Source organism: Lethenteron reissneri, chromosome 21 (assembly GCF_015708825.2).
Source record: "Lethenteron reissneri isolate LAM-NWPU_2019-01 chromosome 21, ASM1570882v1, whole genome shotgun sequence".
Taxonomy (NCBI): domain Eukaryota; kingdom Metazoa; phylum Chordata; class Hyperoartia; order Petromyzontiformes; family Petromyzontidae; genus Lethenteron; species Lethenteron reissneri.
This window is the reverse complement of record NC_083799.1, coordinates 15,223,668-15,294,456: the sequence shown is the minus strand read 5'-3', so window position 1 is coordinate 15,294,456 and position 70,789 is coordinate 15,223,668. Positions and strand designations below refer to the sequence as shown.

Here is a 70,789-nt window from a genome sequence, read left to right as displayed (position 1 = left end):
TTGAAAAATGATAGTCCCATATAAGTGGTAAAAAATGTTTTAATCACCCTGTATTATATAGGTGTTTTCAGACAGCAGATTAAAATGTATTTATTTATAACCATAATACCATGCAATTAGCAAAAGCCATGTTTTTCTATTACACAGCAATCGAATTCCCCAGCACTTCCCAGGCAGCAGTGTTTATTATGCTGTGTTCAGGCTGTGGGTTCACGAATCCCCATTGGCCTTGATGAACGATTGTTAACGTGGCATGAGCGCTGGGTGAATAACGGTCCACCCAAATTGTTGGCCTCTTTGAATAGAGAAAACAATGTTTGTGGTTTTAACCTGGCCAAGTATTCAGAAACAATTTGAATTGCCTCCCCATGTCAAAGTAGCTTAGCGAGTGGTGCGCTGCATTCATGAAATCACCACCATTTGTGCACTTCATGCGACCCTTTAAAATATTTTCAATTAAAGGATTAAGGTATGCAACTACGTTGATATTAATCAACTGTGTTAGCTATGTTACCATGTCAAGTTGCTACAAAAGGCATTGGCTGAGTTCCGGTATTGGCCCAGTCCCTGCATTTTTCGATTTAAAGTTTTTTGACAGCAGGGATTCGTATTCTTGGTTCTTTCGGTAAAGTCACGTAGAAGGGAAGTAATAAAATAATAAAAATATAACATAATATTTCCCTTATACGTGAATTTACCAAAAGAACCAAGAATATCAGTGCCTGCATGTTTCGGCTTTTTAGTGGCTGGGTTCTGTTAACCATCTTGCTAAATGAATAGGCTACATCAATTATCCATCCTGGCAATGATGTTCTCAACATGTAATTATACACTGAAAATGTAAACTTTAAAAGTACAAGTGCACTATTGGTGTCAATAATGCTACATGCGGTGTTGTTTTCTTGCATGTCAGAGAGTGGTATAAGAAACGGTGTCTTGTATAGCCCCTACCAGTTTCTGGGACTGATCAATCGCCCACGAACACCTGCTTTGAACTTCAGGAGAAGACTTGGAAGCCTCCTGTGTTATATCACCAATAACACAAGCCTTGGACTTCATATGGACCTAAGCGCTTTGGTCATTATATTTTCATTTGAAACGTAACTTAAAAGCACATTGACGACCCACCGCGTGTGACTGAGATGAATCGCACAGAATAGTGGTAGGTCTTGGCTTCCATCAACAAAGAGAACGCAACTTCAGTGGCGTCAGCCTGCAGTTTCCTCCATAAAGCCTCGTCACTCTATATGCTCGCCGACAACTCTTCTGGGCCATAAATCAAACAATTCGAGTTTGACATGCCTTCAAATGTTCTCAGTTTTTCTTTTTACGGACACCGACAGAATATCTTTCAAATGTTTACCGCACTAGTACAACGAAAGTTGTACTTTTCATTTTACATCAAATTTGAGGGATGTTTGGACAGTAAACCCAACTGCTTCTACGATTTGAACTTACAACCTTTTGGCACAATGTTAGTATAATTTCAGTGGAATATTTTAAATATAAGTTGTGGTAGCATTTCTATAAAGTATACACTTAAATTCTAGATTTGAAGCTTTCTTCACTGCAAGGATTCATACTCTTTGTTTTTTTGTTCGGTAAAGTCACGTAGGTAAAAAATAAAATAAATGAAACAACTAAATTAAATCACGACGTTTTGGGCGCAACACAAGCGTCCGTCATCATGGTGGGAAAGCAGTCTGCATCAGCAGGAGGCTATACACTTAAAGGCAGAATCCTAAGAAAAATGCATTAGAAAGGATGAAAAACGTTAACGTTGTTTACTGCAACCCATTCTACCTGGGAGATAAGCCGATGCACCACACATTGGCGCTGATGGATACTCCAGCACTGTCGTTTATTTACCAATTGCCAGACGGACTTCAGTGCAGTGACCAACATGCCGTTTCTGATGGCAGAGATAGAGTCAGTGGCACCGTTTAACAAACGTGTAACAGCTGGTACTAAAATCCATCCTAACGCACGTAGTATTTGAAAACCATTAGCACTGTACGTATTATTTTTGGATTATCAACCACGGCTTGAAATAGCAATGATGTGCTTTTGAGTGCAAGTGTTTTCGTAATGACCTGACCGCTCGAACGTCTCTGGCATCACAAAGGGAGACTTAAAAACGTGCATTTCAAACAAAGTATTGACAGAAATAAAGCACTTGTGCAAAGGGCTCCTTGTATACAAACTGTGTGCATGCTGGCTGAAGCCCCAAAGTGGATTTGTGCAAGGCCTAGCTTCTTGTGAGCTGCGTTGCTCTCTCCTGTAAGTGAAAGCTGCGGCCCTGAGCCCATGAAGGGTCTCTCGGGGCCACATTACGACAGTTCAAAGATGGCCATCGGCCCTATCGTTGGCTCCCAATGAGGGCCCCTAAAACCAAGACTGCCAGGACACTGCCCTGTAACGTAACGGCCCCATCTCAACGAGAGGGTAGCCTTTAATGTAGCAGCCTAATGGGTTACCCTGCACCAAAGTAGCGCAAGCATTGCCTCTCATAAATGTCTAAATGTGTGTCATGTGCCCCAGACTGGCAGACTTGCTTCACTTCATGAGCGGCACATGTGACGAGACTACAGGGTTAATGCTGTATTGCAGGTATCGGCAGTCGACGAGGAATGTGCGTTAAACACGTTTCATCAACAACAATAAAAACACCACTCATGGCAGATGTACCTTCCTTAGGAAGACGGTATCTACACACACTGGGACAGAAGTGGCTTCCGCTCAGTATCCTAACAGCCATTTATAAGCACACCACAATATGAGCTTAATAACGTTTTATACAATGACACTAAGTTATTATTTTGTGTTGTAAAGTAGACCATAATATGAAAATTCCATCATTCGACGTTCATGGTTTTTGCTAAATTTAAGGGAATGCTTTACAATTCTGTATTTAAAGTTGGCCCAATGACAGTTTCTGTTATAATAGTTTTCTTTACTTTTTAAACGTTGAGTTACTAAATATTTTAACACAAATGTGCAGCTTTGATCCACCAGGTTGAATCGACTTATGGGTAAGCCGGCCTGCCAAAAACATCAACTTTTCATGATAATTTCTGCGCGAATCCCAAGTGATTTATTCCGCGTTTGGCTCAGTGGCCTCTCTTCCACGTGTGGAGAAATGCTTAGGAGGCTCATCGACAAAGAGAGCGTCGTGCCGTGGGCGTTTATAGGAGGCCTAACGAGAAGGGCAGTCCGGGTTTCCTGCAGACACTGACGGACACCAGGGAAATTCATCAGTCCAGAGCAACACCATCACTGGCTGTTGTCGCCCAATTATACGTGATAGGATGATCCTTGGATTGATTGATTAGCAATTAACCAAGGCGCGTTTGGGTTCGCAATTGATGTTTGTATTTATAGTCTCTGATTTTAAATACTCATTAGTCCTGGGATGAGTCCTGGGGTACTCATGCTTGTAAATATTGGGGGAATGTTCGTGAATGTGGGTGTGCAGGGGTCACGGCGAACACCAATGACGCTTATCTGAACCGGTCCTGGGCCTCCCCTAGGTCGACTCAGCCTCAAATGAGTACCTGGTGCGATGTGTAAACATCGCCGCTAGGGAGACGAAGGCGGTCGGGCGTGGTGTTGGCCACCCACCCCCTCGTGTGCCGTGCCGGCCTTTATAGGTGCTCGCTAACAGCACTTGCCCCTACAGTTTGTTAAGACTATACCGGGGATCTTTGTTGCAGGGGCCACAGTAAGTCAGAGGTATAATTATTTTGTTCATTCATAATTGTCCTATTTTTTCGCGATGGAAAGCTAGCTGAAGGACATGGCACAATGTTATACATTTTGTTAACTCTATAAACTAATTGTAATAACACTCGTTATCGTCAAAGTCAAAGGGACAAAGCGTCACCCCACTTAAGATAACAAGCGATTGTGCGTATCTCCATTTGTGGCCCTGAGCCAGAGGTGGGAATTCCACATTAATACGTTGGGTCTGATGTCTTCATAGGACGACCACTTGTGGTGCTACTCATTGTATTGACCGAGTGGTCCTCTGACTCTTCATTTTACAACTATTAGCTTTGCATTTAGCCGCAGCATCACCTGATTGGATAGTCATACAGCACAGTCGTGCCATTTGCCCATAAAAGCATCGTTGAGTGTAAACATTTTTGCAGGAGGGCCTGGCATTTGAATCTTTAGATAATTAAGTTTGATATCTGTTTTGGGAGTAAACAGGAGCACCACGATTCAATTATTGCGTATGGATAACGTATAAATACGCGTAAAGAGAGGCCAGTAACATGCGTGTTGTACTACAATGTATTGGGCAATTCCTTTTTAATAGGTGTCCATCTCTAAGAGGAAGTTGCAATTCCCCAGCAAGGTCTGGCCCATTTGATTCAGCTGAGTTCACTCAACACCCAGCTAATCATGCCTCATTCACGAGCACAAAGGGGCCTTCCATAAATGACGTCACGCACCTAGGGGGGTGGGGGGGGTCAGACATTTGTGACGATGTGTGACGAGGGGGGGGGGGTTGAGAAAAGTGACGTCACATCAAAATGCGCAACTTTAAATAAATATTGACAATACGTTCTACTTAATGAAATATACTTTTTTAGAAATGTTTTCTCCTACAACATCAGAGTGCAGCGCCACATTAAATACGCACTACAATGACAATAGTTTAAAGCGATGTGAAACATGTTTAATTTTGGGGGGGGGGGGCAGAGCTTTGTGACGTCATATTTGAGGGGGGAGTCTGACTTTTTGTGACGCCGTGTGACGTGGGGGGGGGGGGTCAAAAATCGTCCAAAATCGCGTGACGTCATTTATGGACGGCCCCAAAGGACACTTGGGCTTGTAGTGTACTTGGGGAAAATAGTTTGGCATTTCGATTATTCGCGAAGATAATCCGCTAATTTTACTCATGGTTTAACCCTAAATGTTGAGTTAAAATTATGATTGATTACGTCCTGTGAGCCGCTCAAAATCTCATTAATAACGATGGCGTTTTCAGCAAGCGATGACCGCGGCCGTTTCCCAACGTGATTGAGCCACGTGCTGCCTTAGAGCACGCTCTTAGTAATCACACGCTTGGTAAGTGCTGTATAATTGTCCACATTCAGAGGACGTAATTGTTAGTCTGTAGAATGTAAAGGAAGCAAAGAGAGCCGTGTAGCGTATTCAACGTGTGTGTGTATATCCTATGGGACCACACAATCAAGACCTCCTTACTGGTGACTTCACAGGGAGAGAGATGTTCGTTTAGACCTTTCAGGCCTTAAGCAACTAAAACCAGCACGGTTCATTTACTTTAAAAAATGTGTCCACAAAAAGAACATCTTACTCATTTGTCATATTAGAAGTTTGTAGCCAAGCTACTTAATCACAGCCTGCAACAATCGACAGGGTAGTCGAGCTTAATTCAATGCTGCCAGTGTTTGAAAAACGTTCGCTGATGTTGGCGATTACTTTTCTAACTTCGGTTGAAGCTTGCAGGCAGTGATCCTGCATCGATGTGATGGGCAGTTGCCCTCATAGCGCTTCGTGCCATTCCAGAGCCACAGCTATCTGAACTGTGAGAGCCGAGGCACCTGGAGCACGGGGAATGGACAAGACCAAACAGGGAAGGGCACCGGCCAGAATGGGAAACACTCGACTCTCTTTAGTGACCCCCTAGGAGAGCTGCGTGGGAGCTACGCAAGGTCACGTGGCTCCCAATCAACTCGTTTTCTTGTCTGGTAATTAAAAAATAATAGTACAAATTGAAAACGTATTTGTTTAGAGCTGCTTTTGGTGTTTGCTTTTGTTGTCCTTCCCCCGCACCTCCGATTAGCACGGTTGGCTACGTACGGTGCGAAAAAAGTTAGACATACACACACACTTTTTTTGCGTACTATTATTGTTCTCATTCACTTCCAACCTGCACTCAATTTTCCGAGTGACAAGATGAGAGAGTTGCAATTGGTTTAATACCATTCCTGCACCCACAGTTGCAACCGTTGATGCACACCACAGTTTAAACTCATAAATGGCAACGTTTAAGCTCACGTTTAGAATGATGCATGTTCTCACTATATTACACCAAAAAGCTTCATTTTTGTAATCAATTGTGCACTGGCTTGCTCGTGTATTTTATTAATGCTGATAGTAAATGACACGATGTCACTCGGGGTCCTGTGTTTTTAGCTGATGAATAAAAACCCAAAGATTACCAGCACGCTCAATATGTGTCGTGGACAAAAACTTAAATATTGTGTGTGTTTTTTTTCTATGGTCGACGTATCAGGTTACTACATCGACACATATATCTTTCTCGCGCAATAATTTAAAGCCCAATAAGACCGGTCGCGTCAAATAACCCATGCCTTGCATAAATCCATTATTTTTTTTACCATTATTACAGCTCATTGCACGGTCAGAAATATTGATGTTATTGTGCTTAGGTATAAAATGTCAACCGTACAAAACTAAATATTTTCCTTACCACCACGGGTCCCATTTCTCTTGTACTGACCTCAGCCTGCACCGTGCAGCCGAACGCCGTCCCCCCCCCCACGCCTCTCTCTGTCTCTCTGTGCCTCTCTGTGCCTCTCTGTTTCTCTGTCTCAAGGCGCGGCTCCGGCTGGAGCACGCATACCACACACATGTCGGCGATGTGCGCGTCTTCTTCGAACGCTGGGGAGCCGGACAAGCTCTCTGTACCAGCGTGGACGGCATCCTCGTGTTCACCTTCTGAAGCGCTCGCTCGTCACCGTGGCGTGCGCGATGACCACCACCGCCACGTGGCTTTTCTTTCGTGTTGTGCGCGGTGCATTTAGCGCCACAGCGCGTGGATTTATAGCGTTTATTTGTGTGCTAGTGACTGTGTATTTCATATTGGAATCGCCTCCAGTGCTGTTGCTGCTGGCGGCAATAAAAGTTGTTTTAAAAGTCAAAAGTCTCTCTCTGTCTCACTCTGTCTCCTGTGTGCCCTCACGCCCGGCGTCCCGCCAGCTCACCCTGGCTCACACTCGCCCGTCTTGTCTCGACTCCAACATTTCTCTTCTGTTTGTGTTCAACGCAGTTTGTTTAACCGCCGCAGCGTAACAGTGCACAGCGACGTCCAGCAGGCACTGTCCGCAAGTCCTTGCATCCGATCTGCTTCGTGCCACGGCATCGGCTGCTGCTACTGCTGCTGCTGCAGTGCCGATATAGATGAGGAGTTCACGCGGTCTTCACATCACCGCTAAATGCTGCCATTTCCCATTGGCACCGCAAACAACAACAAAAAAAAACAGGCAACGAGTGCGAGCTCGTGGCAAGGGAACGTGTAATCGCTGGATTTTTGGGAGCAGGAGGGAGGTCAAGGCTGGGGAGGGGTGAGGTCAGAATGGATCAGCAGAGAGTCGAGAGCTCAGGATAAGCCCAACCCTGACTCGCAGCTTCCTTGCTCAAGGGCACAGGCCTCTGCGTACTCCCCAAAATCCAATTTGCTACAATCCACAACCCGTGGACATTCCAAACACTCCGTGGAAAGTGCTCTTTTTACCTGGGCTCTCTGGCACCACACTGTGTTTTGAAATTGATAAACAAGTTGTCGTGATGACAGAAGCGGCCGATTAAGATGAGACGCAGCATGCTCGCTGAGCTCGGAGAAGCAACATTCCTGACATGAGTTTGGGGCTCAATTTCGCGAAGCCCTTTTACCGAGCGCAGGGTCTGCGCGGTCACGGCTACGGGTGGCTCTGTTCCTCACGCGGGGTGGGTTTAAGCCAGACGCCCATTCTGCATTATTGACTTTAATGCCTCCCCCCCACCCCCGACGCGAGCCAAGACTTGCCAGCGTTTTGGCCAATTCAGCGACTCGCTGTAAAAGGGCAATTCTTCTCACGAGCGATACTTTTCAAGAGTAATCCTCTTCAAACCATCGGACAGAACAGGCTGTTGTCATTTCAATTTGGCATTCGTACGTATCCTCATATAATAAAAACGGATTATGTTCCACGACAAAAAAAATCACCAAGGACACCTAATCCGCCCATATTATTGTTACTATTATCGTGTTATGAAAACACAGCAGCCGCTTGCACGCAGGTGCAAGCGGCTGCTGTGTTTGCCGGGACCTTTGAGAAGCGGCCCAAACGTTGGCACCGGAACGCTCTCTCGCACGCCGTCTTGGCGTTTGAATAAGACGATCGGTCAAGTGGGAAATGTACACGTGGTTGACGTTGAACTTCTTTCGCGCTGCACGTAAGCCAACCGCGCCAATCGAGTGTGTCGCTTCGTACATTTTTAAAAGAAATGTGCTCCAGCAGGCAACATCACACACAAGTGAGAAATGAGTCTCAGCAAGAAAGGACGGTAGATTACTTGAGACACGGATACTTTCCCTTAAGTCACAGCAGCAGCAACAGCAGCACCCATAACGTGCAGTGCTAATTACGAATATAGTTGCTGTATTACATTACTGCATCTGTTTGCACTTCTTTTGTAAGACTTAAAAAACCCACTGAATTCTCCAGCGTTATCGTGTCAACTTAAATAAATGGAATGCACTGGGTTATTTTAAAGCTTGTCAACTGCAATGCTGTCACTGTGAGTCCCTCGGAAAAATAACAAAGCACCATCCATTTGCCACCGCATCGCGCGGCGCTTTCAGATGCGCTTCTGCGGCCGTCTGGAACGCTCTTCATTCCGACATTAGGACGCCACTTGAGCAATGCTCTTTTAAATCATCATCTCGATTGAAAACTCATTTCCTTAGAACTGCTTTTTGTGTTTAGTTCGCTGCTCTTCCTCCGCACCAACGATGATCACGATTTACTACGTACGGTGACAAAGAAGTTCAACGCACATACATATTGCTTGTTTTTAAATTAACTTTATGAAGAGCTCTCGTAGACAATATGGGTTTTAGTGGCAGCTATTTAATTAGAAATGCTTACTATGGTGGATCGTACGCTGTCAAATGTTGCGCACAAGGGTCCACATATGTTACCATGCTGTAACTAATAAGGCGCTCTGCAATGGATGGCGTTGTTCTTTGCCAACCATTATAGAGTCTCCTGCCCAAAAAATAAGAGTATCCACCAATCGGACGGCACATTGAGCCCCGGGACCCCATCACCACTCACGCGGCCGCCCATGGTGGCAGCCGGCAGCCTCGCACGCGCGTGCAGGCGCCATCCTCTGAAGCCCCACGTCCCCCACCGCGGTCTTCCACGGCGCGAGATGAGTGGCCAGTCCGCATGGCGCACGGAATCTTGGGTTTAAAAAAAAATAACTGCACAATGAGACGGGACTGTATTGAAAGTTATAAGTACTGCACTAAGATTTACAAGCAATGTGCTGAGAGTTAGAATAACTGTACTAACAGTTATATACAGGTTTGAACGAGAGAGATGATTGACCCTAACCTATAACCATAACCCGTTTATTTGTGCCATTTGTTCTTAGTTTTCACCTTATGCTTTTGTTTACCTGTGCCACGTTTACCGGCCGCCCCACATCACTGGGTCTGGAGATGCGCGGTTGTCAAACCCCCAAGATGGATTCGAACAGTAGAAGCCTCTTATTGTTATTCCTTTGGTTCTTTCGGTAAAGTCACGTCGGTGAAAACAAATATAAAATATTATTATTATTGTAACCGATTGGAACACTTCAATCGTGAACATTACTACGTCCGCTAGTGAGCGGGAGGTTGACACTGGAAACATGAGAATGGCGTCCGCACGAAAATGGTGGAATTTTCTGGTCAGAACATTGATGTAAAGGACATATAAAGGGCACAGATAAAAAAATGCCTATATGGCTCTTGTTGCAGCAGCCCCTTTAGCCCACTTCAGCAATTGTTTCTTGCTGTGGTTGTCCCACCTGATGACGGACGCTTGTGTTGCGCCCGAAACGTTGTGATTTAATTTATTTTATTTTATACCTACTGTACGTGACTTTACCGAAAGAACCAAAGAGCATGGCACAGATGTATGGCCCATCAAGCACATTTTCAGTAATAGTAACGTATATTTCACTGTGTAGATTAGTTCTGATTATGAGCTAAGTATAAAAAACATATCTATACCCAGTTCATAAACATTAGGAGCTAATTTGGAACATGTATACTCTGCCTTAAGCATTGGTGACTGATCTGTTTACGTTCACATGTACAGGCCTTAATCGCCTCTTGGACCGATGGTGGGCTCATTGAGATAAGGTCAGGCTGGCCTGACAATGCGAACACTCCAAGTCGTAAAGACATTTCTGTAGCAAAAAAACCAAAGCCATAATAAGTCAGGGCACAATCGTAATGAATAAAATACTACTTCTATTTTTACCCTTTTCCAGAGACCCACTCTGGAGTGTTGCACGTGGGCAGATCGCTGGGAATGTGCTCTCGGTGCCACGCTAATGGCCACAGCTGCTGTGCGTTGTCTTAAGGAGGCTGTGCGGAATCACTTTCCTGCGCATTATCTGGAGGTAACACGGCCGTGTCAGTCGTCTTCGCCACAGACGCTGCCTCCCAAACCAGGCGACGTTTCACCTCTTGCTGTGTTTCTGCTTCAACGTGTTTCTAAAAGCCTCAACAACATCCAACGCAGTGCACAGTGCCCTGCTGGCCCAAGCTGCCTGTATTCAAAGCGTGACAATGCTAAACACCCAGATCGAAGACATATTCAGAGACAATGTGTGTCTCTCGTGCTCGCGAAAGCTGGCTGGGCGTGCCCACCCCCATTAGCATCTTTGAGCCAGTGTGTACGCTGAACATTTCGATTGCAGAGACCAGTCTTTAAGCGGCACAATGGCTGTTGACTTCCCAGAAAGTGGGATCTCACGTTTTATTGACAATGAAGAGATGATAATGGTGATGGGTTGATCCCTGACTGGAATGTAAACTCATGACCCTTCCAGTTGTGAGCCTGACCGAGTCAGCTACAGGACCGCGCGGCCAGATACAAGAATTGGATGTTAGGCGTAAATTATTCCAGCTACATTTATGGCATTCATGAAACACTTACAAATAGATCGACTAAATAAATAAACCGATGGAGAATTCACACTCGCGTGCACGTGACACGAATGGGTCATGGATGGTTGCAGCACTCACGGTGCCCCTTGTTGGGCAATTCCGATCGTGTGAGGCTCTGCAAGAGTCGGGTTCTCCAGGGTGCGTGTGAGCAGCATGGCCCTGCGTTGGCTCGCTGTTATATTGTTTAACACGAATCGGAGTGGTAAAAGCGTTGACATGCGGCTGCATCGCAAAATGTTGTACGAATGAGAGAACACGCACATGGGGATAACTTAAAGAAAACATTTTTAAAAGGCAAGCTCAAGAGTAAAATCACAGCGGGTAGAGAAGGTTAAGAAGACGCTCTGATCAAAATGCAAATGAAAACTCTAAATTGGAATTTTCTTTAAATAAAAAAACTAAATTTCGATTTAAAGCTTTCGTGACTGCAGGGATTCATCTTCTTGGTTTTTTCGGTAAAGTCACGTAGAACGGGAAATAATAAAATAATAAAAATAAAACATAATAAAATAATTCTCACGACGTTTCGGCCACAACGCAAGCAGCCGTCTTCAGGTGAAGAACAGGTCTGTTATTTTACTATGTCCCTTCTACGTGACTTTACCGAAAGAACCAAGAAGATTAAAAAACTAATTTCTTTGGAGCTGCTTTTTGATCTGATTTTGTGTTTAGTTTATCGTCCTTTCCCGGACCTCCGATGAGCACGCTTGGCTACGTACGCTGCAAAACAAGTCCAACATACACACACGTGCGTTCAAGTCAAGAGCGGGGCAGTAACGGGTCGAGAAGACGAGGGAGGTCTTGAGTTTGGACTTGAACAGGGGTGGCTCTTTGGCAGTGCCAATGGCCAGAGGGAGTTTCCCAGGGACAGGGGCAGCTGCAAGGGGAAGCGCGAGTGACCTCCAATCGAGCGAAGGTCGACTGGGTGACCGCCGTGGCAGGCTGTGAAGCTGAAGAAGAATCTTCACTCCCAACTCGTCGCACACGTCATGTCGGGGGCTGCTGGGCTGCAAAGAAACAGAAGGAAGCGTGAATTCCCGCACCCCCAGCAAGACTCCCCCCCCCCCCGCCATCTCAACCTCCCGCTGCAGGAATGCGGGCTGCCCTTTAATTTCAGCCACTTTTGGCGAAAACGTCTGTCCCACGAGTCACGGCTAAAGCTAAGGTGTACACTGAGGTCCAACATTATAACGGCAGCGTCAGAGCAATCAAACGGAACCAACACAAAACACAGTCCTCGGTGGTGGACTTCAAACATCATGTTGCTGAGAAAAAGTATGGGTTTTGCCGAGTCGATAAGACATTTGTGGTCAGAAATGCGAGCCGTTCATTGCTGTGTGCACAATAGCGTGAGAATGACGGCTTTTCGATTATAATGTTTTTTCTCTCCCCTAGATTGAGGGAGTCGTGTCTGTTCCATATTTCAGGACTGACTCGCTGGTTGGACGTGAGACTAGGCATTGTACCAATAACACAAATGTCTGACTTGCACAAATGACCTCCAAAGTATACAATGAACATTGAGCTGATTTATAGCTATGGATTTCGCAACTCGCCAAGGCAAAAAAAAAACACAAAAATGTCTCGTTGCTGTATTTCTCTAATTGTTGCCATAACCCAGTCCATGGACCCTGGAGTCGGCGTTGGTATGAAGCAATAAACCACATCAGTTCCAAATCGAATGTCCACAAAACGGTGTGCTAACAACTGCACTGTCGCTTCCCACTTCCGCGGTGTCCTGGCCGATTACCCCCTTCCACAGGCAGCAAATAAACAGACGTTGCCACGAGATTCTTTTGGTGAATTTGGACACCCGCGTTAATGATGGGGTTGGGATTGATGGATCCAGGCGTGGTGATGCCTCCAGCTTCTGGTCTAGAGAGGGCGATGTTAGTATTTTACCCCATTATCTAGTCATTAATCATGAATTTGATCTATTGTAACAACATAATTTGTCTTGTATTTTAACAGACACAGAGTCAGCTAATTTTGTATGTTCGTATGTTGAACTTGTTTCGGACCGTACTAATCGGAGGTGCGGGGAAAGGACAACAAACTAAACACACAAAGTAGTTCAAAAGAAATGAGTTTTCAATTGTATCTGATGACCAAGAGCAGTATCTTAACAATGACACCTTTGCATAGACATGTAATTGGAGAATTGTAAGGCAGTCCCATGCAATTACTGTATTGGGCTATGATAATATAAAGGCACGCATGTGCACGAATACCATTCATGCGATGGCCATTTGGCAGTCAATTCCTTTCCAATCCTTGCCTATCTTTCTGTGAGGCTGCAGGGGGAACTAGTCATGGAATCATTGAAATTGGCCCACTGCAGTGAAGTATATATTTTTTTAACTGTCAGTGAAGCGTTCTTTCTTTATCAAACAAAACTTCAGGGGTTGAGCTTTACAGTGGTGTAAAAGCACAGGCCAACATTAACTTGCTACCATCAGTATAGTTCAGGCAATGACTATTTTATCTCAGCTACCGCCCTTCTGTGAATTTCCCTCTCATATGGCAATGATGACGGCAATGATAACAAAAAAAGTTCAGTTCATTATTTCGATTCTCACTCACGACATTACCATTCCACTTGTTTTCCCCTTCGGCCACAGGAGGTTAAAAGCAGAACGCGATGAAATGCCTTCAATGTGTGCCTCTGCATCGGTAATGATGTTATCGCAATCGAATGTGACATATTATTTTCCCAAACCCAATGTTTATAAACAGCTGTGGGCATTGTGTACCGAGCACTGTCTGTGTTGTTAAGAAAATTGGCGGAAAATTAGGGTTCTGTTTTTTTGAAGTCCTTTGAGCGGCATTCTCACATTTCCCCAAGTGCGGGGGGAGGGGTGGGGCACCAGAGGGCCGTCCCACGTGGGAGGGGGATGGGGGGGGGCAGCAACCAGAGGGCCGTCCCACGTGGGAGGGGGATGGGGTGGGGCAGCACCAAAGGGCCTGTCCCACGGTCAGGAATGAAGGCACCGGGGCTAGGGGCAGCAATTAGGCTGTGAGTCCCACCCAGCCGGGGTTGGTGGGTTGTGGGAGAGAGCAGGCACCACTCTTTAATGTGCAGACAGTCTGTCGCCCTGCCAGTGACAGAGTGTACCCCCCTCCCCATATCTCAGGGCTTCCTTCCCGACACGAGCCCGAGGCCGTAGCAGCTACAGGGGAAGGTGAGGTGGGCTAAAGATCTGGCTGGGGGTGGGAGTGCAGAGGCGGCGAGGCGGCTGACAATTCAAGTATTCAAACTTCGGCCATTCATTCAACTACGTTCACCACCAACCACGATGTGACCCTCCCACCTCAGCCCCTCTTGGGACATTTCCACAGCTAACAGGTTCCAGATTTAGAAAATTGTCTGTGTGCACGTGTGGTGTAGCCACCATCAAGCAGTGCGTAAAAGTTGCTTTTGATGGAAAGGCTGAAAAAGATAACGTGACTACATAAATATGCTCGACGGTTCGTTTCATCTATGAAATAGAAGAGCATGGAATCTATAAGCGAATAACATCTTCTGGACGAATGTTTTCGCAATGGCATTTGGCTACGTAAGATAAACGTTGGACTGCATTCAAAGTCACTCGGGGCCACATTCTTAATTGTGGCTTCGCCTCTAAAACTCGGGATCGGCTCAGGCTTGAGCAGCTTAGTTGCATTCAAATGCTCATGACTTCTCAGGCTCAGCTCATAGAAATCCTGAGCATGGCTGGAACCGTGCTCAGAGCCGGCTCAAGTTAAGCATGGCTTTGAGCCGGCTCATTTGAGTCAGAGCCAAGGCTGAGCTGAGCCGTGACTAGGAAATTTGGGTCCGAGTCTCATTAGCAGGCCACACTCTTTTTTTATTGGCCACAACTTTTCAAGGAAGCAACATCGTTGTGTTGAAGAAGGCTTATTAAAAGTAAGGCATGATTTCTCCGACATTTTCGTACAAGCGGGACAAATGAGAAGACTCCGTTGCCTGCCCTCTTTGGAGTCACAGTTTTCAAAGGCCATGATTACCCCCCCCCCCCCCAATATGAGAGATGCATTTCGATATGTAAAAAAGATAAATTGAGATTTTCTGTTTCCTTGAATAGATCTGCTCGTTCGTGTGCAGGGTTTAACTGAATACGAAGAGGAGCTCTGGGGATGCGGTGGGCCCCAGGGCCCGAGTGAGAGGCTGTAAAGACCTCGTGCCGCTTTGACCCAGCAGGAAGCCTGTGGCTGCCTCGCCGATTTGGTTGTGATTTAAAAATATATATATAGCCTTCCTATTAAATAAAAAAATGAAACCTCGTAAATACTTAGGTTTTTTTTCTTTTGTTTTAGTTTCCTGTGATTTTGGAGAAAGTCGAAGAAATATGCAGGGCCACGACCACTCATTGCATACCGGGTTAGCATGTGGTTGCTGCTATCCTAAACTAAATCTATACAAAACAATGTTAACTTTACCAGGTAAGGCCCACTGAGCAATATATTTACTTTTTCAGAAGCGACCTGGCCAAAAATGACAGATCAACGAAGTGGCCCATCACGTGCACATTTCTAGCAGCCAAAAACTCTAATCGCGTGATGTTGATTCTAAATGTGGAAGGAAAAAACCGGCGGACCCGGAGAAAAACCCCCAGCGACCACAGGGAGAGAGACACGCAAACTCCAAATATACAGGCGACCTCCTGCATAGCAGGCGAGGTAGTTAACATCTCACCACCGTGGCGTCGACAGAGTGGGTAATACTGCTACTGATACTCCTGCTGTTATGGAGTGACTCATGCTGCCAGCTATGGCTGCAAAGTTTGGTCGTACATGTTATGTATATCGTTTATTGAAACATTTGAATCACAGTTCCCGTGATCACTGTTACATTGTTTTATAGCTTTATTTTGGTAATTTTGAAAAGTTTTGGTTTAGTCATATTTGTTTGTTGTAGTACAGAGATAGCGTGATAACTTTAATCTAAATTGTCTTATGGTTGTTATTGTTTGACTTGCATCCCACTGGGATTTTTGCACACAGCGTTGATATACGGTGTTTTTTTCTGGAAGACTTTGCTGTTTTATCCTGGATTTTTCTGTTGCGTGTAGTCACTTTAAGATGTTTCTTGTTCATGTTTTTGTTTGTTGCGGTTGCACCCGAGTCGAGAGCCGCATGGCTCACAGGGTTAAACCTCATAAATGAAACTGAAAACTGAAACAGAGCGCTACCCTCTGTGGGCGGCTACGAAGCCGGTGCAGCTTCTTTCTGATTCAAAGTTTCAAGTTGTGATTGAGAGTGCATTGGTCGTGGCGCAGATTCGACAACGATGCCAACACGGTGACTGCACCTCCAATCTTAAACTCTGCTATGAATAAGGGCCACATTCACTTCAACCGCCGCCTATGATATCGGGTTTTTCCCCCTTAATATTTAGGGCAGTCTTATTAACCCAGACGATGTTTCTACCGCAGACGCGATCCAAATTCGAGCCCACCCCACCACTGCTTGCGAGGGTTTTCCATTCCATCTTGCGAACGTTGCAACTTTCAGGACGAGAGATTTTGAATCGAGCAAGAACTGACTCGTTTCCGGCAACCCTAAGCTGCACGAAATCATCTCGCGGAGAATAAAATGCATAAAGTCAGACGCTCGATTGAGCCTCAAACTAAATATGATTATCATTCTAAAAAAAACACAATCATGACACAAGCACGAACATCTGATCAAGCTCACCTTGCTTCATACAGCAGAAGCCGGATACAAGCACATCCTTTTGCAGCAAGGCCAAGTGTGCTTATATGCAGCGTGCTTGTCCTAGAAGTTACTCTTTGCCTTCCTACCCCCCCCCCCCCAAGCCCACCATTGTAGTGTAAGCACGTGTTGCTTATATCACACACGTGCTTATATAAGGTGGGCTGACGTATAGCGGCTACTTTTCACGGTCCGCAGACAACAGCAGCAGCAGGGAGGAGGAGGAGGGGGGGGCGTTAGCGTCGATAGGAGCTGGGCTTGGGTAGGGGGGGCACAGCCCGCTCCCATTGTTTGTCGGCTCCCATTGTTTGTTCGCTCCCATTGTTTGTTGGCTCCCATTGTTTGTTGGCTCCCATTGTTCGTCCGCTCCCATTGTTTGTCGGCTCCCACTGTTTGTTGCCTCCTATTGTTCGTCGGCTCCCATTATTTGTGCGCTCCCATTGTTTGCCCCCTCCCATTGTTAGTCGGCTCCCATTGTTTGTGCTCTCCGATCAGGCGTGAACCGTTTCCTTCGCCACGATGTTGCGGAGCGGTCTCACGATGAGAGAGGACTGGTTTTGTATTTTTTTGGTAACACACAAATTTCAATGCGTCGCCTATTTCGGATTCAAACCTCAGTTACGTGGATCCGTGAAAAGCTGCGTTGTTGCACGGTTCAGCCTTCGCCGTGAGAGAATGACAATGCGCATTGCATTCCTCTCCTGGATTTGACTGCGGTCGGGCAAGTTCTGTGTCTCCCCTCCCATGTAACAGCGTCAATTTACACGATGCCTGTCATTAGCGCATCCCAGGTAGTGTTCAGGACTTAGATGAAAGTGTTCTAGCCAATGCCATCATGTAAGACTGCCACTTTTGCTCAGCGAGTACCATTACCTGTGCAGCACAGACGTGTGAGGTTGTAAATTGTGATCAGCAACCAGTGGCCACCGACCTCAGCTTACTGACTTCAGTCTCACGATGAAGCACGCGCCGTTTTTATTTCATGTTCAGAATTCTCCAGCTCTTCAAAACAACAATTTTGTTCAGCTACCCGGCCAGGTGGCTGAGAGGTAGAGTGGCCAGTGTTCGGGAAGACGTGAGTTCAAATCCTGATTGTGGTGGTTGACTCAGCTCATCATCTATCCGGGGGTCTATACAATGATTCAACATTTGTGGGGAAGTCAATAGTGGTGGTTGATCAATGGAGACGCTCGCTCCCCGCCCCTACCCCTGCCATAGGAACGAGGAGTGTCCACTACGGGCTCAGGCGTGTCAGCAGGAGATGATCAACAAGCTGCCTCAATGCTCGATTGAGCAGCAAACCCCTTTGACTCTCTTGCCTGGCGAAATGTTTCTTACGGCGAAAAAATGACTTTGGGTGTTTAAGCTGCGACTCTCTCCCTGTTGTTGATTCTCACGTGCCGATTCGTCTCTGCGGGAATTTTGTACAAGGAGCTGTCCGGCCTCACACAACGAGCGAGGGTCCTTACCCTCGTGGTCATCTCGAGATCAGGACGGCGGATTGTCGGTGGGTTAATTTTCTGGAAGATGGTTGAGGCCACCACGGCTTGCGGAGGAGTCGGGCTCGGGGCCAATAAACGATCTAATTTGAACCAGAGCGATGTGTCTGGAAATTGTAGAGAAACGAGTTCAAAGACGAGAGCAATTACCTGTAAATCTAATACAACACTTCCTGTGACATCATGTTTGATGGATACCCTTTTGAGGTGGGTGTATGAAGAAGAAGAGTGGCGTATGTAAATATAAAATAAAATAGCCCCGTTGTGCCAGGGTCACGGATTTATTTATTTGTAGAGGAGATTAGTGACTCCACGGGACCCAGGGTGACCCAATGGGGGGGAGGGGGGAGAGAAAGAGAGAGAGAGTTGGGATACGGCCTGCCGGGTTTTCCATGAAACCCACTCTTGTCATAGAGGGTCATCTGTGTCTTTATTCAGAGTTGAACACGCTGCCTTGAGAAGTTTCCTAATGGGGCTTGACACGAGTGAAAGGGAGATCCTTGTAAGGGCCACATAGCCCATCGCCTGTTAATATGATACGTCAGAAACGTCGCCCTAAGTGCCTTCATTCACGTCGGGATTATGTCCTGCGAGCGTGGTCTCTGTTGTAAAGGAAAACAACTCGCGGACGACTTTAACAGATGTCCCTCCGTTGTTTAGGCATCGGATGAACAAGGTAAACACGTAAATCCGGACACGGAAGGCATCCGAAGGCTTTATTGCCACTATCCACGAGCCAGAATTGACCGTGTGCATCAGTCCACGCATGCGTCGGACGAGCAGCAGGTCGGGATGACTATGGCACCGTGTGCTCTGCTGACCTTCATAGATTTTTTTAAGGAAGTCTTCCTGAGCTCACACTCAATACCTTTCACAGTGTCCTTCCGTGAAATTTTCCTGGCAAGACTCTTTGGAAACACAATACAACTTAGGCGATTTAAGCAGTAGTGTCTAAAGGGCCAGATGACAATTGTGTTATGACACCAACGCTGATAAAAGTACCGCATGTGGAAACCACGCAATATCAACTGAACACAACACGAGTCTTGCCATGTTACAACTCGTGCAGTTCTGTAAAAAAAAAAAAACGACCCTCAATTTTTTTAAGTTAAAAATCACTTCCGAACAGGCAGATGTTTTCCTTACTTCCCTGCGATCTGTTCCTGCCCAAGGGCAGACGAGGTAAGCAGATGGCCTCACTTAAGGCACTCGCCGAGGAAACGGGCATTAAGGGTACCCATCGCCTGCGCCCCGTTGCATTAGCACCAATTGCAGCCGTGCCCGGGACACGCGTCCCCGCTTTTACCAGCCAAGAGGCGAAACCCCCCCCCCTCCCCCCACTCCTCCCCCCCAACAGACCGCGGTGACAAGCTGGACAAATCGATCATTGATGGTATGGTCTTTGACACCGAGCCCTATTAGCCCTTAATAATGGAAAGAGATGACCAGTACAACGCGAATGTTCTAACTCTGTACGAATAAGGCGACGTAGCTGATTGGTTGATCGTGATGTCGTGCAGTTGTTTTTCCAGTGATGACTGGTTAGTGCACAGAACGATGAACCTGGCTAACCTTAGCATGAATCTCGGCCACGACTAGCATTACCATCGAGTGATATCGGATCTGGTCTTGGGTGCCCCCTTCACCAACCTGCACTGACCAGCGTGGTGAAGTATGGTCAAATAACCCCAGGACTGAAACGTCATGGGGAGACCTCCCTCCGGCGGTAGTGGACTGACAACAAACTGAAAAAAAACCTAACATGTTTTTTTAAGACATACACGTTACTATTCTTGGGTTTTTTCGGTAAAGTCACGTAGGTAAAAAAAGTAACATAAAAATAACATAAAAATCACGACGTTTCGGAGGCAACACAAGCCTCCGTCTTCAGGTGGAACTGTCACAGCCCGATAGCTGTATCATTTACTCATTTACTTGATACAGCGAGCGGGCTGTGACGCTTCCACCTGAAGACGGAGGCTTGTGTTGCCTCCGAAACGTCGTGATTTTTATTTTATTTTACTTTTATTAATTTAAATTTACATTTTTTACCTACGTGACTTTACCGAAAAAACCCAAGAATATGAATCATTGCAGTCACGAAAGCTTCAAATCTACAATACACGTTACTTCTCTACAGCTCCGCGAGCGTTTTTATTATCATTATTATTATTTTGTGAATTACAAGTTGCTGGGCGCAGTGCCCAAACGCCAAAACGGCCGGCAACAAGCAGCACCATTGAGGGTCTAAGAGATGAGAGTGACCAGGTTTCTTGAATCGAGTGAGGTTCGAAGGACGGGGGGACACGAAACGATGGGAGGGAATTACAAAGTGGAGCAGTGCGCGTGAAGAATCGTCAAGGGAAGTGTCTGTATGTAAGCACGTGCGTTGAACTTCTATCGCGCCGTACTTAGCCAACCGTGCTGACGGAGGGTGCGGGCCTGCAGTGTTGGTGGTGGTATTGTGAGCAAGGTGGAAAACAGCGGAAGCCTCCTGGTGCATGGCCTGACTGTCCGTGCTTGGACCTTTGACTCGTTACGTGACCACACGCTATCATCACAGCTGGGAGTACGGCTGCCCGAAAGCTTCTGGGCGTCACCCCCCGCGGAGCCAGCTCTCGTTCTCGACACAATCACTTGGCGGCGATGCTGCATTGACATTGGTGCACAGGCACGGTGAACAAAGTGACTTTAACACATCCGTCAATAACACCGTGGTCTCAAAGGGGAATACTGTGTGTATATAATAGGCGACGTCTTAGTTAATGGCCCTTCTTCAGTACGTATAATTATGAATGGATGTATGTGCTGTGATGAAGTGCCATTGCTCGTAACGTCACCTTATATATTTATATATTTATTTGCTTTTAGAGCCACACAGTGCTGTTGACGAATGTGTTGAGTCTTGTGTTTTGTGGTTGGGAGCGAAACATGAATGTAGATATTTTAAGATTGGCCTTTGAATATTAAAACGAGTTTATTTACCGAATAACATTTTATTGACTCGATACTGCACGAGCAAAACCGCACCTTTCGTGTTTCTATTGTTTGATCAATTAACGTAAAGCCCTGCCAACTTGAAAAGGCAAATAACCCAGGAAAAAAATATTATTTGAATGTATGTGGAACTTATTTTGCACCGTCCGTCGCCGACTGTGCTAATAGGTGCCGGAGGAAGAAGAACAAGAAACTAAACACAAAAAGCAGTTCTAAAGAAATGCGATTTCAATCTAGACGATTTCAACGTGCGTAGCTCCAGTGGCTTCCGAATATCGGAAGGAAGAGCGTTCCAGACGGCCGCAGAAGCACGACGCGTTTGGGAACACACGAGCCGAGCCTCTGAGCATTGCGATGGGCGCAACACCCCCCGCGAATTTTAAAATCCAATTGCGGCGTTGCGAACGGAGCTCCATTAAGCAATCACACGGCCCCATCCTTTCAGGTACAACTTGGCCAGGCAGCAGCTGTCCAAATACAGCCAATGAAGTAACTGTGTGTGCCACGAGGCGTCGGTGCGGCACCATTGCCACATGGTTACATCTAATGTTGTCCGCGCCCCCCGGGAGACAAGGGAGATGGCTCTAAGTGATAGATCACTGCTGTTAAAAGTCAGCTCGGGGAACCGGGGGGGGGGGGGTGCGTAACAAGATCAGTCTGCATCTCGCCCCCCCCCCGCAAAAGAAAATAGCGGACTGCAACGCACATCACCGCACGTCGCAACACGTCTCATTGCGTTGAAAGCCCCGTACGCCGAATCACCCAGAATGCACTCGATTTCGTCAGAGCTCGGAAGCTAAGCAAGGGTTGAGACTGGATCGTGCTTGGATGTGGGATAATCACCGTGCGTGGAACTGGCGTTGTTAGGCTGCTCCTGCCGCGGGATACATCGTTGTTGTACTCTACTCTGCTCCCAACATCTATGCACCCCCCCCCCCATCAGCACGCCCCCCCACCCTCCCATGACCCGCACACCGTGGGAAGAAAATTCAGCAGCGCGGTGAATATCGGACACGACGAGCAGAGGCATTATCGTGTAAAGACAACTCGGGCAGCACATCCATGATTGGCAGTAAGCACTCGAAGAGGGGGGGGGGGCAGCAGATTATAATCAGGGGCGGTCGGTGAAGCATTTCTACGTCTGTACCGTTTCGACAATGCGGGATTAGATAAACACAATTTGCGGCTTAACTGTGGCCGACAGGGTCGCCATCTGTGTACGCACGCACTGCATTTTTACATGATCCCTTCCATAACTCAGTCGTTTAAAATAACAGTTTTGTCAATGCATTTTGTATCGTGTTTTACCAGGACAAACAACTACGATGCAGAATGAAGGTCAAATGATACCCAACTTATCTTTTCAGCAATTGCCCTAAGGTATACATTGTGCCGTTTAAGGCTGCGTTCTCCCCGTCAGATTATTTTGATTGTTGAGCGAACTTACAATTCTGTTATTCTCATTCATTGTATGTATGTTGAACTTCTGTCATACCGTACTCAGGCAACCGTGCGAATCGGAGATGCGTTCTTTAATAATTTCTTAAAACGCATTTCCATTGGTTGTTATTACGATCTACTAAGTCTGTGTTATTACACAGAGTGCTTCAAAAAATATGAACACCGATATGGAACTATCGTTTTTAATGGAAAAAGATCGGATAATACACTGTAACATGATAACGAATGTAATGTTAATAACTTCAAAAAGACAGAGACTCCACTTATTCGCCATCATTGTCAACACGTTGCCTGGAATCTTCTCAAGGTGGTCTCCAGATCGCCAGAGGTGGCACATTTCTCGTGACTTTATTACAACTTCTCAGAAGTGTTAACAATTATTTGAAGCACCCTGTACTATCTGTACGTTTCCATTCAATTGGTTACCAGCACCAAGTATTGCACACGCAAACCGTCTTCCTTTATATATTGTTTGCCTCTGCAAAATTCCACAAGTGCTCCCTGGATTAACCGATCTCTGCGCAGGGAAATGATTAAGCCCACACAGGAGTGGCGGATTACTCCGTGGCACGGTGATGGAGAGTCGCAAGATGTTGTACCCTGCACGCCACCCGCCCTTTGTGGATTCACCGCTGAAAGTCACAATTGGCCACTTATATGACAACGCACACCTGTCCCTGTCAATGTGCGCAGAAGTGTTCCATTGACCCCGCTGGGTCAACGCTGCAGTTAAACATTAGCGCATTCACTGCCACCACGCAATTGTGTTCATAATGCGACGACATGAACAGAATCTGCAGTTATTTCATTTGCTTTTTTTGCCATATGTTTGCTAAAACAAAAACAGAAACATTAACAGGTGATGTCAATTAGATATGATTTGGGGGTATCGAGTGGCACTTCACCGGGCTCTTGAACAATTTAAGTTCATTTGAAGCCAAAGAAAATATTGAGTTTCGTTACCAAAACTATTCATGGCTTCTGGGTCCCGTGTTTAATTGGCTGTTTAACTGCAATGAGCACGAACAATTGCTGTGTTCCGACTGGCGTGCGCTAAATGCAGTCGTTGTTTAAAATAGCAAATGTTCTCCCTGGGCCTCGCAAGCGATCACCTTCAAACCGAGGTCACCACCACCATCACCACCACCGCCATCACCACCACCACCACCACCACCGCCGTGCCATGTGTCTGGCCCAGTGTACGAGGGGGACACCGCCTCACTGTCGGACAAACACGGCCTCCCCTGCTGGGGACGGTGTGAGGGCAGGCGTGAAAGTGTGAACGCCGATCCGACAATCTCCACTCTCTAGCGAGGGCAGCATGGGTTTGGTAGCGGCCAGGAGAGAAGGTGGGGCAGTTGGCCAATGCCAGCTGTGCCCTATGGATGAGTGGACGTCTGTAAAAAAGAGCTTTATAGCTCATCTGATTTCTCCAGTCTAATATGTTTTCTGATTCTGAGTGAGGGCAGCATCAGGAGTTGGGGCAATATCTTTGCGCGTTCATCACCTCCACCACGCTGACCACACGTGCAAGCTGCGCTACCCTTACTCACCACCCTACCTCACCATCACCCCCCCCCCCTCACCAACCACGTCAACTTTTAAACCTCATCACCATCTAGTGCCACTTTCACCAAACGCACTGCCCTCACCACCCTGCTCCACAAACACACTTCACCAAACCTCACCATCGTCAGCGACCTCACGGCTCTCCACAACCACACTCACTCGCCTCACCACTCCGCTCATTCTCACCACCATCGTCGTCATCCACAGCTCTCCGCATCCTCACCATCCACACCACCCTCACCATCCTCACCAACGTCACAGTCTTCACTATCCTCACCACCCTCACCATCCTCACCATCCTTACCATCCTCACAGTCCTCACCAACGTCACAGTCCTCACCGCCCTCACCATCCTCACCGCCCTCACCATCCTCACCACCATCACCACCTTCACCATCCTCACCATCCTCACCGCCATCACTACCCTCACCATCCTCACCATCCTCACCACCCTCACCATCCTCACCGCCCTCACTATCCTCACCACCCTCACCATCCTCACTACCATCACCACCCTCACCATCCTCACCATCCTCACCACCATCACCACCCTCACCATCCTCACCGCCCTCACCATCCTCACCACCCTCACCATCCTCACCATCCTCACCATCCTCACCGCCATCACTACCCTCACCATCCTCACCATCCTCACCATCCTCACTATCCTCACCACCATCACCACCCTCACCAACCTCCGGCGACAACCCTGAACAGCACCACCACCACCCACCACCACCATCCTCACCACCCCCCACCACCACCCTCACCACCCCTCACCACCCCCCACCACCACCCTCACCCTCACCACCCCCACCATCATCGACCACCTTTGCCTGCCCCCCATCTCCACCTTCCATCCCCCCCACTCGCTGCCCTCCCACCCCCCTCCCACCCCCCTCCCACCCGCACTGCTCGGCCGATCTCCACGCTCGTCAGCTCGGGCCGTGGAAGCACTTTGATCGGCCTGGCCGGGAGTAGGAGGAGGAGCGGTAAGAGGAGGAGGAGCGGGAAGAAGGAGGAGGAGGGGGGGGAGTGATGTGCAGAGAGAGAGAGAGAGGCGGCCTGCCGAGAGAGAGAGAGAGAAGCATGGCCCCTGGACCCCGCCAGCTCGCCTGGCTGTGTTGGCTCTGCTGCTGGAGGGCGAGCATCGCCCGAGCAGGTATGGCCGTGCTCCCTCCACCGCACCTCGTCGACCTCCACGCCTCGTCAGAATGCACACCTCGCCATTCACCCCCTGCCCCCCCCCACCCCCCCTCCACAGGTCGTACACTCAGCACGTGGACGATTCAGACTCCACGCGTCACTGTCCATATTGCACTTCGTCACCAGATCGTCCTCTTCGTGGGATCGCCTTCCGCACCCCATCACCGTGCACCCACCTCGCCATGCACCGGCTACACCTCGTCATGCACCTCCTACACCCCGTCATTCACCCCCTACACCCCGTCATTCACCCCCTACACCTCGCCATTCACCCCCTACACCTCGTCATTCACCCCCTACACTTCATCATTCACCGCCTACACCTCGTTATGCACATCCTACACATCGTCATGAACCTCCTACACTTCATCATTTACCCCTACACTTCATCATTCACCCCCTACACTTCATCATTCACCACTACACCTCATCATTCACCCCTTACACCTCATCATTCATCCGACACAACTAATCAGCACTCTATACCCAGCGCGTCAATGTATTCCACGCGTCACTATCCCTCTGCATGTCATGACCGTATCGCTAGATCGCTGCACGCCGTTATCATTTCGCATGCACATTGCACACACACACACACACTCTGAACGTCGTCTACGCCTCGTCTCTCTGTCAACCACCACCATCACCCCTCCACGCCACCGTGACTCTTCACACCTCGCACTCAACTTTCACCATCCTCGAGCAATCCATCATCCATCGCCCCCGATAAATATTCCTCCCGTCGAAATCACGAAATCACGAGCTCCCTCTTCCTCCTCCGTTACAATTCTCATCATTTCACCACGTTCCTCTTCGAGAAAATTCTCCCTCTGATCATCGCCCTCCTCTTCACGCCGAGATGGGCACCAGCGTGCTTCATGGTGTGTGTGTGGTTTAAAGGTCTCGCGGGGGGGCAGGTGGGGGGGGGGGGCACGGATGGCAAGCACTGTTGTGGCAACACGTGTACTGCCAACACGTGCACTACTGGCACGTGTAACACGTGTACTGTCAACACTTGTACTCTCATACTCTTAGCTTTTTTTGTAAAGTCACGTGTAACACGTGCACTGCGGCACGTGTAACGCGTGTACTGCCAACACGTGCACTACTGGCACGTGTAACACGTGTACTGTCAATACTTGTACTATCATATTCTTAGGTGTTTTCGGTAAAATCACGTGCAACACGTGCACTACTGGCACGTGTAACACGTGCCCTGTCAACACTTGTCCTCTCGGCACGTGCACTGCCGGCACGTGTACTGTCAGCACGTGATCTGTCGGCACGTGGGTCCGACGCGTAGTTGTACGGCACGTGTGTGTACCACGTGCGTGTCTCAAACGCGCCCGCACCATGGACACACGCGTCGTGCCCGCGCGCGGTGTTAACGCGCCCCACCGCCACGTGCTTGGCACCCACGTGCAGTGCCTGCTCGTGTGTACGCACCGCCACGTGCTTGGCACCCACGTGCAGTGCCTGCTCGTGTGTACGCACCGCCACGTGCTTGGCACCCACGTGCAGTGCCTGCTCGTGTGTACGCACCGCCACGTGCGCAGCTGTCGCTCGCGAGCGTGCGGCAATGCCCTGCTGTGCCACCAGCACGCGCGCGCACAGCGCGTGCACACCGCGGAGAGGTGGGTCTCAAGTGCTGTGTGGCTGACGTTAGCGCGACAACAAACCGGGCGTTCTAAACACGTTTGAGGCTAGAATGTGACGCTGAACCGGGGTGAGAACTGGATGAGTCTCATTTGCAAAAGCAAGCGTGACACCCGGGCATTAGTCTGCCGGTAGTGGGCGATGTTTTGCCGTGCATAATAACCGATTGAGTCATTTGCAGGCGTATACATTTTTTTTAAATGTGGATCCTGACGCAGACGCGCAATGACCAGCTCTTGCGAAGAACGTCGGGGGGGGGGAGGGGGGGTCTGTGGCGTGCACTGTGAAGCTAGTGGCGCGTAGCAGTGCTGTGGTTATTGGTTATTACACACCGCAGTGATAACCAGGGCGGCCGTTGGAATTCGAACCGTAAGCAATCTGCAACAAGCCCTGCCACTGCTCTTTAATCGCCGAGCAGTTCACGAGCAACGAATATTTACGGTTTGTAAGAAAGACAGGAAGAAAAAAAAACAAATTTCAGGGCTTGAACGTAGTTTATGTGACAATGCACGCCTTGGTGAATGCCCCGTGTGAGTCGCGGCCAGCTCTGTGTGCGCGTGTGTGGGTGGGGTGCGTCCTCTATTCAAACAGCGCGCAGTTTGTCCAAACAAGCGCATTATGTAGGTTGCCTGCAAGGCCACTCACGCACCCGCGGCCTGGACGTGGTGGAGGCGATTACCAACAGCGCAGTCGGTTGTGTCCCGTAGTTGTCGAGTGGTGGGACTATTGGCAGTCCGTCTAAGGTGGGGGGAGGGGTTGGAGGTAGGTAGAGAGGGGCTCACTCCCTTAAATTGTGACAGTCGTTGAACGTTTGTTTGTGCTCCCCCCCCCGCCCCCTTTAAACATCAGTGCCTTTGGCCATAATGCCACCTTTAGCTGATGTTTGATGTTTTAAGCAAGGTCGTGCTACAAGTGCAGGGCTGCGTGGTCGAGAGGAGGTGTTGCTGATCTGAGCGAGACGAGAGTGGTTGGAGGGCAGCTCACAAGCCCAGACTATTGGCTCGATTAAAGTGTTTGTGGAATGGAAGATTGCCCCGAATGTTTTTACTCTAAGAAAAAAATCAGGATTACGTGTTTTTTGTTGACACTTGAATCACGCCGCAAGACGCCGTAATTTCTTAACTTTTACCAAGCATAAGCGATTTATTTTGTGTTTCGGCAATTAGGTGGTAGTGAAAGTTTACTCTCGTGATAATACCCACGTCTAGGGGCAGTGTTTGCAGGACTGCTTGGGAGGTGGAAGATAGTGGGACAATGAAATTTAACACAAATGTAGGTCAGCAATGTAGAAAACGAAATGATAATCCCTCGCGCAGTACCAATAAAGCACGGAGAAGCTGCATGCGGCATTAACCCCGCCAGGGAAATACAACACGCAGGCCCTGGGACGAACGGTAAAGCTGCCTTGAGCCTGGGATTCTCTACGTGGGAGGCCAAATTGAAAACTCGCACTTGATGGTCGCTGCCTGTTGGCGCGTGCATTAACAGTGCGAGGCATTTCATTCATTCCACGGTACGATTGTATGTGTGTATGTTGAACTTTTGATTTAAAGCTTTCCTGACTGCAGGGATTCATATAATAAAATAAAAAATATATATAAATATTATTATTTTATTTTATTATTTCCCTTCTACGTGACTTTACCGAAAGAACCAAGAATATATATGTTGAACTTCTTTTGCACCGTACGTAGCCAAGCGCGCTTATCGGATAAGCGGGGGAAGGATCGATTGGCTTCAGATGCAGTGTCTGCATTGTCTTGTGTGGGCTGCAGTTGTAGTGTTCACAGCACTGCAAAGTTCTCTGCTCGGCCACACTTTGGCATATTTACCAACCGTACAGATTTAAGAGGAATGCTGTGTATTGTTAAACCGTTTTGTTACATACCGATTTCCAAAGCGAATCACACCACTATTTTGGGAAACTTAGAATGTTTTCTCGAGTATCATTGTGTCAAATAAAGGTTTTCAAATCGGCAGCCTTTGGTTTAATTTGTTTCACGTGAAAGCGATCACCTTAATTAACCAGCAAATCAACAGATGATTGATTAAAAATCAGACAATACCATCAACAAACACCACCCCACCCCCACAGCCCCACTCAACAATTCCACTCCGACTGCTGCAGCATTTTTAGAAATTTGGAAAGAGGAAAAAATAGCCACGTTGGGGAAAATCGTTTCCAATTTGAGACGACGTCTCGTCGGCGTTCAGCGAGCCACGCGTCGTCGTGGTCGTGTCGACGGATCTGCAGCGGCGGTCATGAGCAACGCGAACGTTGCAGGGTTTTTTTTGGCCGCGACAGCTGTGGTCCGTGCCCCCCCCCCCCCCCCACGTGGCCAGGGAGAGGCAATGAGTGAGTTGCCGTCAGCCTGCTCCAACCAGCTCCCGCTTTCTCGCTCGCTCTCGCTCGGAATGTTGAAGTTTGCAGTTTTGATGTCAGCTGGCGTGATAATTAGTGAGCAGCTGAATTAGCTCCGTGTTTTTGTAATGCCCCAAATGCCGCTTTTCAAAATACAGTAACAACAGCTTACGTTTATAATACGGCTCTTAGAAGCATGCAGCTATCTCGTCCAGGAGGTTAAAGGTTAAACTCAAGGCTGTTATATTAATTGACCCACATGTTCACTCAAATGGGGAAAAAAATTGAAAATTCCAGCTTGAGGTTAGTGACATGACCGACCTTCGTGTACCAAAATAGGTTTCTGTAAATCTTCATCCATTCCACGCAACAGCGCAGCAGACACTCTGCCAGAAGCCAGACGATCCCACAAACTGATCCACGCAGCTTTCCAACACCGCCTCCAAGCCAACGTGAAGTGAATACTCGCCCTCCGCCATGTGAAGCACAGCTTCCACCTCGACGTAGCTGGGTGCGTCTGGGCGGGAGGCAAACGTGGAATCCCGAGTTGGATTCCCTTGCCGGGTTCATCCGGGAGTCGGTCCTCGCCCGGGTGTAACTCGGGGCCCGGTTTATGACGCGCCCTGCGGTGAGACTTAATCTAGATTAGAAGTTTTTGTGATTGCAGGGATCCATACTCTTTGTTTCTTGCCGTGTTGTCCCACCTGATGACGGACGCTTGTGTTGCGCCCGAAACGTCGTGATTTCATTTATTTTATTTTATACCTACGTGACTTTACCGAAAGAACCAAAGAGTATGGTGAGCCTTAAGGTTGAATTGTATCACGTGTGGCGTCTTGCGACTTGGGAATTCAATTCTGAAAGACTTCATTTGTAAGGCACAATCACTCGCCCCCCCTCCCCCCCCCCCAAAAAAAACCTAAACGTGTTCCTGTTGTGCATGTTTATAGCTGCCACGTAGATGAGCAAAGGTCTTTGTCAGCTGCTCACCTTGTGGCCACAGGGAGATTCCAACATCGTTGTCCATATTTTCTATAATCGTAACTCTCACATATTAAAATATAAAGTAGAAATTTGCAGCCCATTGTCGGTCGACTGCTGTATTAAGGTATCCTCACGTTTGACCATACTTCACCACGCTTGTCAGCGCACATTGGGGGCAGAGGAGAGGCCCAAGACCCATTCAGAACTCACCACTGGTGTTAGCCAAGGGTGAGAATGAAACTCGCTAAGCACACAACATTTTCTAACAAACAAAACAACCTGTTTCCTTAGCTCCTGAATGCCAGCCCGGAGGGCACGCGGTGCTGGACAGCCCATTCCGCAGCGTGCAGTTCGACTCGACACAACTGCAGCAGTCGGCCATCCAGGACCTCATCTGCGACCACTCCCTCGACGCAGGATGGTACCGCTTCAACGTGTTTGGCAAGCCTGCCCAGATGCCCACGACCTGTGTGGAGGTAGTACCTTCTTCTAGCCCCTCCCGCCCTCCCGCCCTCCCGATATGTTCCATTCATTGGCTACCACATTCTGATAAGCTCCCCCCCCCTCTCCTCCCCCCCCAACTTGTATTTAAGGGCTTGCATCTTGAATCCTTGCCTCACTTGATGCAGCAAATCTGGCTGTGACGGTCCCACCTGATGACGGAGACTTGTGTTGCCTCCGAAACGTCGTGATTTTATTGTTTTATTTTGTTTTATTTTTATTAATTTTAATTTCATTTTTTACCTACGTGACTTTACCGAAATAACTAAGAGTATAGTTCCTGCATGCCCCGTCGCGTGGACACGCAACACAGACAAAGATCCCCCGTATAGCCTTAACAGACTGTGGGGGCAAGTGCCCCAACAGTCTAAAGGCCGGCGCTGTGGCACACGAGGGGGTGGGTGGCCAGCACCACGCCCGGCCGCCTTTCTCCCCCTATTGGCGATGTTAACGCGTACTTATTTGAGTCTGAGTTGACCTAGGGGAGACCCAGAAGCGGTTCAGATAATCGTCACTGGTGTTGGCCGTGAGCGGGAATCGAACTCGGGTGGCCGGCTTCGTAGCGCTAACCTCTCCGTCACCTCTCCCCGCGACGCTCACGCGTCACTCCGTTTAGAATCTCCACCAGAGACCGCTTATGGTTGATTGGTGCCAGACACTGCCTGTTTAGTGGGCCCGTCACTCACTGCGTGACGCCTGTTAGAGTTGGTGCCCGCAAAGTTTGATGAGAAGCAGCTCTGCCGTTGTACGTAACCTGCGATAGGAATGGGACGGGGCGCTTCCAGAGCACGCACGCGCAGCAGCAGCAGCAGCGGCGGCGGCAGCGGCTGTTGCGTTGCACACGTGGTGTGGGGCAATAATTATTATTGGTGGAGTGTTGCGTTTTAAAAATAGAGGTGATTGAGTATTGAATGCCCCCGTCCAGCCGCCCGCTGAGCGTGTTGGCAGTTGTTGCCGCTCTCGTGTTCAGCAGCTGCCGCATTATTGAAGCCAAAACCGATTACGATGCGCGGCGACTTTTTTCGGATTTCCTTTTGCTGAAATTTATTATAGGGGCCCGATTCTAGGGGAGAGAATCACTGAAACATTTTCAATTTATGTCTCCCCGTAGCTTCGCTCAGGTTTTTACAGGATGAGCGCTTTTGACGTTTTTGCCCCGTGTGTACGTATTTGTCTCGGCGCAAACCGCAGGGGCACTTTTACTTTTCACGACGCGGCTTCGATGCTCTCTGGAGCCGGCGAACAGGGCCCGGCCTTATTCGTCCGGTCAAATAAGCATAACCTTTCTGCCCAGCGTGCGGGCGCAACAATATTTTGGCACGGTTGCACGCGGGCATAACCGTGGGTCACAAGCGCGGCGGGCGCGTCGACGCGAGACGTTCGTCAATTCTTTGACTCCGGTGTTCTGCATTGCAAGGCCCCTGGTGGCTTTAGTGCGGCCCCGCGACAACACAAAACACGTGACAACCCCCACCATCATCACCACCGTCATCGTCGTGCTGTGAAACCCCAACGATGGTTTCAAATGTGTGGCGGAACCTCACGCTGATGATGTCTTATCGGCGAAAGTGGCACCCTTCTGAAATGTCGCGAAGAGAGCTGCTTTAATTCTAGATTTGAAGTTTTCGTGACTGCAAGGATTCATACTCTTAGTTTTTTCGGTAAAGTCACGTAGGTAAAAAATAAAATTATTTTATTTTTATTAATTTTAATTTAAATAAAATTATTTTATTTTTATTAATTAAAATTAAAATTTTTTACCTACGTGACTTTACAGAAAAAACTAAGAGTGTAAGAGCTGCTTTAACCGAAGGGTGCAGCTGCTGCACGGTGCTCTGCACATCGCCTTGCAGTTTTTCTTGTCGACAGATTATAAAAATACCTTGAAGGTCTGCTGCGAAAGCCATCGCCGGCACAGAGCGACGTTTTAAGTGTCGTTTAATATAACTTTGTTTTGCTGACCTCACGAGCGCCGAGTAGGCGCGCCTCGTTTGTTGTTTTAGCAGGAAGCCAGGGTCAACTCACTCGGAATATTCACGGAGTGTGTACATTGACAGTACGTGGCGCACGAACGGGAGTGGTGAGATTCCACGTGGCCTTCGTGACACATGGGACGAATTATCCAAACTTGATCATTGAGAGGCACGGGATTGTAATTTACAATAAAAGAGACAGACACAGCTCACAATGGGCAGGGGCAGCACAGCTGGTGATGAACGCGGCCTCGTCACATCCACCCTGTCCTCCACAACCTTCTGACAGTTTTGTTTGATCGACGACCATTGAGAAACAATATTGAACTGGTGTTAGATTTGACTCGGTCCTGCAATCGGTGCATCCCGCTTTGAACCACGCGGACTTGACGATTCCTCGATTGCACCTGACAGCGATCAGCCGCGTGGAATTTCACCGGTCCTGTTCTATCGCCACGTACTGTGAATGTGCACACCTTGGTAGGAATCAGAGCATCACACTCTGGATGTTCCTCGTTAGTCCATCACCTCTTCAGGGTCAATGAGCAGTATTTTTCCTGTGGGGCAAACCAATTCTCCGAGGTCACCAGCGAAGAAGTCGAAGTGACTTTCTGTCCCATCGAGCATTCAGACGGTGCTCATTTCCTGTTTACAGCCTTAAGCCAGTGGTGCAAAATTCCACATTTCTATGGCGGGGGCGGGCAGTATTTCCATGACAACCACGGGTGATTTCCCCACAAAGTGGTACCTATTGTATCGACCCAAGAGCGATTGATGGGCTGCGTCAACCTCGTAACCACCTTTCGATCGCGAGCCGCTCGCCGTACCGCCGAGCTGCACGGCGGATGAAGTCGACGACGATCGCCTCCTCGCGTCTCGCACGGAGCGCGAGCGACGCGGGCGCACTCCAATCGGGCGCGCGTTGTCGTGCAGATGAACCGCTGTGGCACGCAGGCCCCAGTGTGGCTGTCGCTGCACGGCTCCGAGTCGCTGCCGGCGCCGGGTGAGGCGCGCCAGCTCACCGCCTGCGCCACCTGGCAGTTCTTCCCGGGCTCCACCAAGGACTGCTGCCTCTTCCGTATCCCCGTCACCGTGCGCAACTGCGGCGACTTCCACGTGTACCTGCTGCGGCCGACTCAGGGTTGCATGGGCTACTGCGCGCAGGGTGAGCGACGCACGTGGACTCCGGCGCTCAGTCGCGCTCATCGCGTTTGACTTTTGCCGGAAAGGGGAGCCACTCTCTGGCACGTTTGGAGGTCGTCTCGGTAAAACCCGTTTAGGGGCATTCAGCGTTGCTGCCCAGTTGTGTAGGGTGCGTGCCAAGTGTGCCAATGTAGGAACCACCGGGCTTTGCTTTGGCCAGTTGTTGGTGCCTGTTCCGGATGCGTTCCCAGGCGCTCGTTCCGTGGTGCCAAAAAAAAAACCCACTAGCGCGCCTTATAAATGCTGCAGCGTTCTTCATAAGCAGATTGCGCGAATGACGACGCTGTATGAAAACACAGACAAGCAATACCGAGAGCATCGGTTCCGTCACAATCGTTTGAGACGTTGAATGGGGTGGTGGGGGGGGGGTGCCCAAGCTTCCACGTGGGCTGCGGTGCCGAGGAGGCCATGGGACTTCACTCTCTCGGTGGCTGCGTAGAGGTGACGGCGATCTGGACGCACGGCAGTCGTGCGCCACACGGGCGAGCGTTGAGTGGCGGCTGCCGGTCGCGTCGTTCACAGTGGTCCCCGATGCACGCACGCCGCCCGACGAGCCCGCTCTGCTGGCCGAGCCGATGGCGCTGGAGGAGGCCCTGGTGCCGGACGGACCAGCGCTGCCGGAGGAAGTGGCGGTGCCTGAGAGACCGTGTGGCCCTGGGGAGGAGGAGGTGAACGTCGCCTGCAGAGGTACGGCGCTGGGCGCACACACACCGGGGACACGGAATGTTCATCGGAATACTCCTCGCGTAGGTTTTTGCTGTCACGCTGCAGAGCTCTCTGATGTGTTTTGAATTGAACCGTGTTGTTCGATGCGATGTCCGATGACTGCCCGGTAAATGAAGGAACGTTGGACCAATCAATGTTAGCTCAGCAGTTCTAATCACAGTCCTGCGTTGGCTCAACATTGCAGCTACATTCGTAGTAGCTACATATGTAGTAGCTGCTACATATGTAGTAGCTACTACATATGTAGTAGCTATGTAGCTACTACTAGTGTAGCTGCTACATAGGTAACTGCTACATATGTAGCTGCTGCATATGTAGCTGCTGCATATGTAGCTACTGCATATGTAGCTACTGCATATGTAGCTACTACATATGTACTACATATGTAGTAGCTACCGGATTAAGCTAGTATAGTGCTATAGCAATAGAGAAAGTGCAGAATCACTGAACCATATGTAGTAGCTACACATATGTAGCTACTACATATGTGTAGCTACTGTTGACACTATGATCATCCGGCACTGGTTGCAATGTCGGTTCGCAGTTTTCCACGTGTTCCACCCCGCCACGGCTCCCGTGCGGAGTCGTTGGCTCGTCCACGCTGACCCTCAGCACCCCTCACTCGAGGTTGCCTTCGCCGCTACGTCACGCGCATGGTCGTAGGCGTGAGGAGCGGTGGCCGTAGCGGTCAGCGCGTGCGGTCAGCGCCGTGACGCACTGACCGCTACGAACCCGGCGACCCGAGTTAGATTCCCCGCTCACAGCTACCAACACCGGTGACAATTCTCTGCACCGGTCCTGGGCTTCCCCTAGGTCGACTCGGCCGCAAATGAGTACCTGGTGTAGTATGTAAACATCGCCACTGAGGAGACAAAGGCGGTGGGGCGTGCTGCTGGCCACGGCCTTCATAGGTGGCGACTCGCTAACAGCACTTGCCCCAACGGTCTGTAGAGGCCACACAGGGGACCTTTGTCTTTGTCGTTCAGTGGCCGTGTTGATGTGAGGCAGCTCCTCCGACGTGACTTCAGGCGTCTGACCGCAGCGCTGCGATCGCACGAAGGGTGTCCGGTGTCTTCCCCTCTCCACTTGACTCGCCGCGGCTCTTCAGATGCCCGGCGGTGGCAGCGGCACTGACGACGATAACAACACTGCGAGAAGCCCCTAAACGCAGACCGTTAACGTCGACGCTCGCAACCGTGTGTGCGCTCGGGGCCACTAGCGACGCTGCCGGTGCTGGCGGAGCGGCCGGTGGTCTCGGCGGCGCCAAGCGGCAGCAGCGGCGGCGGCGGCGGCGGCGTGCACGCGCGCTGCCTCTTCTCGGGCCCGGCGTACCACGGCACGCTGGGCTACGTGGTGGAGTGGACGCGCGTGGCGGCCCACGGACAGCGGGAGGCCCTCCGCCGCGAGACCTCGATGCAGCCGCGAGCCAGCATCGAGCTGGACGGTGTCAACATCCGCCTGGGAGACTCGGTGCGACCCCCCCCCCTCCTCACCCACCCCCCCCTCCACGCCCCTGGGTAAAGAAAAAAATATAATAGAAAAATAAAACCATGCACGCAGTAAAATTTGGCTCCAGGAAGGAGTTAAACAACTTCAATAAAAATTCTGAATCGGAGGGGAAAACTTTCAAAACGCAATTTGGGAAGTGCTATAGTTCCACGAATGTTGCAGATTCTGGGAAAATGGGGATTGGCCAAAGTCGTTTACCCCAAGAGACAAAATCATTTCACTGCAGCGTGCTTGTTCAGTTCAACAATTTAGCGTTCAGCAACTCCATCGTTCTTCACGTCTCGTCTTGATTTTGTCGATTTTGTCAATGCCGCCCGCTCAGATCGTGTGCAGCGTCGCCTGCTTCCTTCTGGATTCTCCACAATCCCAGGGCCCGGCTGTGGAGAGCGAGGAGTTCTTTGCCGGAATCAAGGTAACGGAACACCGCCGTTCACAACGCACTTGGCGCGGCGATTCGTCGTCACGAGCGCTCGGGGCACTTTGTGGCCGTGGCTCGAGGTTTTTGTGAGGTGTCACTGCGAGGGGGCCGCGTGGGGTCGCGTGGGTGGCGTTTGTCGTCGCTGCAGGTGAGCCCTAGCAGCCTGGAGATGTCGGAGGACGGACGGGAGCACGCGATCGTGGTGGAGAGCACCGTGCCCATCCCGTGCGCCGAGCCGGGCCCCCGCACGCCCAGCTGCGCCCTCGCTCTGCGGCTCCACACGTGGAGCGACGGTGAGTGGCGGCACGATCTGGCAGAGAGCAGCGGGAACCCGGAGCCAGCGCCGTGGGGTGCTCATGTCTCAAGTTGGTCGTGCTGGGGCATCGGGAAGGGAAACTGCGCGCACCAGTGCGGGCACAATTGGCAAACGTCAGCTCAGAGAGACCAACTCTAACACCTGAAACAATTACAAACCTGGTTGCCGGGCTGCGGTTTCTAAATCTTTTTTTCTTACTCAAATTTGATCAGTGTCAGGTGATGAGACGAATCATCCGTTTTGATCTCTCGAAAAGCAGTGCAATCCTCTGTGGTGGGGAACAGCTCGCCGAAGTGGTCATCACAAAACTACTTCTGAGATCTCTTAAAGTGACCTCTGGGCCACACAGTCGGAGAGAACACTTTCCCACCCACCCTGCTGTGGACAGTAATGTTCCTTACATGACAGCCAAACTTAACATTTTTCGTGCTGGAATTGCTGAATTTAGTCAAATTAATGTACCGTGATTGGTAACCGGGCAGAGACCATCAACTCACTGCACTTGAGAACCCAGTGTTTAATCACAGGCGGCCGCCTCGATTCCAACCTCGGATCTCAGCGGTGTCAGCCCAGCGCTTTGACCGCTGAGGACAAATTCAATGACTATCAGGATGGCGAGTATATTTGAGCACGGACGCGCCCCGAGTAACTTGTTGGGGCCTTGACATGGCGGCTAGACGGTGGCCCTGCCGACGTGGCGCTCTCGTCCTGCCTCGTGCTGCTCCCCCCTGGGCCCTGCGCGGGCAGCAGCTGCTCGCGGGCCACGGTCTACTGTCACGGCCATCGTGGACTTCACGCGGGACGGTGACCGCGACAGCTTCGTCTCCGTGGAGCCCATCGGCGTCTCGGACTTCCTGTGGTCCGGCTACGCGCCACCGCCCGTGCAGGTGACGCTGCCACCGCGGGAGATGTTGCGCGGTCTGCCGAGCAGTAGCAGTGGGCGCAGGCTGCAGCAGAGAGACACGGCGGCTGGAGTGCTCGTTGGACGGACGAGAAGCTAAGGCTCTGGGTTTTTTTTTCGTGATGTCAAGTTACCGTTCTTATTTGCCAGCGAGCGATGATGCCGGTACACAGTGGCGTACGATCATGGGAACGACGTCGCGGGATCTTCTAATGTCCACTGCGTGGCAGACGGGGGTCTATTTTGTGGGTAATACACCTGTGGTATTAAACAGGGTGGCCTGCCGGATGCGAATGGTGAATCTCTGCAACAGGCGGCGAACACGCTACCGCCAGGCTACGTCAATATTTTAATAGTTGCATGTGGACCTGCCTCGTTGTTTCACTGCCAATTTATAACAGTAAAAAAGAAAGATGTGGATTGGACAAACTGAATGAAACTGTGCAATTGAAAGGTAGGTTTTGAAACGTAGGTAAACCGTGGTTAACTCAAATGTTATTTGCCTTGATTTGCTGCACATTGGGACATTAGTAAGAACACGTTTGTGATTGAAAGCAAATACGATCGTGGCCGGGCCGTTCGTCGAGAGAGGCCGATGCGTGATGCGTGGATGTGTGATGCGTGGATGCGTGATGCCCTGCAGGTGACGGTGAGAGACGTACCGACCCCGTACTGCTACTCGCTCACCGACCCGCACGTCATCACCTTCGACGGCAGGTGAGTGTGCGCCAGGTCACGGTAATTGGGGAGATCTTGGGTGTCTGTTGAACTTCTTTAGCACCACCGTACCATAGCCAACCCTGCTAATTTCGAAGTACGGGGGAAGGACAACAAACTAAACACAAAAAGCAGTTATAAGGAGATAAGTTTTCAATCTAGATTATTTGAAAGTTAATCACTCCATTGAATTCCTAACATAAGAAGGAAGACTGGGTGGTCAAGTCAAATGCCAGCAAAACAATGTCGCCAATCCTGTGGGTTCAATCAAAAGCCAGCTTTATATATATATAAATTATGGAACTAAGCACTCCCCATGATTCATCCTCGCACGTTGAGGCCTCGGTCTACCAGCCCGTTCTCATCTCGTTCCATGCCTTTGTTCAACCGGCGCACTGCAGGTCACAGCACCTCTCTGCATCTTTCGAATTCCCTCCCTTCGCCCCGCTACCTAAGCTCTTATCACCCTGCTCCGCTCAAGAAACGTGCAAAATCTTTTACCTACAACATTTACAAGTGCTGTTTGTTGCTGGCTGCTTGATGATTGGCGCCTTTGAGTACGTGCTTAGCCACTGATGAATTACCATTAAAAAAGCAGATGTCGCACAGGCCCCCGTTTTCCAGCTCGGCAAACTGCGGGGGCTGAGCTGCACGAGGCGAGGCACACGATCACCGCCCATCGCTTTGCACCGCGAGGGTTTTGTCAGCGCGGCAAAAAACAAAAGTCGCATTTGACGGAAACCGAGCGAACCCGCGGCGGGCTGCGAGGAGCAGAATCTCACTCTCGGACGAGCTGCAGTCGTAGGAGCCGAAGCCCTGGAGGTCACTCGCAGCTCTGGGGCGTGCACCGGCCGCGCCCGCTGCACCAGCGCGGGGGAATAATCCTGTACACGTGTGAAATACATTGCACGTTTAGCGGGCGCGTGGATGCGTTGTTATGAAGACGCGAGGGTTGACGCGTGTGGAGGTGACAGGAGTAGGGAATGCGTTTCTGGTTGCTGCTTTTGTCAGTGGCGGCGGTGGCAGCTCGACTGCCTTCAGAGGCGTCTGCTTGGCTCAGGCCACTGTTTTACTTTGCTAGTGCCAATAATACGAATGGAAAGACTGCACTGTGCGCGTGTTACTTATGGGAGGTGACACGGGGGCCTCCCTGGCTCCTCTGTGTGTGTGCGCGGAGTTGCGAGGCCGTGTTTACAGACCCCACACAGTGTATTGTTGAAAAGCCTCTGGCTGGGCTGTGTCAGAGCACCCAACCTGAAGTCAGAACGTTTCGAGTTAAAATTCCAGTCTGTGGTTTGTGACCCATCATCTCTCTTGGGGGCGAGGGGGTCAATAAAATAAATACCACTTTGTATGAAATCAGATTTCGGTTGTCCTATGGGTGGACTGGCCTCCGCCATAGGAGATGAGCACCGCCCCATCCTCTTTTGAGCAGGAAGTCACTTTGGCCTTCACTTTGTTGACGGGGTCATGATTGTCGTCTGCTCATCTCGTCTGTGGGATACCATCGTGGTGCAATGCTCACCACGCTGGATTTGACATCCAGTGGTCCCCGGTTCGATGTCATCTCCCGGAATTGTCGTTTAAATAATGGTGCCAGTGTCTCGAACCCCGCCCCCCCCAACCTCTCTCCACCCAGCAGCATAAATAGCTACAACCAGTTACAGTACGTGTCTGGCCAAGACGTCTGGCTTGGCATCGGACAAAGACACTCACAGCATCGCGTGGCGCTTTCAGTTGCGCTTCTGCGGCCGTCTGGAACGCTCTTCCTTCCGATATTAGGAATCCACTGGAGCTATGCACTTTTTAAATCATCATCATCTAGATTGACAAACTCATTTCTTTTGTTTGATGACCTTTACCCCACACCTCCGATTATCACGGTCGGCTACGTACGGTGAGAAAGAAGCGAGCGTGGAAGAGCAGGCCAAAAACTCCCTGTCACCTCTTCAGAGCTCCCTCCAGTGGAGACGCCTTCTGGCCAGCAGTAGCGGTGGCACGAGCGGTCGCAGTCCTGCACCGGACTCGTCCCCTGCTCACCACCCCCCCCGTCCGCCCCCCGTCCGCCCCTCGCCGAACGCAGACGTTACGACAACTACGGCACGGGCACGTTCGTGCTCTACCGGAGTACGGCCCGCCCGCTCGACGTCCACGTGCGGCAGTGGGACTGCGGCAGCCGCGAGCACGCCGTGTCCTGCGCCTGCGGCGTGGCGGCCCGCGAGGGGCCCGTCTCCGTGGTGGTCGACATGTGCAATGGGCAGGCGCAGGAGGAGGCGCGGCCGCACCTCTCCGTGCGGGGCCTCGTCCTCGAGCACGGCGAGCGGCGGCCACGGATCACCGAGGCCCAGCAGGGTCGCAAGGTCACGGTACGCGGCCGCGACGGATCCGCTCGCGTCACGCTTCTTGTCCCAGACGAGGCAAAGATTCCCACCCCCCGTGCAGCCTTAACCAGACTTTTGTGGGGCGAGGCCAGTTCGCGAGTAGCACCTTTCAAATTTAACACGTAGGCTTTCGCGACCAAAATGATTCATAATCAACGTTAATCAACGTTTTTGGGTTTAGATCGCGAATTGCCCGATGATGCTGGATGCAATTACCAGCGAAACGTCGTACTCAAAAATTGTAAATGTTGTGGTTTCACGCTTCAACACACCGGTGGGCTAAAGCAGTGAACTAATTGTCTTTTGTCAACGTGACACTTTTTTTTACTGATTGGCCGTGTCGGGTGGTTGAGGGTTACGACACATTTATAAATAATGCGATCTAAACCCAAAAACGTTTATTATGAGCACCTTTCAAGGCCGGCACGGCACACGAGGGGTTGGGTAGCCAGCACCGCACCCGGATGCCCTGGTCACCTTAGCGGCGATGTCCAAACATCACACCAGGTATTAATTTGAGGCCGAGTCGACCTAGGGGAGGACCAGGACGGGTTCAGATAATCGTCACGGGAACCGAACTCGGGTTGCTGGGTTTGTAGTGCAGTGTGCACATCGTGACACGGCCGCTCATCGTCAACGGTCCGGTATCCTGATGAGGACAGATGGAGAAACGCTGTTCCATGTTCAAGTGTGGCTGTGGTTTAGGCTGTTTGTCCGGGTTCACAATGGGACCAATCGAACTTGGATTGGCTGAGCATTGCTTTCCGTTGAGAACTTTAGACAATGGCATCTGCAATTCACTGACTTGTTTCCCAGAAGCTGTGGAGTTCCATGTCGATGTATGTACGTAGAACTTCTTTCACACTGTACGCAGCCAACTGTGCTAGACGAATGTACACAAAGCTGCTACTTCGGCACATTTGTTTGCGGTGCACAGCCACGTTCCGAACATAGTACAGAAAACTATCTTGTAAAGTTCTAGCCGGCTTAATGTTCAGTATTATAACATTTACAAGGACCGTGGGCTTGGTATATAGATTGATTGTTTTCGAGTCAAAACGAACGAAGCTACTGTAAACAAGCAAAAGCCAAAACGAGATGGGGGGGGGGGCGGAAGGTCACGAATTCGCGCGCGTGGTTCGCCGCCACAGGTCACGTTCCCGTCTGGCACGTTCGTGCGCGTGGACGTGAGCGACTGGGGGATGAGCGTCGCGGTGCGGGCGCCCGGCTCGGACGCGAACGCCACCCTCGGCCTGTGCGGCACCGTGGACGGCGACGCGGGCAACGACTTCCACGGCAGCCGCGGGGAACGTCTGCCTCCCTCCTCGGGTGTGGCCACCGCAGAGCCGCGACGCTTCGTCGACGAGTGGAGGTGCTCCACGCGACGTCCCCCCCCCCCCCCCACACACACCGTGCGCTCGGGCTTGGCAAGCACGTATCGCTTTGGCAGTGGTTCCCGTGGTCTGAGAAATACATTTGAATGATTAAAAAAACGTTATTTATTCACCCAGGAGAGCGTCACTAAATCTGAAGACTCGTTTGCTATGGGCGGAAGGGGGGGGGGGGGCTTTTGCTTGAAATATTTGGCCAATTCTTTGTTCAGTATTTACACGTGTGCGTGCGTGTGGGAGGAAACTGGAATGCCCTGATGGGACCCACCCCCCCACATCCATGCAGGAGAGTAACACCGATATTCAGATATAGGTAAGCAACCAACTCGTTCTACTGTAAGCTACTGGCCACACTCCTCGATGGGAAGTCTCACGCACGCACACGCGATGGGGTTCGCACAAACCACCGTCTCTGCTTGTGCTTGAGAGCTTTGCTGAAAGAGCCTCAAGAAAGCTCCCGGTATGTGGAGCAAGATGTCACACATCGTGCTGAACAACAACTGTCGCCTGATGAAGCTAATTGTAATTACTGGCGAAACGTCGTACTCAGATTGTAAATGTTGTGACTTGGCTCTCCAACACACCGGTGTGCTGTACTAGTCACGAATTTTCACGTTCTATTCACGTGACAAACCTTACTAATTGGCTGTGTCGGGTGGTGGCGGGTTTAACGACACACATATTTACGCGATCTAACCCCAAACAAACCTGCATTATGGATGACATCGATTGCGAAAGCCTACCACGTGTTAAACTAACCGGCAAAGCGTTGTAACGCGTTTGTCAAAGCCTCACCGAGCCGCACCGTGCGCCGTGCGTCAGGCTGCAGCCGGGCGAGAGCCTCTTTGACCGTCTCCCCGAGGGCGAGGCGCTGCCGCTGCGGCGAAACTACTGCACCTGCGGCCGCAACCCCGTGGGCCCCGACCGCCACCGAGCGCCCGAGCCGCCCTCTCCCTACGCCTCCGCGACGTGCCTCGGCATCGAGGACGTGGACCTCTCGGGCCTGATCCCGGCCGAGGACGTCACCGCCGACTTCCTCAACCCCCAGGAGCTCGTGGTGCCGGACAACCGCAGGCGCCGTGGCGCTCGGGGAGCGTCCCGACCTCCGACCCCCGAGCGCGGAAGCAACCGGTTCCCGGCGGGGAGTCGAGGTGTCGCGGAACGCGCAGCGAGCCCCGAAGCGCGGTCGCGGGAGACGGCTCAGCCGGCGGCGTCGGCGGCGGGGCACCGTGGCACAGGGGGCCAGCGAGAGCGCCGCTACGGGAAGAGGAGGATCCGTCCGGAGCTGCGACGGCCAGAGGCACGGGACGCGGTCGCTGCCTCCGCGAGCCAGGTGGCAGACCGCCCGCGGGAAGAGGCAGAGCTACTACGAATACGCGCCGACCTACAACTTGCAGAGTCTGAGCCAGGTGGACCTGGAGAGCCTCAGCTACTTCTTCCCCGAGGACCACATGGCCGGGGGCGACGGCGACAGGCAGCGCCCGGCGGCGGCGGCCCCGCTGCGCTGGCCCACGCGGAGCGGCCTGATGGAGAAGCGCGCCGCCGACCTGTGCGTCGCCGCCCTGGCGGCCTCCGGCGTGGGCAGGGCCTGCGCGCCGGTGCTCGGCCGCGAGACGCTGGACCGTGCGCAGCAAACGTGCGTCCTCGACCTGCAGCTCAAGGACGACCCCAGCTGGGCCGACGCGCTGGTGCCGTACCTGGAGAACGAGTGCGAGCGGCGCCTTGTGGAGGCGCGCAGAGGCAGCGGCCGGACCGGACGGGGCCCCGTCCGAGGCCCTGGATGCCCTCCGGTGCCCACGCGGGTGTAGCGGGCATGGCCGGTGCACGCCCCAGGGCTGCGACTGCTCCCAGGGCTTCGGCTCCTACGACTGCAGCGCCTCCGAGAGTGAGATTCCGCTTCTCGCAGCCCGCCGCGGGTTTGCTCGGTTTCCGTCAAATGCGAATTTTGTTTGTTGCGCTGACAAAACCCTCGCGGTGCAAAGCGATGGGCCGTGATCGTGTGCCTTGCCTCGTGCAGGTCAGCCCCCGCAGATTGCCGAGCTGGAAAACGGGGGGCTGTGCGACATCCGCGCTTACGACTGCACGAGCGTGCGCGTGTTTGGCAAGGGCTTCAGGGACTCGCCGTCCTTGAAATGCAGAATCCTCAGCCTACAGGTAAACGTCTTGCAGGCGGCGTGTGCTGCCGTCAGCACGCAAGGGGGCAATTCGTGGTGGCGTCCGTCAGGGCGGATGCTCGCTGGCTTGGCGTTCGCTGCACCGGCGGTGGAGAGTTTAATCGGTGACCGTGCAAATGAAATGCATCGTACAGTCGACACTCACCCGGGAAGTGGGACAGGATGCTCCTGTGAACGAAGCAGACGTGGGAAACAGGGAAGAGCTACGCACACGAGGCTGCCAATCGGTCCGATAATTACCGGTGACATGCCCCGTGCGTTGGCGCATCTCGTATTTTACGCAAAGCAAGGAGGCTGCCACCTCCTGGCAGCATTACCCCATGCGTGACACTGCCCTCTGCAGGTTCACTTGTTTCGTGTGATAACGTCGAACGAAAGGAAGACGGTGATTCTGAGCGATGGCTAACTTTAGTGGGTGAATGATATCTAAATAAAAACTCGTGTCCCCCACCCTGAGTCACATGACCGACACGGCGGTGGATTGACCGTGAACTGTGAATTACTACGATGTCATATGTGGAATAATATAACCTCTGATACGCAACCCGCGGAAGCGATGAACACCACTGCTGGAAGCGAGCAGTGGCCGTCCACAGAAAAGATCGGCTCTTTCCGTGGGAATTGCGGATATAAACCACGGCACAATCCAACTGTTCCTTGGAGTGGGGAGACACTTGATCTTTCACTTAAACGAAAAGCTGCACACCGTGACCAGAGGATGGCCTCGCAGGGATCCGGACATAGCGGACTCACATGATGCGGACTCCCTAGAAAAAGCCTCTCTTTAAAAGCTCTCCTCCAAGAGATTTAGATTAAAATTTTTAGCATTTATAAATGCCGCTGAAGCAGCTACGACCTAATTTTAAACACTTAGGGGAGCGGTCGTGGTCCTAGCGGGGCTGTGTGGATGCTGCTTGTCTGTGTTTGTGTGTGCAGAGTGTCGAGCGGTAGTGTCGTAGTTAGCGCACCACACTACGAACCTGGCCACCCGAGTTTGATTCCCGCTCACGGCTACCAACACCGGTGACGATTATATTATCTAAACCGGTCCTGAGCCTCCCCCCAGGGCGACTCAGCCACAAATGAGTACCTGGTGCGATGTGTAAAATCATCGCCACTGGGGAGCCAAAGGCGGCCGGGCGTGGTGCTGGCCACCCACCCCCTCGTGTGCCGTGCCGGCCTTCGCGGGTCCTACTCGCTAATGGCGCTTGCCCCAGCAGTCCGTCGCAGGCTACACGTGGGTGGGGGAGCAATCTTTGTGTTTGTGCGCAGAACGTGGGTGGGGAGTGGGTGCCCGACGGGCCACGGCTCGTCGATGCCGAGTGGCTGAGCGGCCGCGCCGTCGAATGCCCCCTGCCCCCGGCCGCCATCCCCGCGGGCGAGCAGCTGGGCGCGGTGCTGGACGAGGAGCCCTTCGCCCGCTTCCAGATACAGGTGCGGTACGAGCCGCTGGGCGCAAGCAAACTCAACGCCGAGGGAGACCCCGAATTCGTGAACAAATGCACATATTGGCACGAATTCAAAGTCCGAACGAACCCACAACGTTGACAATTACCAGAACGACGTTTCACTGGCGATTGCAACCAGCTTCATCAGGCGGTAGCCAGAATTGTGAAGAAGTCCTCCTCTCTCGGTCCCTCATCCCTCTGTTACCTAGATCCCTTCTCTCATCTAACTCGGTCTCTGTCCGCAAATCTGACTCATCTGTATTTCTATCCTCTCCTCCGTCTATATCTCTTGTTACCTCTTGCCGCGGCTGTTTTTGGGTCGTGCGGCAGGTTTGTTGTCAGTTGCCATCGGCTTGATTTTGAGCGTTAGTCAGGACCTCTTGTTTTGCTCAACACGCAGACTAGAGAACTCGCTAAGTAACTGGTCACACAAAGCCAGCGTAGAACCTTCCCATCACAGCGGCTGTTCTTATTGTTTTGAAGGTGCTAGAGAGTACGGCGGTGGTGATGACACTCACCAGATGAGTGGAGACCTTGACCTGCATCTTGAGGGTGTAGATGAAGCAGGTGTATCTTCTGCTCTCGAGTGACGATGGACGACGCGAGTGGCAGAGTTTCCGTGACCGCTGTCTCGGTGTCCACTTCACTCCGGAATGCCGCGGTTGCTCTGCAGGTCACCAATGACGGGCTCGAGCTGAGCGACATTAAGACCCTGACTCTGTACGATGGAGTCTGCCAGGTGTGTGACTCGAGGCCCAATGGACTCTGCAAACTCAAGGTGAGAAAAGGTGGAACGTTGGAACAAAATTTCAATTGACAAATTGAATCCATCGGTGCCTACACTCCGATTAGCATGGCTTTCTACGTACGGCGCCAAATAAGTTAAAGTCACGTACGTCCAACACGCTCCACAAACTGTGAACGGCTGCTTCAGATGCACGTACGGGGAGGCTGTGTCACGAGTTTTGTTTTCTGTTTTTGGAATTTCACTTGCGCAGGAAAATACCTGCAACATCGACGGCCTGTGCTATGGAGAGGGACACATCAATCCCACAAGCCCGTGCCTGCTATGCAGGCCCGATGTGTCCAAGTTCACCTGGTCCCTGAATGAGAGTAAGAGGCATTTAAAGTGCAGAAGTCCGTACACTGAATTTCATCAGCGTGGACCGTGGCATTACAGTGCACATGATCGATGGGTTACTATATTATGCACAATGTGTAAGTCACCTGTCACCATTTTTAAATTACCAGTTTGGGTAATGTGCAGTCCTCCAGTCAGCGGTTGAAATTCGACATTCCTAAGGCAGGGGTCAGTCTGCATGCATCAACCGCTCCTCACTAATTCTGTTGATCCCAGGGAGATGAGTCAACCACCGACGGGGATTTGAGCTCAGGTCCTTGTCTGCGGAAGGGAATCAAGTGCTCACAACCAGGGGTGCTGCTACACACAAGCAAACCAAGCAAATTATTAAGACCCCAAGAGGCTCAAGAGGCCTTTGATTTATGAAAAATAGAGGGACGCACCAAATATCAACACGAATTCAGATCCTAATAGACAAAGTCAATAATGAATCTCTCTCATCTATAGTTGTCTGCAGTTCTTATCGGTCATTGCACTGCAGCTGTCTCATCTCTTTCTCTTTTCTCCCATCCCATTAGCATGGCTGGCTACTCACGATGCGAAAGAAGTTGTACATACACACATCTTGTTACATTTCGATTTAAAGCTTTCGTGACTGCAGGGATTCATCTTCTTGGTTCTTTCGGTAAAGTCACGTAGAAGGGAAATAATACAAATAATACAAATAAAGCATAATAAAATACAATTCCCACGACGTTTCGACCACAACGCAACGGCTGCTTGACTCTCTCTGAACTCCCCTCCGCCGCTGCTCGCGTTGTGGCCGAAACGTCGTGAGAATTGTATTTTATTATGTTTTATTTGTATTATTTTATTATTTCCCTTCTACGTGACTTTGCCGAAAGAACCAAGAAGACGAATCTTGTTACATCTCCTGCATCTTTTGTCCACAGTCCGCTCCTCATCTCACTTCTCTATTGCCTATAAATCTTTTCATCTCACTCGGGGTATATAAATTGAGAATGACCCCCCCACCATGCACCAGCACCACCACCACTCACAGTGCACAGTGGTGGAGGTGGTGTTGGCGGCGATTACTCGTTGACTGCTGCCACATCTCACCTCGCCGGCCACGCTCTGCCGCCCAGACAACCAGGCCCCGGAGCTGCAGACGGGCCTCGAGCCGCTGCACACGTTCGCCGGAGAGGGCTTCATCTTCCAGCTGCAGGCCAGCGACCCCGAGGGCTCGGCCGTGCTCTTCACGCTGGAGCTGGGCCCGCCGGGGGCCTCGATCACGCCGGGAGGCCTCCTCATGTGGGATGTCCCGGCCCTGCCCGGCCCGGGCCCCAGCGGCCGCTCCGAGGAGTTCCGGCTCACGGTGGCCGACGAGTGTGCGGCCGAGAGCCGCGTCGTAGTGCAGGTGCCAACTCTACGCGCTCGCAGATTTGACCCGTGCTTATATCGCTGCAGCCTGAAATCCAGAAAAGGCTGGCTGATTCCCCTGCGCAGGATTTCGCGGTTGTGCTGTCCGGCTCTCCTGACGTGGTTTTGGGTTTGTAGCCGTGCGTTGTTTGGCACGATGTCTGTCGTTTTAGCTCCACATGCTGTACGCATCTTCAGGAACGGAATTAGTTTCATTTAATGACATATTTTTTATTCAACTGAACATGAATTCAGAGCTTTCATTTTCATAATTTCACTTGTGCAGATCGCCAGTAATGTGATTTAAATTGTCACTTTACATATTGAATCACTTTTTAGAACTTGTTGCCAAATTTTTTTTACTCAAATATCAGCAGTTAATACAGGAGTCGTTAACACGGGAAAGCCTCATTGAGTCTCAGAAGTCTTGCTTCACAAGAGCCCTGCTTGTGAATATTGCCGCAATGTTTTTCGGCAGTAAGCCACATCATACGAGGAAAACCCATGCATGTGAATGGATAGCGATTAATTGCCTTACAGCACATGGCAAACGTTTTATATATATCTATCTAAAACGGTATAATATATATAAGCTATATATAATGTTTTATTAATGTATAAAATATTTTTATATACAGTATATAAAACTCAAAGGCTCGTGATCCCTTGCGAAGTGGCGAGCGTGCCGGCTCGCGGCCGTGACTCTCTCCGACCTCCCCGCCGCCTCCGCCGCGTGTCGCAGGTGGCGGTGAGGCCGTGCGAGTGCGTGAACGGCGGCACGTGCGTCACAAACGTGGGCCGCCCCCCGGGGAGCGGCGAGTACCTGTGCGTGTGCGGCGCCGGCTACACGGGCCCCCGCTGCGCCGGCCACGTGGACGGATGCGCCGCGGCGCCGTGCGGGCCCGGCACGTGCGTGGCCGGCGTGGGCAACTTTTCGTGCTCGTGCCCAGCCGGGCTCACAGGTGGGGGGGGGGGGGGGGGGGGGGGCGCCGGGCGTCACGGCGCTCGCCGCGGTGCCGTCATCTTGACGAATGCCTCTTTTTAAATCCTTTATATTAAGTTCACTTGCTTGCTTGCTTGCGCGCTTACGACCGTGCAAATCTTTCGGTCGTTTTTTAACCCACTTCCCGTGATCCAATCGAGCTGACATTTTGCACACAGACTCGTTGTGCGTGACAATGCATTTTCGTGAGAATTTTTTTTCCGAAATTTTTACACTTTTTAGGAAAAAATAAATTATATTTAATTACCAATTGCTTAATAGTGGCAGGCAATCATCTGACCCATAGGTGGCAGCCATCTCAAGCCAGAGGACGAGAGGACTCTAGCCGCCACGCATATAAAGAATTTATAGTGAAAAACTTTGTTTTTACGGGTTAATTTTTTAGTATTAAAATATTTCTGTATTAAATGTACTCTTAGTTCTTTCGGTAAAGCCACGTAGGTAAAAAATGAAATTAAAATTAATAAAAAATAAAATAAAAATCACGACGTTTCGGAGGCAACACAAGTCTCCGTCATCAGGTGGGACCGTCACAGCCAGATTTGCTGCATCACGTGAACTAAAAGTATGAATCCTTGCAGTCACGAAAGCTTCAAATCTAGAATGTATTTTATGTATTCACTTTAGAATGTAATCAATTACACAATATAAGGCAACGTGCATTTCTACGATATGCATATTAAAGGACAGCATTTTCCATTCTAGCCCGAGTGCCCGTCCTTTACAATCACTCACAGGCCATAGTCACCTTGCAGCCGAGTCACAGCAGCGGTGTCACACCTGCAGGCAGTCTGTGAAGGCTTCCTCACCTGGCTTCTGGGTATACGCTGTAATGCTGAAGTCAATTACCTGGTGACACTGCAGCGTTGAATAAAAATGCATTCAGAATCAGAATATTTATTTATACTGGAGGAATCTGATGAACTATAAAGCTCTTTTTGACACATGTCCAGTCCAGGGTGGGTAAGAACGTTACAACAACAAACAATACAATAATGATTTATAAAATACTTGCTCTAGTTAATCAATTATAATTGTAACTAATTTACCTGCTCATATCACCTGCAAACAGAAAATTCGATTGGGACCTTACCGCCCTCCGAAAACAGAGCCATGAGACCCTGCTGTGATGTTCATTGTCTATTGTGTTTTTGCTACAGATTTGAATCCTTTAATTAATACTGCTTGTCATATTTGTGTGATATTATACGCTACCATCATAATTGGCTTTTCAAATTCCAATGTATTTCATGTATTTTTTTGGCGCTGATGAGCTTGCCAAGTAAGCGTGCCATGAGTCTTTACTTGGTTGACATTTAACCTTTCAGGGCCTATTCTATCCAATTCAGCAGGCCATATGCTCGTACGGCAATCGCATAACCTCTGACTGCACTAAGCGACGTGCCCAAGTGCCACCGATGGTGGTTGTTTGACAACCACGGTGATTACGACGACGATGATTACGGAGACGCTAGCAACTCGCAGCGGCTTTCATTGACGGCGTCCCCACGAATGGCCGCCAAACAACTCCCCACCAACGCAAACCGCCGTCGTACTTTTGTCTTTTTTTGCCGTGATGGTTGACGCCACAGGCCCGGCGTGCGCCCACGACGTGGACGAGTGCCGGGGACGGCCGTGCTTTGCCGCGGTGCCGTGCGCCAACAGCATGGGCTCCTTCCGCTGTGGGCCCTGTCCAGCGGGCCACCGGGGGGACGGGCGCGCCTGCTCGCGTGAGGCCTCCGCACACAGCGCTCGCACGCTCGCGCTCGCAGCAGCAGTGGGCTTTTGGCTGGCCATCGAACAAAGCCGGTCAACGCATTGCGCGCTTTCAGATGCGCTTCTGTGGCCGTCTGGAATGCTCTTCCTTCCGATATTATGAAGCCACTGGAGCTATGCGCTTTTAAATCAGCGACATTGAAAACTCATTTCTTTAGAGCTGCTTTTTGTGTTTCGGTTGTTGTCCTTCCCCCGAAACCTCCGATTAGCACGGTTGGCTACGGACGGTGCGAAAGAAGTTCTACATACATACATACAAATGAGGATCTAGTGCGATGTGTAAACATCGCCACTGGGGAGACAAAGGCGGCGGGGCGTGGTGCTGGCCACCCAACCCCTTCGTGCGTCGTGCCGGCCTTCACAGGTGCTCGCTAAACAGCACTTGTCCCAACAGTCTTCGAAGGCCTTACGGGCGATGCTTTGTCTTTGCCCAGCCATCACCGCCGGCACCACCACCACCATCTCCACCACCTCGAGAGCCCCGTCCACTCGCCCCACCCAAGCGGCGGGGCTGGGAGGGCCCCCCGGACCGGGCACCGGCGGCCACAGGGAAGGCCCCGAGGAGGCGGCCGGGCGCTCCTCCCGGCCCGTGGACGTCGGGACGGCCGCGGCCCCCCACCGGCCCAGCCTGGCAGAGCGAGGTCCCAGCGAGGAGGGAGCGGGGGACGGGGATGCGTCACGCGTGGCGGCCCAGCACCGCGCGGCACCCGAGCCCGTGCGCCCTGGCAAGTGTCGTCGTGAATGCGGCGGAGTTAGAATGACTCAAGAGCAACTACATCTGGCAACAAAACTGACACCTTTCTTACAAGGAGTCATGTTTGCATAGACCACAATACCTGCAGTCGGAATGCAAACAAAAAACATAACTCTGATCATTTATGCACTTTCCTTGAAATTGATTGGTCCACACCCGAGACAGCTTTCTTTAGAGCCTAGTCTCACATGGTTCGAGGCTAGGCTCTAAAGAAAGCTGTCTCGGGTGTGGACCAATCAAGGACAGTGCATAAATGATTAGAGTTATGTTTTTTGTTTGCATTCCGACTGCAGGTATTGTGGTCTATGCAAACATGACTCCTTGTAAAAAGAAGGCGTCAGTTTTGTTGTCAGATAAAAGGGTAAAAAAACAATTATCATATTTTGCTACTGGCAAATGAGGTTCCAATGGAGCAACTACATCATTAGACCTCCTTTGCCAGTACCAAAATATAATAATAGAGTTTTTCCCCTTTTTATATTTTGGTACTGGCAAAGGAGGTCTAATGATGTAGATGCTCACCCCGAGCCCTTATTACTTTGATAGTGCATTGTCTTTGAGCTGTACGCCTTTTGGCGTCCTCTGGTCGAGCACCAATTGGGTCGAGGCTCAAAAGAAAGCCATCCCTTGGTGTGGACCAATCCGTTTCAAGGACATGCATATATTATCAGTGTGTTTTTTGTTTGCATTTGACTGCAAGTATTGTGGTTAATGCAGACATGAATCCTTGTAAAAAGGTTTCAGTTTTGTTATTAAAGAGCAACGGATGGCCATGTGGCTCTAAGAAGTTTGATCGTCAAAGTAATGTTCCAACGAACAAAAATATATATTTACTCGGTAAGGAATTGGATAAACGTCTTTAGTAGGAACGGTACTGAAAGATGAATTTGTGTGAGTGAGGCTTTCCTGGGTGATCTTATTTCGTGTCAAACCCTCAAGACATCGATCAACGTCACCAAATATGTACGGCACATATAATCATATCACATGTGACGTACTGGGCAATGGCTTTTAGTCATAGCAGAGGTGATGGTTGTAGGTGAAGTAAACGCTTCCACCATGAAGAAGGGTCAATATATCGTTTTAAACGTTAGCAGTGTTATGGACTTGTGTTTTGAGTTTTTGTTATTTGTGCTTGTTGTTATTGATGTTTTTGTTCAATCTCCACGCGATATTCCACTTATGGTTTAGTTACAATATACCGCGAGAAATAAAAAAATAAAACCACTCCTTTAGGATTGTTTGCTGGAATGCCGCAAGGGGATTTTAATTCACTGGAAAGTTCCAACGTTCGACAGGAAACCGGCGTTCTTTCGCTCACGGCACACATCGTGACTTTTCCATCCCCACTTTTTTCGGCAAACCTGGCAATCCTTAGGCCGCTTGTGTGAATTTGTTTGGCCACGTCAAGTCTAACTCTGCTCATGGTTAAAAGTCTCAATATGTTCTACTCAGCGGTCCGGCGCACTCAGCCAGGGCACGTGTTCCGGGAACACGAGGGAAGTAAAACGATTCACCGGCCCGCCGTGGCGATTTAATCGATTGGCACGATGTTTGGAGCGAAGCCATGGTTCCGATACAGCAATCGTATTTTTTTTTTTATCACGTGAACTCTTCACAACGCAACATGTGGGAATCTAAAAACATTGATTCAAGCAGAGGCGACGACACGATGCATACCATTGTTTAAGAGGTGCAGCCTTGCAATTGCTTTGCTCGCGCCATTCGCCGGCAGAAGGGCCTCTAGAAAGCCCCTCTGGAGGGTATTTGGCCTACTCTTCCTAGCTGGTCGCATGTCGAGTTGGGTGTGCCCACACCTTCCCCTATCACACGCGACGCAGGGAGGGGAGGGGTTCAAGAAGCTGCACCGTTGTTTCAAATTACATGGCAGGAGCTTGAATCCGGCCACCTCCAGCTTGAGATTTGATGTCGATTCATAAAATCGTCGCGCATCTTTACACCCCCAGCCAACGTGGGCGCGGCGCAGGGCAACCACGGCCGGTGGCGCAGGATCTTGTTCTCAGTGTGCTCTTAGAGCGGGGGGGGGGGGGGGGGTTGTCAAACCTGCGGCTCCAGGGTCGAACGCGGCTATTCATGGAATGTTTAGTCGCGTTATTGATTTAAGGGCCACCGTTTCGTATTAAATACACGCATCGCGGCTTGTGAAATATTACGTTTTTAACAAATTCGGAAGAAAAAAAATGCCTCCTCTTGTTACTCTGGTTGCCGGACCCCAGTTTTAGAGCGAGCGGTTCTTAGCGCGAGCACGCATGCGCAGCGCTGTGCCCGTGTGTGGACAAGATGACCGTTGTTTGACGGCCGTGACCTTGCGCGACTCTTTGTGTTTCCCAAGAGCGCGTGGCAGGCTGCGCCGGTAACCCCTGCTTCCCCGGTGTTCCGTGCCACGAGCGCAGGCCGCCTGCCGCCGGCACCGCGTGTGGCCGCTGTCCACCAGGGCTTTATGGGAACGGCCGCACCTGCACCAAGCTGCGTGGCCGAGGTGAGCGAGAGGCTCGCGGTTCGCCCGCAACGGACTCTGAACACGCAACGCGCTCACAATACAACAAGCGACGGGGCACGCAGCCAGCGCGTGGCGGTTAGCGCATTGCGACCCAGACGCCGCCGTGTTAGACTTACCGATGCAGCAGTTGAAACCAACGGTGCGCGTTTCTTAAATCTCGACGACCCCCGCCTCCGTCCACCCAGCGCTATAGAATGGGTCAGTCGATCGGCACGGTCGCGCTGTAAAGAGTGGTAACTTCACGCCTCCTCCAAGATGTCTCACCGACGTGGAAGAGTGGGCCAAGTTAAGCTCTTATCAGATTTATTTCGACTGGAGGAATCCGATGAGGTGTCCAAGAGGGGCAGGTCAGTACGTTACAACAACAAACAATAAAAAAAAAACACGATTTGAGTGCAAAGTACAGGAAAGTTAAACAAGTCGCTTAAAAAATATACAAATGAAAATAAATATGTTTTTATCTTACCAGGGGCTCACTCGAGATCTATCTCACAGGCACACACCAATGCTCTGACACAATGCCACGGGGCTGCCCATAGACTCATCGGCACGATACCGAGGAGTGTTTTACAAGTTTGCCCGAAGGCCAGGGTTAATTTTCATCGTCACTCTGACGTGAAATTGTCCATCCGTTGACGAGTCGTCCCCTTGTTTCAGTTCTCTCCCCATCCGTGCTCCACGTCGCATTGTATTTAGTTATTTTCTCACGTGGCGTGTCACAATACAGTGGCCCACAGCTTTCGATTCTGCGGTGCTGGAAGTAGGATTGCACTGATTCGTCATTATTCTTAAGCTCACGGTGTATGCATCGAATCCCGTGCGTAAGACTCAACGTCTATTTTCATAATATATATGCGTTAACCATGACCACTTGACCCCTCTAACCGCTGGAGGCCACTATATTCACCAATATTGTATATTGATTCGTGGATTGAATCGCAACCATGAATTGTAGCAATTGTGAGGGAGGCGGAGTTATGGACAGGCCTCGCAGAAAGGCCTGGAAAATGTTTCTGAGCATTGACAGGAACACGTGTTATGGACTGCATAATGCACGTCGTGAACACGTGCTCCTACAGGATTTAACTTCATTTATATTTTACACCTTCAATTTGAGGTGGTGATTTAATCTTCCGAGATTGTATGACCTTGGTGAGGATTTTCTTAAAGCAATGGGTGTGCATACAATTAAAGCGGTGGTTGCCCTTTGTCAAAAGAGTCTGGTTAATTGCACCTTTTATAATTGAACGTTATACCATTTCCTCTTTAACGGCATAAAATGAACATAATGAGACCCCTATTCTTAGCACGAATAAGTCTCTCGGCTGGGGGTCTGGGAATGCGAAACCTGCGCAGGTTTCAATTGCACAGGAAACACCGTAAAGTTTTATAAGCAGTGCAGCAAGCGGCTGGTGGCTTGTAAATGTCCCATTCCTGAGAATCCATGCGCTGCGGGGAGCAGCGCCCAGACTCGTGCCCTTCCTGCCCACCTGGAATCCTGATGATTCGCTTGTGTAAATGTCATGCCTGAGCTGTGGCCGTCGGTGCTGTTTTCACGGTCATTTGAGACGTAAATGTCCCCGTTTGTCATCGTCCCCCACCCCCCCGCCTGACCCAAGGTCCTCACGAGACACGGCTGCCCCCCGTGCGGGCCGCTGTCGCCCAGCACTCGCTGTCCGGAGCACCAAAGCCGTCGCTTGCGGTGCAACAGAGGCCGTCCTCCGGGACGCTTCACCGTGGCTCGGCGCACACGGGCGACCCCGGCACGCAGGGGCGGTCAAAACACGCTCAGCTGGGCGCTGGGCCCAAAACCGCCGGGTCCCTGACCGGAGCGCCATCCGTCGCCGACCACGAGAGGGGTCCTTCGCCCGCGGCATCCGAAGCGCTGGCGCCGCCGCCCGCCATTGCGCACGGGAAGAAAGCGGCCACCGCGAACGGCGCCGCCGCGATGACGCCACCTCCCCCGGGCTTGACGCATCAGCATAATGAGGTGGCCCCGCGCCTCGGCAAGGCCGGGCAGTCGTGCGCCGACTCGCCGTGCTTTAAGGGCGTCCTCTGCGAGTCCCCGGCCGGCGGCGCCGGATACAAGTGCGGCCGCTGCCCTCACGGCTACTACGGCGACGGCGAGTCCTGCCGAGGCAAGTGCCGCCCCCTGGCCCCGCGCCGCGCTCACGCCGCGCTGCGCCGCAGAGTCCGTCTCGTTCGCGGCGAGGAGCAGACCCGGCAAATCCGAACGTTCCGCCCGGCTTTGCGTTTGACCTCGATCGTCGTCCTCGGCGAAATTCCCGTAACCTTTGCGATCGCGTCCGTGCTGTCGCCACAGCGCTCTGCCGCTACGCCTGTGGCAAGAACATGGAGTGCTCCGCCCCCAACACGTGCCGATGCAAGCCCGGCTACACAGGCTACAACTGCCTCATCGGTGGGAAAACTTCTCATCGCGTCGCGGTTTCTCTCGAGCGTTTTGTCGGCCGAGTCTGGCGACTTTTGCGTTGCGTTAGAACGACAGCGGTACCCGCCGGATTGGCGTCAACGGGGCTTGGACCTGTTCCCGTGGCCCTGAGCACGTGGCGTCCCCTTCAGCCGTATGCAGGCCAGACTGCAAGAACCAGGGCAAGTGCGTGAGGCCGGACGTGTGCGAGTGTCCGCTGGGCTACAAGGGGCCGATCTGCGAGGAAGGTGAAGCTTCACACGACGCTCGCTCCTTTACGGGCTGCCTTGCCCTCGCACCTCCAGACTCTTGAGATTGCCCCCTCGCTGCTCTGATGACCGCGTGACAGAACGCGTTGCGTGCCCGGCGCGTGATGCGCTTTTCCCCTTCCGCCCGTGCTGCCACTCGGCTTGATTTTCACGCAGTGGAGTGCACACCGGCCTGTCAGAACGCGGGCAGCCTGCGTCGCCAGGAACCTGTGCTCTTGTCCCTACGGATACCTGGGCCCCAGATGCGAGACCAGTAAGTTCCAGCTGCTTTTCCTTGTGGCCACTCGGCCAACACCGCTGTGCGCCCCACGCGAAGTGTCGCTCTGCTTTGTGCGAGAGGCCGTCTCTGTCTCGCGGCAGACTATACATTTGGCTTCGTGTTTAAGCTGCTGTGCTAATGCTATTGAGAACATTTATCGTCGAACATTTCCGCTCTGTTACGGGCTCCAGTTCGGCAAATAAGGCACCGCTGAGCCCTTCTGCCTAGAGGCTTGGCCGCTGTTTACCAAAACATAAAGAAATCTGGCAGCCATGACCGTATCCTAAATGCACAGCACAGTTTGCACGGAGCCGCTCTTGAGGAGCGATCGCTAAGCGCTCGCGAGACGTGGCACGCATGCATGCTGAGCCGTGAACCGCGCGCCGCGTGCGTGCGTGTGTGCGCACGCATGTGTGCGCCACGTGCGTGTTTGTGCGTGCGTGTGCAGTGGTGTGCAACAGGCACTGCGAGAACGGAGGGGAGTGCGTCAGCCCGGACGTGTGCCGCTGTTCCCCGGGCTGGGACGGTCCGACCTGCGGGAGCGGTGAGAGAGCGCCCAGCTCCGGCTTTGCACGCAGACAACGGCGCGTGCCGCCATCAACGGCCGCCAAACACAGGGCTCTGTACTCTAAATATTGCTGCCGCTGCTGCCAACGTTATTTTTAATTTTTTACTGAAATCAAAGAGTCGCACTTTGTGACCCGGAGGTAATATTGTACCGGGTTTATCTCGGGCTCGTACTGGGTCAAGGCATTTTTAGTTTTTGCGTGAAGCCGCCAAACCTGCTCGCGATTCGGAATTCATCGCTTTTACGATCCATTTCAGCGTGTCGCCGTTTCAACCGTCTCCTAATGAATGTGCGACAGCCGTGTGCAGCCCCGTGTGCCTCAACGGGGGAGCCTGTGTGCGCCCCGGCGTGTGCCTCTGCCCGCACGGCTTCTTCGGAGCTCAGTGTCACAACGGTGAGTCCCGGACCCTCGCGCCGGCTGACGACTTTTTCTGGGGGGGCCTGTCGCGCCGTCCGAGTATCCGAGCTAAACGTGCAAATTCACCTGTCCGCCCCCCCCCCGCCCCGCACTTCCAGCCATCTGCAGCCCTCCCTGCAAGAACGGCGGCCACTGCATGCGCAACAACATCTGCTCCTGCAGCGAGGGATACACGGGCCGCCGCTGTCAAAAGAGTGAGCTGGCGTCGTTATCTTTATCGTCGGTCGTCATCACGATCATCGCTAATGAAAGCAGAACGATTCTGCCGTGAAAATGTTCAAAATGCTTTCATTTTAAGAGGATTGTCTGTAAGACTGCACGTGCGCAAATAACAATAAAGACAGCATCGTGACGGACACGCTTGGGGGGAGACGTTCATTGAGCACAACTTGCCAGCTCGCCCAACCCCCCCCCCCCCCGTGTACTTACACAGCTGTTCAAATATACAACTAGTTGGCCGAGACGACTACCGCTGGAATCGTAAGTCCGCGGATGGAACTTTATTTGAGCCGACTCGAAGCCGCGAGCCGTTCGCTTCGGTCGTCCGCATCACACGCGGAGGAAAAAAAAACCCCTAAAACAACGCTCGGGTTTTTGCGAGCTCAAGAAATATTTATCGACCAGTTAATTTGAGCGCGCGTTGAATTCATATTTCTGGATTGCTTTCAGGAATGCCCAGGCGGCAATAGCGCGCGCGCATAACTGGCAGCGGGCATCCAGGCCAGGCCGCAATTTCAGATTTCGCCGTGGGTCCCCTGTGCTGTGTCTGGCTGTGCAGGCGTGTGCGAGCCCACGTGCATGAACAGCGGGAAGTGCGTGGGACCCAATGTCTGCTCCTGCCCCTCCGGGTTTAAAGGAAAACGCTGCAATCGCCGTAAGTCTCGTCTAATCGCTCGGCAGCGAGCGGTAATTGAAGTGCGATGGGTGATTTAGGAGAGAATGCCTGGGGCTGAGCAAAGGTGAAATGGTCGAGGAGTCTGACCTGCGAAGATGAAGAATACTGCAACCACAGCGGTGGGCACGATTCTTGAATATAAAAAAATGCTGCATCTGCTAGAAGCAAGCGCCGTCGACGAAAGGCACGTGCTGTGAGGTAGAGCGGTTGCGCACAGCTTCAGTTTTGCGAGTCCCTGTTTGTGGAAACAGGATCGTGCCCCTGGAAAAAGGGAGCCATTCCGTTTTCGCGTGAACTTTGTATAAACCGCGCGAAGAATAACCGTAATGAACGGGTATTTCAAAACTGGCAGCTGTGAAAAAAATGTAAACGTCCTCCAAAATGCGGAGTGCTTTTCTGAACAGCGCTCGGTGCTCGTAAACCAGCCACCCTCCTCAATCACAATGTTCACTGTTAAAAAAGCCGTGGCACATAACACCATGACACTCGCATTCAATATCTTCACTCATGAAACTCTCGTGCGGTTTTAAAGACCCCTTTGTGAAGGTTATACATTGTGAGATTCACCAATTTCCACAATGGCCGCTCTACACGTGGGACCAGACCGGAACACCCAAAGAAAACCCAATGTCCGAGAGGATTGCTTGGATAGCCATCAAACAAAGATGGTCACTTTCATCGTGCGCTTTCAGATGCGCCTCTGCGGCCGTCTGGAATGCTCTTTCTTCTGATATTAGGAAGCCACTGGAGCTACGCACCTTTAAATGTAGATTGAAAGCTGATTTATTTCGAACTGGCTTTTGTGTTTAGTTTGTTGTCCTTCCCCCACACCTCTGATTGGCACAATTGGCTACGTACTGTGCGAAAGAAGTTCAACATACATGCATAAACAATTAACAGTTGTATATAAAAGCCAGAAACAGTAGCTGCTCTCCTGCTATAATCTAAATGGCACCTTGCTGCCCTAGCAGGTTGAGTTGAGTCCCCCACACACACACGCACGGTGATCTCCGGGTTCCAGCAGTGGTCTGTACCGCTGCTAATTACGGGCGAGGGGAGTCATCTCAGCCAGAGCAAAATCTCCAATTCTCCGCCACCCACCCAAACTTTTTTCATGGAATACCTTGAGATTTGATAATAACTGACCTATGGAAGTAGGCTTATTGTAAGCGCTAAGTGCAGAACATCAATCAAAATGGGTCTTTGTGCTCAGGAACATGTGCAGTGACAGGGAATGCGTCACGATGGCACAGAGCGGCTGGTTGCTGGCACAGAGAGGGATCCGCAGGTGCAGTAGCCCTGTCTGCCAGCAGGAGGTCGTGAGCCGGGAGAAGGGGACGCGAGACAAGGGGGATAGAGGGGACGTGTGGTAAAGCATGGGAACCTTCTCGTGAGTTCTAGAAGGGGTGCGTGGCCGAAGGCGGAGGGGGGCCACGCGGGGTGGATAGAAGGGGGACCCCCCGAGCGAAGGTTGAGGGCTGTTGGTTGGGAGTGGAACCCGTCAGTGATGCCGGAGTCCTCGTCACCGGCTTCAACTCGTCAGGCAGCCTGTTAGCTGTAGCGTCTTCGAGTCAGTCACTACACATGCATACAATAGTAGGTATGAGAATGTATTACGTAGATTGTATGTAAGTAAACATTATGCTAATGTTACATTGAGGCTGATGGATTGGACAAAACTGTGCCAATGAGAGAAAGCGAAAATTAGAAAGGACCCAAAGGAGATGACAGAAATAAGACGAGGAGGAATCGAATCTTAGATCGAATCACGATCCGGAATTGTGACAATCATCTGCCAGGATTAATCCACCACCGGATGAAGGCATTCCCAAATCTGTCGGCCATCTCTCATGGCTCTGAAATGTAACAACACACCTAGACTCTTTGGTTAGTTTCGGTAAAGTCGCGTAGGTACAAAATTAAATAAATAAAATCACGACGCGACTTTACCGAAAGAACCAAAGAGTATGCATCCCTGCAGTCACGAAAACTTCAAATCTAGATTGAACACACTCCTAGAATCTGCACACGAGCCGATCTCATCGCTCCATCTCCGGAGGGTTTGAAAAAGGTCCCCTCTGACGCGTACATTGCCAGGTTGTGCGCGCTTTATAATGCGGGCGCTGTTGCTGGGCCCTTCTTGGCTCTGATGAGGTGGAAGCCTCTGGTTGTGTTTGCTTGCCCTCTGCCTCCTTTGCAGCCGTGTGCCTGCAGAAGTGTAAGAACGGCGGAGAGTGCATCGGCCCCAACAGCTGCCATTGCCCCGAGGGATGGGAGGGCATGCACTGTCAAAACCGTGAGTAATTACGCGGCTCTTTGAGCGTTTGTCGCAGTGCAATGAATAGTAATTGAAGTTTAGATTGTGTTGAGCAAGTACCTGGGGGGGGGGGGGTGCATTTAATCACACGCTTTGGGATATTAGCAAGACTGTGCAAGTCAGCAGCAAGCAGCTTTTCAGAAAAAGATTGTTTCCTGGGTTCTAATCTCCCGAAAGTATAAAGATTGTAAATTACTTGTCGCGCCTGGGTTCATGTGAACTAGGCCAGATTCATATTCTTTGGGTCTTTTGGTAAAGTCACGTAGATCGGTTAAAAAAAATAACAAAAAACTTACCAAAAACTACGACGTTTCGATCGCAACACAAGCGTTCGTCACCAGGAAGCACGCTTGTGTTGTTATTTTCTTTGAACCGATCTACGTGACTTTACCGAAAGAGCCAATTCCTGCAGTCACGAAAGCTTTCAGTCAAGATTTAGGCCAGATTGTTCCACTTTCCAGCCAGAAGTGAAAAATCTACGCGCGCAGTGCTCTCCGTTATCCATGACACGGGAATGTGTTCGTGCGGCACTGGAGTTGCACGGAACTGGCGGCATGGATCGCGGCGCACAGCTCCATCGCAGCCCCGTCCTCCCCGCGCGACCGAAACCAGCGGGATAGAACCCTTCGTGCCCCGTGCGCTTGTGGCTTGCGCCGTTATTTCTAAGAGGTTCACTGGGATTTTTCGATTTAAAGCTTTCGTGACTGCAGGGATTCATCTTCTTGGTTCTTTCGGTAAAGTCACGTAGAATGGAAATAATAACATAATAAAAAGAAAACATAATAAAATAAATTCTAGTGAGAATCTATTTAACGTGACTTTACCGAAAGAACCAAGAAGAGGTTCACCGGGTTTGCGTGCGCGCGTGCGCGTATTCCGTGGCCGAGATGCCGAGTGAGCCGGGGTTGTTCGTTGTGCCTCTTTGCTCTCCGCTGTCGCCGCCCAGCCGTGTGCCAGCAGACGTGCAAGTTCGGCGGCCGCTGCACCGCTCCCAACGCGTGCTCCTGCCGGCCGGGCTTCTCCGGCTTCGCGTGCGGCCGCAGGGTAAGGGAACGACGACGACGCCGCCGCCTCGCCCCGCAGCCGTTGAAACCTTTATTGCTGAGCGTTCATTTGGGGAGAATGGTTCTAGGTTTTTTTCAGGCTGCTGGCTTTCGGATGTGAATCGTTCGGGTGAGAGTCCCCGCTGCCCACGTGAGTTGCTATTATTGCCGCAAGCTGAGCGGAGGAATTATTTTGAGAACTCCAAAAACAACACGGCTGCTCCTGCACATTACCAAAATGAATTTGTTTTAAAAGTGCAGTTTATTTTGCTCTTCACGCGAGTCAATAATCATGGCAATAAGGGCCCTGAGAGGCAGTCTGCTGCATGCGGCTGATTCAGCATCGGCTTCCCACAGTCGTCACGATTTTGACCCCGAGCTGACGCGAGGGGGCCTGCTGGGATGGGCCCTGCACCATCCAAATGTCTCTTTGGCCCAGCCAAGTTCACTCTCCCTCGCGGTGTATGACCATCGTCATGGTGCCCACACAACAGGCTTTCTGCCCGCCCCCCCCGCTCTCCATCTGAGAGGAGCTGGACCAAAGGTCTGGTGGGCCCCCACCTGCTCATGACATTTGTTGTTTCCAAAAAAACAAAACGAAATCTCTGAAGAGACCCTTCCCCCCCTCCCACGGGTCGACAGAGGACACGTTCGTTTTATTGCAAAGTGCGACTTGTTTGTTTTGCAGTTAGCGGCGAGGCAGGGGAAGTGAATGAAGAGGAGCACGTGCGTGCTGACATCACCTGCCGAAACGGCAGGACTTGTTGAGAAGAAGGATCTGCAATCAAGCGAGGCTACGGTGCTCATTCACTTGGGGGGGGGGGGGGCACCCCGATAATCTGCACACACCAACTGCGGTTGGTTTCTGCAGGGTCCTTGGCTTTTTGTAACTTGTATTTTTTAAAATTGTGTTTGTACTTTGGCCTAACCCTTTGTATGTGGTGGAGTGGCTTACTGGGTGTGGGTGTCGGTCTGGTCACATCTACCTCCGCAAGCAGACCAAGAGGCTTTGAAACCCTCCCCTAGGCGTTTCCCACGTGTTTTTTTTTTAACAAGAGTTGTTAGTTTGGTAGGACAATTTTTCACGTATTTATTTTCACAGGGAACATTTTTACATGCAAGACATCTTAGCCGGTACGTCACCGACTGTGGCATAGGAATCAATGTTTGTTTTTCTCTTTAGAACGCCTGCTGCCACTGAATACCAGAACAATATAAGTTATTGTTAAGCTTTCTTAACAAGTACTTTGTGTTGTACAAAGGGAATTGTACATATCTTCAAGAGATATTGTCTGGAATATCTTAAAACTGCTTAAATGGAGACGACACACTTCATGTAACCGCGGCAATGCTATGTTTTTACCAAACTTAAACACAAACACAAGAAACTTTGAAAAAAACTGTATATTCTGTAAGATATAAAATAAAGCAACACAGGTATGGTTTTCTTCACTGGTATCTGTAATTTAATAAAGTACTCGTGGAGTAGGTGAAGGTAGGCATGTCGTGATTGCATTGATTCTGTGCACACGTGTGCACACACACAAACACCTCCACAGCTGCTTACATGTTTAAGTTGCACACTTGCAGATGTACCGTCACGTAGCACTGCTGTGCGTGTGGAAGTCGATGCATAGCCAGTATGCATGCGCGTGGGCGTGGGACCTTGATGTCCTTGCCATAAACGGGAAGTGCAGACCGTTCGTGGAACATCAGACAGCTCCGGTGTGTGCGGTGCATTTATTTTCCAAGAAAACAAGGGCATTAAAAAAAAGCCTGCTAATGGCTTTTCATCGTGTAAAACTGTTGCCCCAAACGGTGAGCCCAGAGACGGGCTATCAGACCAGCACGAGAGCCGTGAATGGTGTGTGTTGTGGTGGCTGCGTGAGATGGACGCTGGTGGTAGAGTGGTGGAGAGAGCGGGGGTGGAGGGGGGCTCCGGTGGGCAAGCCGCTGCAAGTCCGGTCAACTGAGAGCACGGTCGTCGTTTTTAATGCACAACCACTCATTGTCGTCATCATCACTGTGATCACGGAAGCACCCTGGGACTTGCAGAGGACGTGGGCCCATGGGGGGTGGGGGCCCTCCAGGCTTCTCACACCTTGAGCCGGTCGGCGCACTGGGGGCCGGCGTGGGGCGAGCGGCAACGGCACTTTCCCGGAGCCACGCACTTGCCTCCGTTGCGGCACGGCTTTGCCGCAAACAGCTGGGGGTGGGGGGGGGGGTGGGTTACACACAAGCCGGCAACAGAGAGCGGCGGACGCGTCAAGACACTAGGCCGGCCACATGGACCAAAACGAATACAATGTTGAGAATAGGTTTTCCCCTTTTTTCTGGCAACAAAACAGCTGTGTTAAGATGTTCAAACACCAAACTGAAACCTTTTCCAAGGAATCATGTCTGCATTAACCACAATGCTTGTGGTCAGAATGCAAACAAAAATACTCTGATAGTATATGCATTGTCTTTGAAACTGATTGGTCCACACCAGAGACAGCTTCCTTTTGAGCCTAGTCTCAACTTTTTTGTTTGCATTCTGACCACAAGTATTGTGGTTAATGCAGACATGATTCATTTTTAAAGGTTTCATTTTGGTGTTTTAACATCTTAACACAGCTGTTTTGTTGCCAAAAAAGGGGAAAACCCATTCTCATATTTTGGTACTGGCAAAGGAGATCCCACGATGAATAACGATGTCGTAAAATGTGCTGGGGATGAGTACAAGCTACGGTGCATATCGAACGCAGCGCACCCCCTCGCCTTAGCCACACGCGCCACCCTCACCTATGTGGCACGCGCCTCCCTCCCAGCCCCGGGGGCAGCTGCAGATGCCCGGGGTCACGCAGTTGCCACCGTTGCGGCAGCCCTGTGGGCACACGGCTGGATGGGGGCAGCAGAAGAGTCACACAAAGCTCCTCGAGACCCACCAAGATACACGCGGGCCAGCAACAAGACGACAGTGACACAGGGGCAGTGATGATAACTTGGCTGAGGCCTCATTGCACTAAAAAAAAAATCAGTGCAAGTAAAAAAAAGGGACCGTCGTATTTAGATATTATAATCGGACACATTTGTGCAGAATCGATATGCATGAGGAATTACAGAAGGCCACCAACGAAAGCTTACCCTTGTGCTCAAGCAAGCAAATATTTAACATTTAACATGTACGCTTTCGCGATCAATATCATCCATAGGAGCTTTTTTTGTGGGTTAGATCGTGTAAAATTATTTATTTATAAATGTATTTACTTACGCGATCACGTACATTAATTTATTTACGCGATCGCGTACATTTATTTATTTACGCGATCGCGTTAATTTATTTATTTACCCGATCTAACCCCAAAAAAAAACATCTTATGGAAAACATTCAACATGATCAAGCACCGCAATCCGTTTACTGCGGGTGGATGGTGGTGGGTGGATGTGTCCGCTTGTTGACGGGCGAGTGATGGGTCTGGCAGTATTGTCTGTTTGAACGAGTTGTGCGTTTGTTTGTAGAACTTCTTTCGCACCGTACGTAGCCAACCGTGCCAATCGTAGGTGCGGGCGGCGAGGGGTGGCAGCGCAACAAACTAAACACACGCACTAAACTACGGGAAGATGAATGCAGATGGGTGAGTGTTACTGGGTGGCTGAGTGTGGTTGAGTGTCGCTAGTTAAGACAGGAAGCTGGCTGACTGTGGTTGAGTGTCGCTAGTTAAGACAGGAAGCTGGCTGACTGTGGTTGAGCGTTGCTAGTTAAGACAGACTGAGTGTGGTTGAGCCGTCGGTGGCTGCTGGCGGGGAGGTTGATGGCGGGCGGTGCGTTTCTTTCTGTCGGGAGATGATGACGGCGGCCACGGCTGTGATGCTTGCGGCTCACTCACCGTCCTGGCAGCGAGGGCCGGCCCAGCCAGACTTGCAGGAGCACTTCACGCTGGCGTGCACGGGCACACACTCGCCGCCGTTCAGACAGCCGCCCTCGCAGACGGCTGCACACGCAGAAGAGAGACAAACCCCGAGGTGCGGGTCTTAGCACCTGGGTCGCGACTTTAGATATTTGTCCGGCGGAAAACGAAGCAATTGCTAACACCACACAAGTGAATTGCCAACACCAAGCGAGTAAATTGCTAACACAAGAGAAGGGGCCCATTGCAGGGCCCATGGCTGCGTGGCGTCTCGGCTCCTTGGCTCGAGCAGAGCAGCGTGGCTGATGGTCAAGAGTCAATGTGGAGTGGCAGTCAAGGGATGGGATGCGTCAGAGAGGATGACATCAGCTCGTATGTGTTCGTGCGTTGAACTTCTTTCGCACCGTAGGTGTAGCCAACCGCGCAAATCGGGAAGGACAGCAAACGAAAGCACAAAAATTGGCTCTAAATAACTGAGTTTTCAATCGAGAAAGCCGGCGTGCAGGCGCGAGACGTTTAATATTTCCGGCTCGTGAAAGGTGGGGGGGGAGGCATTCGTCCAGCGGTTGATTGACCACGGCTGATTATAACGACAGAGCGTCTTCTCATTTCAAGCAACGCCCCCAGAAGGCTCTGGGACAGGGCTGAACGCTTTGGGGAAAATATCTCATTGCGATTTTTCCGACAGATATTGCGATTGCGATTTGATTTGCGATAAAAAAATTTGTAAGTCAAGCTTCAGTTCAATATTCACTGTGTAATAGATTTAAAACATGTGATGGAGCATTACCACACGATACCATAAAAATATGAACATGCTCGATATATTCTAATGCAAGGATGAGAACTTAAAATATATTAATTGCTTCCAACATGTATTTATAAAAATGTTTAAATTGAAATAGAACAATCAAAGTTACATAAATAAATAAAGTTATAATCATAAAATAAAACAATTCCAATAAGCAACAGAACTTTTCAAATCGCAAAAAAATCGCAGCCTTTGCCATTCGCTCATCGCATTGTTTGTTTCAAATTGCAATTTCGATTTGAAATTGTTTCATCGTTCAGCCCTACCTCTCAGTTTTTTCAGTTTCATTTATTTGCTTTAGCCCTGTGAGCCATTCGTCTCTTGAATCGGGTGCAACCGCAACAAACAAAAAACTAAAACATGAACAAGAAAATATCCTAAAGTGCGCAAACAGAAAAATCCAGGAAAAAAACTGCAAAAAAGCAGCAAAAACCTCTGGGGTGACCGACGGAGCCAGGAGGCACTACCCTCCCCCCCCAAGCTCACCCTTGTGGCAGTAGCGGCCTCCATAGCCGGGCAGGCAGCGACACTTCCCTGGCCGGAGGCACTGGCCGCTGTTCTTGCACTTGGGGTAGCACTGGGCTGCTCACACGGTGGGGTGGTGGGTGGGTGGGTGCAGGGACGACATTGTGGCACAGTACTCTGGCGGAGACTCAATACGGCTTTGGGTGTTGTTGATGTTGTTGATGTTGTTGCTGTTGTTGTTTTTGCCGTGTTTATTCGTCACTCTTGCCAACCGCTGCTTTGCTGCTACCGGGAGAGCGGAGAAGGGCCGAGTCGAGAGGTGCGTGAGCTCGGGGATTAACGCGCCACGTCGCGGCGGGGACTTGGGATCACACATTTTGCTCGTTGATTGACGCCGGAAGAAAAAAAAACTCACAAAAAAACCGGCGAATAGGAGGCGGCTTGAGTCATCTGAATGGGTAGCTCTCGATGGATCAATGTCCCTGCCAATACACTGGGCACGAACTCAATTGCCGATGGATTATTGGTAAGGGAGCTCTGGGAGACTGTCATTGCTTAAACGCAATTTCTTTTTTTATACAATTTAACTTTACATACGCTTCGCATTTTGGGGATTTGACAAATCGCCGAGCAGGGAGCTGGCTAAGCCACTGGCAAATACACATCGCACGTGGCAAGGGTACCGCAGATGTTATCCCTGTTCAAACAACGAGTTTGCAGCCCTGAGCCTGCGGTGGAAATTCCACATTCCCATGGCGAGACAAATATATGAACGTCACCGTCCCGGGAGGGATTATGGAACAAGCTGCCCTCCAACCAGGTCTCTGAACCGAAAATGTTCCCATCGTGAGCTTAAAACACAGACGTGTACAACTTGCCCTATAATTTAACACATTCAAAGAAGGTTTTCTTTTACTTAAGACGAAAGTTAAATGCTGTATAAACGAGCAATACATTCACAAATCGTACGTCTGTAATATAACTCTCACCATCCTTACTTTAGCCTCGCATTGTCCACACAAAGGCACGCGTGGTACAGCTGTTAAGAGTGAACCCTTTAGCACGCTCGGGAATCGGTTTGTTGTGCCTCCTGTGCAGCGAATTATGCCGCTCGCTTGTGATGCTGCTGCTGATGGGGGTGGTGGTGCTGCTGATGAGGGTGGTGATGCTAATGACGAGGGTGGTGGTGATGCTGATGAGGGTGGTGGTGCTGCTGATGAGGATGGTGATGCTGATGACGAGGGTGGTGGTGATGCTGATAGGGGTGGTGATGCTGATAGGGGTGGTGATGCTGATGAGGCTGGTGATGCTAGTGCTGTGTGGTGCTGGTATCTCTAGCTGGTAGTGCTGGTAGTGCTGGGTGGTGCTGGTATCTCTAGCTGGTAGTGCAGGTGGGTGCTGGGTGGTGCTGGTATCTCTCGCTGGTAGTGCAGGTGGGTGCTGGTGGGTGCTGGTATCTCTAGCTGGTAGTGCTGGAGGGTGCTGGGTGGTGCTGGTATCTCTAGCTGGTAGTGCTGGTAGTGCTGGGGGGTGCTGGTATCTCTCGCTGGTAGTGCTGGTAGTGCTGGGTGGTGCTGGTATCTCTCGCTGGTAGTGCTGGTAGTGCTGGGTGGTGCTGGTATCTCTCGCTGGTAGTGCTGGTAGTGCTGGGTGGTGCTGGTATCTCTCGCTGGTAGTGCTGGTAGTGCTGGGTGGTGCTGGTATCTCTCGCTGGTAGTGCTGGGTGGTGCTGGTATCTCTCGCTGGTAGTGCTGGTAGTGCTGGGTGGTGCTGGTATCTCTAGCTGGTAGTGCTGGTAGTGCTGGAGGGTGCTGGTATCTCTAGCTGGTAGTGCTGGTAGTGCTGGGTAGTGCTGGTATCTCTAGCTGGTAGTGCTGGGGGGTGCTGGTATCTCTAGCTGGTAGTGCAGGTGGGTCCTGGGTAGTGCTGGGTGGTGCTAGTATCTCTAACTGGTAGTGCTGGTAGTGCTGGAGGGTGCTGGTATCTCTAGCTGGTAGTGCTGGTAGTGCTGGGTGGTGCTGGTATCTGTCGCTGGTAGTGCTGGAGGGTGCTGGGTGGTCCCTACCGAACTGGCAGCGCTCGCCCTCGAAGCCCTTGCCACAGAAGCACGTGTCGTTGCGGATGCAGAGGCCGTGGTGGCGGCACGGCGGCTCGCAGCGCGCCCGAGGGTCGAAGACGAACGGGAGGCTCACGCCGCGGGCAGCCGCCCTCGGCGAAGCTTCGGAGCCTGCGGAGGCAGCCACCGTCGCCAAGGACAGCACCACCACCATCATCATCATCACCAGCAGCGGCAGCGGCGGCGTCTTCGGCGCGACGGGAGACAGAGCTGCAGCTCCGCGGGGCGACCTGCAGGAGGGGGACATCGCGACCTGTGGTGGTGATGGTGATGATGGTGATGAGATGCCGGAGGAACGGTGGAGGTAGTGGCAAGCGCAGAGGCGGTCCTGGCTGGACGTGGCGGGACGGCGTGAGGGGTGTGCGGGGAGAGGGGAAGAGAGAGAGCTGGGGGAGAAGGAAGGCGGTGGAGGGGGGGGGGTAGAAGGAGGAGAGGAGGAGAAGGAGGAAAAGGAAGGTGGGTGGGGGGGCAGGAGGAGAAGGAGTGGACGCGGTGCAGCGGGAGGCGGGACCCTGCGGGTGCGCACGAAGCGCTGGCTGATGATGATGATGCTGATGATGATGGAAATGAGAATTATACAGATGAGCATGATTGAGATGCTGATTATGATGATGGTGGCAATGATAATTATACAGATGAGGATGATTGAGATGCTGATGATG

The 70,789-nt window shown here is 51.1% G+C and overlaps 1 protein-coding gene and 1 pseudogene across 1 annotated transcript; one reads left to right on the top strand and one right to left on the bottom strand.

Moving 5' to 3' along the window:
- The first annotated feature begins 25,236 nt into the window (after positions 1-25,236).
- Positions 25,237-64,343, top strand: LOC133344944 (von Willebrand factor D and EGF domain-containing protein-like). Its single transcript, XM_061555274.1, is given in 37 exon segments — positions 25,237-25,387; positions 30,725-30,909; positions 33,841-34,072; positions 34,633-34,797; positions 36,056-36,306; positions 36,668-36,757; positions 36,912-37,056; positions 37,757-37,848; positions 37,850-37,966; positions 38,624-38,697; positions 40,781-41,063; positions 42,230-42,450; positions 43,292-43,826; positions 43,828-44,198; positions 44,200-44,354; positions 44,487-44,623; positions 45,916-46,077; positions 46,765-46,869; positions 47,090-47,204; positions 48,321-48,592; positions 49,337-49,556; positions 51,190-51,327; positions 51,808-52,098; positions 54,481-54,653; positions 54,842-54,995; positions 56,268-56,786; positions 56,972-57,067; positions 57,229-57,324; positions 57,502-57,536; positions 57,538-57,598; positions 58,053-58,148; positions 58,471-58,566; positions 58,689-58,784; positions 59,369-59,464; positions 61,686-61,781; positions 62,749-62,846; positions 63,534-64,343. Coding segments are annotated over 37 exon segments (6,165 nt in total). The 5' UTR covers positions 25,237-25,314; the 3' UTR covers positions 63,558-64,343.
- A 453-nt stretch (positions 64,344-64,796) lies between these two features.
- Positions 64,797-70,537, bottom strand: LOC133345294 (wnt inhibitory factor 1-like; annotated as a pseudogene).
- Between the last annotated feature and the right edge of the window lie 252 nt (positions 70,538-70,789).